The sequence below is a fragment of the Pan paniscus genome, chromosome 11, assembly GCF_029289425.2.
Source record: "Pan paniscus chromosome 11, NHGRI_mPanPan1-v2.0_pri, whole genome shotgun sequence".
NCBI classification, from domain to species: Eukaryota; Metazoa; Chordata; class Mammalia; order Primates; family Hominidae; genus Pan; species Pan paniscus.
In genome coordinates, this window is record NC_073260.2 from 31949968 (window position 1) to 32022056 (window position 72089).

Consider the following 72089-nt stretch of genomic DNA (forward strand, 5'->3'; position numbering starts at 1 on the left):
CTTCTATTCTATTTCAATTCCTTGCCCTGAAAGTGGAAAAGAATCCATATTAATTTCACTCCCCATGGCTGCAAGTTGAAAGTTCCAAGGGGCCACATCTGGCATGTTGAGATGAGTTCCAGACAGTCAAAACTTAATATAAATTGACTGACAAATTTGGAATATGGATGGTACATAAGACAAAAGTCCCATATCAATGTAAATGTATGAAATGATAAGTGAAGTTGAATAAAGTTGGATATTCCTATCTTTTGTAAATGCACACTGAAGTATTTAGGGGTGAAAGGCATTGATGCCTGTAACTTACCCTCAAACAGAGTGCAATCTTAGCAATAGGTGAATCTGGGTAAAGGATATATGTGGTGACTTATACTATTTGTGCTTTTGCAAGTTAAAAATTATTTCCAAATAAAAATTTAAAAATAAAAACCTAGGAGCAGTGTGAAGAAGAAGAGGCAAGAACAACCCCTGGACCGACCAAAGCCCTGTGCCCTTGCATCCCATACCCAGCACCCACATCCTGCTGCCATCGTCACCACCATGCCCAAGAGAAAGGGTGAAGGGGATGCTAAAGGAGATAAATCCAAAGTTAAGGACGAACCACAGAGAAAATCCACGAAGTTGTCTGCTAAACCTGCTCCTCCAAAGCCAGAGCCCAAACTTAAAAAGGCCCCTGCAAAGAAGGGAGAGAAGGTACCCAAAGGATAAAGGGAAAAGCTGATGCTGGCAAGGAGGGGAATAACCCTGCAGAAAATGGAGATGCTAAATCAGACCAGGCACAGAAAACTGAAGGTGCTGGAGATGCCAGGTGTACTGTCTGTATTTTTGATAACTTGTGTACTTCTGCTGACTGTACAGTTTGAAATACTATTTTTTTTGTTTTTTGTTTTTTTTTGAGACAGATGTCTCTAGACTCAAAGCCTGGCTCTGACAAATACTGGCTGGGCAACCTTGAGCAAGCTATTTAATGTGTGAGCCCCCAGAGGTTAATTAAACCTTATCTAGTAACTATTCGTGACTGAAATGAAAGATACGGCATAAAAGTTTGTCAAGTGATTGGCTGCCTGAATAGGATTTGCATACTCCTGGGAACTCAGTGTTTTATAATGAAGTATTTGCCCAGGCTGGAGTGCAGTGGCACGATTTTGGCTCACTGCAACCTCCGCCTCCTGGGTTCAAGCCATTCTCCTGCCTCAGCCTCCCGAGTAGCTGGGACTACAGGCTCCCACCATGCCTGGCTAATTTTTTTGTATTTTTAGTAGAGACGGGGTTTCACCATATTAGCCAGGATGGTCTCGATCTCCTGACCTCATGATTTGCCCACCTCGGCCTCCCAAAATGCTAGGATTACAGACAGGCATGAGCCACCACGCCCGGCCCTTTGAAATACTATTTTTATCAAGTTTTACAAAAATGCAGAATTTTGTTTTCCTTTTTTTTTTCTTTTTTGAGACGGAGTCTCACTCTGTCGCCCGGCTGGGGTGCAGTGGCATGATCTCGGCTCACTGCAGCCTCTGCCTCCTGGGTTCAAGCGATTCTCCTGCCTCAGCCTCCCAAGTGGCTGGGATTACAGGTGCCTGCCACTACGTTCAGCTAATTTTTTGTATTTTTAGTAGGGATGGGTTTCACCATGTTGACCAGGCTGGTGTCAAACCCCTGACCTTGTGGTTCACCCGCCTTGGCCTCCCAAAGTGCTGGGATTACAGCCGTGAGCCACCATGCCCGGCCTTTTTTTTTTTTTTTTTAAAGCTATGCTGTGAGCACACGGAACACTTCATTGTTGTTTTGGGGGGACGGGGCATATGTCACTAATAGAATGTCTCTGAAGCTGGGTTGATGTGGGGAAAACACATTTCCCTTCTAGGTTTGAGAGAGTTCCTCTTGGCTCCCAGGAGGAAGGACTCCCTGACTTTGACACACTTGGCCACCTTGGCACAAAAGCCTTGTGGTATGAAAAAACAAATTCATTTTTATGTCCTCTTCTCCCTTTCCATCTTTCAGCATAGACTTAACTCCCTTAAGCCCAGACATCTGTTGGGACCTTACCCCCAGTCACTGGTTTCCAGTGTGTCAGGCAATCTGGACTTTCCAGTGATGCCACTGAGATGGCGCCCCTCAAAAGAACCATGGTTCCATCTCTAGATTGTGGATCTTCAGATAAATTCTGCCATTTCCATTTCATTTCCTGAAAATCAGGATTGGCTCGTGAAAAGTTGTTAAACAACATGCTAAATGTGAAATGTCAACCCTCACTCTAAACTTTCCCTGTTCAGAGCATCAGTTGAAGACTTCATCAGGCTTTATAGTGGCTTCCTGATTTTTGGTAGTCCATTGAAGAAAGGAGTTTGAAGGTTGTTATATACCGTTAACGATTGTCTACCCATGTCCTGTCTGAAATACCATGATTGTTTATAGAAAGTTTCTGTAATAAAGCTGGACACAGTCTGAAAGCATAACAAAACAAAACGAAAAATAAACAAAAACCTAGTAAGGGACAAGGAAGTCATGACTTTCTTGTTAATCCTTCCTCAACTAACATGAGCACTATAAAGCAAATAGATGAGGTTCTGGAGCAAAAGTTCCCAAGCAAATACTTCATTATAAAACACTGAGTTCCGAGGAATATGCAAATCCTATTCAGGCCGCCAATCACTTGACAGGCTTTTATGCCATATCTTTCATTTCAGCCACGAGTAGTTACTAGATAAGGTTTAATTAACCTCTAGGGGCTCACACATTAAATAGCTTGCTCAAGGTTGCCCAGCCAATATATGTCAAAGCCAGGCTTTGAGTCTCGAGACACCGGTCTCCAAACCCTGTGCTCTTTTCTCCCCCACCCCCAACCCTGTGCCAACATGAGCCCTGCCCTGGGGGAATTTACAGTTTACAGGGGACAGTACATACCTATATAAAAAGAGGGCCAGCACTTGCATGTAAATCATGTATGGGGTTGTAGAAGCAGCTGTAAAAATAATGGCATCATTACAGAAGATTAAAACGAAATCAATTTCAGCCACAGTACAGGCTTTGTGTGCTTTCAGCATGGACTCCACAGACTGTATCTGCAGTTAAAAGGAAACCCCCAGGTGTTTTATTAACAATGTGTTTCAAAATCATATAAACATAAGGAAAGAAATATGCTGGCATTTATTACCGTATTTACCTTTTCATATTGTTTCTTTCTTTCTTCCTTTTTTTTTTTTTTGAGACAGAGTCTCGCTCTGTCGCCAGGTAGGAGTGCAGTGGCGTGATCTCGGCTCACTACAACCTCCGCTTCCTGGGTTCAAGCGATTCTCTTGCCTCAGCCGCCCGAGTAGCTGGGACTACAGGTGCGCACCACCACACCCGGCTAATTTTTGTATTTTTGGTAGAGACGGGGTTTCACCACATTGGCCAGAATGGTCTCGATCTCTTGACCTCATGATCTGCCCGCCTCAGCCTCCCAAAGTGCTGGGATTATAGGCGTGAGCCACTACGCCTGGCTGTTTTTACATCTTTTCTCCCCAAACATTGTTATATTGCCATATCTTATATGGTTTTGTCTCCTCCTAGGTTTCCTGCAACCTCACTGGGCATTTTCAGAATGATCTGTACAAGCGTTGACTGAATGATTGATTCCAAGTTCCCCCTTCCTAGGATTTCAGACCTCCTCTTGACAAGTGATGAATGGGCCATCTTAATCTTGTTTGGATCAGAAAGGACCATACAACTGAGGTAAGAGGGGAGCTGGTTTCTTCAGTGTGACAGAGACAACACCCTGTCCATTCAGGTCCCCTCACCAAAAGCTTTTTTTTTTTTTTGAGATGGAGTTTCACTCTGTTGCCCGGGATGGAGTGCAGTGGCACCATCTCTGCTCACTGCAACCTCCACCTCCCAGGTTCAAGCAATTCTCCTGCCTCAGCCTCCCGAGTAGCTGGGGCTACAAGTGTGCGCCACCATGCCCAGCTGATTTTTGTATTTTTAGCAGAGATGGGATTTCACCATGTTGGCCAGGCTGCTCTCAAACTCCTGGCCTCAAGCAATCACCTGCCTCAGCCTCCCAAAGTGCTGGGATTTTAGGTGTGAGCTGCCATGCCCAGCCACCAGAGCTCTTATTTTTTATTTATGTATTTTTTTGAGATGGAGTTTTGCTCTTGTTGCCCAGGCTAGAGTGCAGTGGTGCGATCTTAACTCATCGCAACCTCCATCTCCCAGATTCAAGCAATTCTCCTGCCTCAGCCTCCCACATAGCTGGGATTACAGGTTTGCGCCACCACATCTGGCTAATTTTGTATTTTTTGTACAGACGGGGTTTTACCATGTTGCCCAGGCTTGTCTTGAACTCCTGAGCTCAGGTGATCTGCCTGCCTTGGCCTCCTCTCATTGTATTTTGTGTACACAATACTCCCTACAAGGTCTGGAACTGCCTATGACCTCCTCAGATGAGCAACCAAGAACAATTGTCTTTCTGAAACAGCCTTCACGTGGTGGTGACGGTAGCTCAGAGCAGCAATCTCCTTCCTATTCCTCGTTGTTTCCCAACCAGTGAAAACTGATAATATAACATTGCCCAATTATATGCCCATAATGTGTTTGTGTCGTGTGCTCATATGTGCACTTGTATAAAGCCAGGTGTTCATGGGGCCAGACATACATTATATGCCCATATGGGTGTTTATATATGTACAATTGTATAATATGTAGATTATAGGCACATAGATATTATGAAAGAATGGCACGAACACGAGTAGAAACTGAAGTTTAAATGCTTTTCTCCAGCCCCACAGTAGGTCAGGCAAACCTCTTGAGGGACCACTGCTCCAAACTAGTGACGTACAGTGTGGCAGGCAGGATCACCAGCACTCAGATTGCCTGAAGGCAATATTAAAAATGCACATTCATAACTACCTCCCTCACCCCATCAGAACCTCCGCAGAGAGCCAGAAATCAGTATTTAAAAGATGCCCCCAGGTGATTCATAAACTTAAGACATTTTAGTAGATTTTCAAGACCTTAGGTCTAAACCTGGCTTATATATCCCTGGCCACTTATCTTCTCTGAGCCTCAATGTGTTCATTTGTAAATGAAGATAAGAAGACCCATTCTCAAGGGAGATGTATGTAAAGGTGCCTATCATGCACTGTTTTCCAAACATTAGAAAAATGTGGCCTATAGTAAGAAATACATTTTATATCACCACTAGTATAAACATATATCTGTCCATGTATATATAACTGCAATAAATTCTATAAAACAATACTCTCAAGCCGTGGCTCCTGCCTCTAATCCCAGCACTTTCGGGAGGCTGAGGCAGGCGGATCATGAGGTCAGGAGTTTGAGACCAGCCTGATCAGCATGGTGAAACCCCGTCTCTACTAAAAATACAAAAATTAGCTGGACGTGGTGGCACATGCCTGTAATCCCAGCTACTCGGGAAGCTGAGGCAGGAGAATTGCTTGAACCTGGGAGGCGAAGGTTGCAGTGAGCTGAGATCCTGCCACTGCACTCCAGCCTGGGCAACAAAGTGAGACTCCATATCAGAAACAAACAAACAAACAAACCCAGAAACAATACTCTCACCCTTTCTATGGGCGGTGCCCCCTGAGAATTTCTGATTTATTCTATTCTGATTCATTTAAGGAAAAAACACTGCTAGGGATCCTGGGTGACTTTTCTGAGTAACAGCTGTCCTTTGTAAAGTTCTTGTACATATGTGACTTCACTGCAGTTTGGATCTTCACAATAACCCAGTGAGGTGAGAGGTAAAAAGTGGAAGTTCAGAGGGGAAAGAGGGATCTATGGATCTGAGACTGGGATCTATTTTGTTTTTTTGAGACATAGTCTCACTGTTGCCCAGGCTGGAGTACAGTGGTGAGATGACTCAATGCCACCTCCTGGGTTCAAGCAATTCTTCTGCCTCAGCTACCTGAGCAGCTGTGATTACAGGCATGCACCATTATGACCGGCTAATATTTATATTTTTAATAGAGATGTTGTTTCATCATGTTGGCCAGGCTGATCTCGAACTCCTCACCTCTAGTGATCCGTCTGCCTTGACCTACCAAAGTGCTGGTATTACAGGCATGAGCCACTGTGCCCAGCTGGGACTGAGGTCTTAACCTGGGCCTATATTGCTCTATGCTGTCCCCCAGTGTCACCCCAGCCATGCCTCCCAAACTGGTCCTACAGGGCTTCTTGGAGACTGAGTGAGACTGGGGCCATTTTCATTTTTGAGGGCCCTGTTATTTTGTTTGTTTTTTTTTTAATGGAGGCAGTGCCAAAAGGGGGAGAACTATTATATTATATTTCACAAATTAATGCCCTGAACATACAAACACATCAATTGCAATGACTACACATGTACTGTCATTGGGAGATGATGTCAGAAGCCTAGGTTTAAGACCATTCATGATGTGGGACCCTGTATCAATAACCCTCGTGTGTCCCTGTCCCTTGATTGTTGAGGGGTCCTCATGGCCAAACTTGTTTCACATAAATTTAGCTGAATGGAGGTTGTAGGTGAACATGCTGGAGTGGGTTCCCTGGAGGGTGAGGATGGAAGCCAGCTGTCTACGATCCAAGGTAGAAGAGAAGATAAAGAAGGAGAGTGAATGAGTATAAAAATGCTTTCCCAAAGCATGGCTCTGAAAGGCAGGTGGAACCAGGGTTAGTAATAGCATGGGTTGCTTAAAGAAGTACTGAGATAAGACAAGATTGAGCATGTAGGAAATGATAAGATGATCCATCTAATAGACAAGGCTGAATTTAAAGACACAGAAGAAATTAAAGTGTGGAAAGATGGGAAAACATGAAGACACAGACTATGAGAAATCAGTGTCTTATATAAAAAGGCACTTTCTTTTTCTCCAGAATCAAATGTAATAGGTGAACTTCATCACTGAGCCACCAAATAATATGTGAGGGAAAATGTCTCCTTATAAGATTTTCATAAGGTCAATCTGCAGAGGACTTTAAGAAAAATATAAAATGTATGGATCATGTCCTCCAGGTTTATCTATGTTGTTGCAAATGGCAGGCTCTCCTTTTAAAAGGCTGAATAATATTCCATTGTGTGTATATGTGTGTATAGATGTGTGTGTGTGTATGTGTGTGTATATACATAAAATAATTTCTTTTTTTTTTTTTTTCCTGAGATGGAGTTTCACTCTTGTTGCCCAGGCTGGAGTGCAATGGTGTGACCTTGGCTCACTGCAACTTCTGCCTCCCCGGTTCAAGCGATTCTACTGCCTCAGCCTCCCAAGTAACGGGGATTACAGGCATGTGCCACCACCCACCACGCCCCCCACACCCCAGCTAATTTTTGTATTTTTAGTAGAGACAGGATTTCACCATGTTGGTCAGGCTGGTCTCAAACTCCTGACCTCAGGTGATCCACCCACCTCGGCCTCCCAAAGTGCTAGGATTACAGGTATGAGCCACCACCATTGCTCCTAGCAGACCACAATTTCTTTATTCATTCATCCATCACTGGACACATAGGTTGTTTCTATAATTTGGCTATTGTGAATAATGTTGCAATGAACATGGAAGTGCAGATATCTCTATGAGGTGCTGATTTCATTCCCTTTGGTATATATCCAACAAAGGGATTGCTACACAGGTAAACCTGGAGGACATTATGCTAAGTGAAACAAGACAGGCTGCATAACGAAAAGACTGCATGATCTCAAGTATAAGTAAATCTTTTAAAAAGTCAAATACATGCCAGCCAGGTGTGGTGGCGCACACCTGTAATCCCAGCTACTGGGGTGGCTGAGGCAGGAGAATCACTTGGACATGGGAGGCAGAGGTTGCAGTGAGCCGAGATCATATCATTGCACTCCAGCCTGGGCAATAAGAGGGAAACTCCATCAGACAAAAAAAAAAAAAAAAAAAAGTCAAATGCAGGCCAGGCTAGGTGGCTCACTCCCGTAATCCCAGCACTTTGGGAGGCCGAGGCGGGTGGATCACTTGAGGTCAGAAGTTCGAGACCACCCTGGCCAACATGGTGAAAACCCATCTCTACTAAAAATACAAACATTAGCCTGGCGTGATGGTGCGTGCCTATGACAGAGTGAGACTCCATCTCAAAAAAAAAAAAAAAAAAGTCAAATATATAAAAGCAGAGTAGAACATGGTGGTTACCAGGAGCAGGGAGGGGAAGAAAAAGGGAGAAGTGGGTCAAATGGTATGAACTTGCAGTTATGTACTAAGTCTAGAGCTCTAACATGCTTCATGAGGACTATAGTTAATCATATCGTATCGTAGGCCGAGCGCGGTGGCTTATTCTTGTAATCTTAGCACTTTGGGAGGCTGAGGCAGGTGGATCACTTGAGGTCAGGAGTTCGAGACGAGCCTGGCCAACATGGCGAAACCCCATCTCTACTAAAAATACTAAAAATTAGCTGGGTGTGCTGGCATGTGCCTGTAATTACAGTTACTCAGGAGGCTAAGACAGGAGAATTGCTGGAACCTGGGAGGTGGAGGTTGCAGGGAGCCCAGATTGCACCACTGCACTCCAGCCTGGGCAACGGTGCGAGACTCTGTCTCTAAATAAATAAATAAATAAATAAATAAATAAATAAAACTGTATTATATATTGAAAATTTGCTAAAAAGTAAATTTTAGGTGCTCCTACCACACGCACATGCATGCAACACACCCAAACACACACACTCACAAAGATAACTATGAAAGATGATAGTGCTGGGCGAGGTGGCTCACGCCTGTAATCCCAGCACTTTGGGAGGCTGAGGTGGGAGATCACGAGGTCAAGAGATCGAGATCATCCTGGCCAACATGGTGAAACCCCGTCTCTACTAAAAATATAAAAATTAGCTGGGCGTGGTGGCACACGCCTGTAGTCCCATCTACTGGGAGGCTGAGGCAGGAGAATCACTTGAATCCAGGAGGCAGAGGTTGCAGTGAGCCAGGATCGCCCCACTGCACTCCAGCCTGGTGACAGAGCAAGACTCCATCTCAAAAAAAAAAAAAAAAAAAAAGAAAGATGATGGATAGGATATTTTCTTGACAGTAGTAATTAGTTCACATTTTTATGTGTATCATATATATATCATATATATCATCATATTATATACTTCATTTATATCTTTTTACATTTTTTTGAGACAGGGTCTCACTCTGTCACCCAGGCTGGAGTGCAGTGGTGCAATCTCAGCTCACTGCAGCTTCCACCTCCTCGGCTCAAGCGATTCTCATGCTTCAGCCTCACGAGTAGCTGGGATTACAGGTGCCCGCCACCACGCCTGGCTAATTTTTGTATTTTTAGTAGAGACGGGGTTTCGCCACGTGGGCCAGGCTGGTCTCAAACTCCTGGCCTCAGGTGATCCACCCGCCTGAGCCTCCCAAAGTGCTAGAATTACAGGTGTGATCCACCATGCCCAGCCTACGTAATATACTTTAAATATATAGTTTTAATAATAAAATCAATAGATTAAGTAGACTTAAGAGACATATCAAATTTTTTAAAAAAGAAAAATTATTATTATGTTTAGAGATGCCTAACTGGATGATGAATGCGAGAAAGTGAGTGTTGAAGAAGTGAGAACCTAGCTGGGCATGGTGGCATGTGCCTGTGGTCCTGGCTACATGGGAGGCTGAGGCAGGAGGATTGCTTGAGCCCAGGAGGTTGAGGCTGCAGTGAATCATGATTGTACCACCACACTCCAGCCTGGGTTAGAGGGTGAGACCCTGTCTCAAAACATAAAATAAAATGACAAAATAAATAAAAGTGAGAACAACAGTTACTTTTGGGGGAGGATTGGAGCCATGATTGGGACGGGGTTGGTAGATGGTTACTGGGATGACTAGTAAATTCCCTCCCTCCCTCCCTCCCTCCCTTCCTTCCCTCCTTCCCTTCCTTTCTAAATTAGAGATGGGTCTAGCTTCCTTGCCCAGGCTGGTCTCAAACATGAGGCCTCAGGCGATCCTTCTGCCTCAACCTTTCAAAGTACTGGGATTACAGGCATTAGCCGCTGTGCCTGGCGAAAGTTCTATTTCCTGATTGGAGTGGTGATTAAAAAGAGATGTGCCTCATAATAATTCACTAAGCTAGATTTCTGTGGTTTTGTTTCTCAGCTTCAGACAAGACTAAAAATATCAAAAGTAGCACTCTGCAATTTTATGTGCATGTGGCTTGAAGCTCTGACACCAACACAACAGGTAAGAAGCCAATGACTGTGGTACTTCAAACCCTAGCACATTTACAGCTGTCTTTCCTCCTCACAATACCACCAGGAAGGAGAATTTGTAGCCTGACATAAGAGAAATAACAAAGGACTTGGAATCAGGTAGTCCTGGGCTAAAGTCAGCTGTCTACACTTTTGACTGGTTGCCTTCTATTTAATAGCTGTGCAATGTTGTGCAAGTTGGCCAATCCCACAGAGCTTCAATTTCCTCATGTATCAAATAGGGATAATGAATTGTGTGGATTAGATAAGTGTGTGCAATGTACACAGTAGATGCTCAAGTGATGCTATTACCATAATTGTTTTTATGAGTCAAAGAACAGGTTGACCAGGTTCTAGGACCTGGAAACTGTGTGTGAATCTGCTGCCATGTGGGCTCATTGTCCTGATTATTCCCATAGTTGTTCTAAACTCCAAACAAGGGTCTGTTTTCCTGCTGCTGGCTGCCTTCCCACGAAAGACAGGCCCAAGCAGGGAAGCAATGGGTCATGCTTTTGAGTGCTGGAAGCATGTGACCCTCTTTGAGATGTCTTTCCTTGCACATCAGATGATACAATCGATAGTCAATGAATGTTAGGGAATCAATGAGTCACACTTTCAGTGACAAAGGCAGTGATAAAAACTCCTTCATTGACTATTCCTTTCCCATCTGGGGTTCTGAAATTGGGTGGCACCGGTTCATCTGCTGGAAGCCTTCTGCTCTCCTACGTCCAGCTTCAGCCAACACGGCCGACACCACCAGCACTCACTCTACTTCTCTAAAGACAAGTCTGGGTGTCATCCTCCTCCTCCTCCAGGGGCATTTGGCAATGTCTGGAGACATTTTTGGTTGTCATAGCTTGGAGGATGTGACTGGCATGTAATAGGTAGAGATTAGGGATGCTGCTAAACATGCTACATCACACAAGACAGCTCCCCACAGCAAGGAATTATCTGGCCTCAAATGTCAATAGGGCCAAGGTTGAGAAATCCTGATCTAGAGGGAAGTGGGCAAAGAGACTTGGAGCCCACAACCTCCAGGTCCCGCCCAGGTGCCTTGGTATGCATCCAGTTCACAGACAGCATACTTGAGGCCACAGATAGTCATATGACTTGCCCACAGTCATGTAGGTGTCAGGATGATGGTTTTCTGATTCAAAGCCTCGTTCTAGGTTAGAAATCTGCCTCCTCAAGGCTTCCTGATAATTGAGGTCTAGATCTTCAAAGTACAGCCTGAGCCACAGGAAAGAAGTCCTGGCTTTCTCTGGCCTTGTGACCTGTTCATAGCACAGCCTTTCAGTGGCTGTCTCTCCACGACTCTGAGATGATCCAGCCTGAGTCAGGCATGCAAACCTTTCCAAGTTCGGGTCCTGTTCAGTCCCCTGTCCCCACATCCCAGTTCCCTTTTGCTCTTTTTTTTTTTTTTTTTTTTTGAGACGGAGTCTTGCTCTGTCACCCAGGCTGGAGTGCAATGGCACAATCTCGGCTCACTGCAACCTCCGCCTCCCAAGTTCAAGTGATTCTCCTACATCAGCCTCCCTAGTAGCTGGGATTACAGGCGCCCGCCACCACGCCCAGCTAATTTTTTTTTGTATTTTCAGTAGAGATGGGGTTTCGCCATGCTGGCCAAGCTGGTCTCAAACTCCTGACCTCAGGTGAACTGCCTGCCTCGGCCTCCCAAACTGCTGGGATTACGGGCATGAGCCACCACTCCTGCCCACCCTCTTGCCCTTTCCCGCTGCTTTCTCAACAGCCCCATCACCCCCACACTCTTACTCATCGCTGTGCCTTTGTTTACAGATTCCCAAATGTGGTACTCATTCTACCTGGATATACCAGAGGATTTTGTGGGAATAAAAGGATGACTGTTTTTTCACTTGAATAATTAGGTATCTATTTATTTATTTATTTATTTATTTATTTATTTTTGAGATGGCGTTTCACTCTTGTCACCCAGGCTGGAGTGCAATGGTGCAATCTCGGCTCACTGCAAACTCTGCCTCCTGGGTTCAAGCAATTCTCCTGCCTCAGCCTCCTAAGTAGCTGGGATTTCAGGCGCCCACCACCATGCCTGGCTAATTTTGTATTTTTAGTAGAGATGGGGTTTCTCCATGTTGGTCAGACTGGTCTCAAACTACTGACCTCAGGTGATCCTCCTGCCTCGGCCTCCCAAAGTGCTAGGATTACAGGAGTGAGCTACCGTGCCCAGCTAGGTATTTATTTTAATGTATATTAGAAAAAAGCAGCAAGCAAACCCATGATGTGCTATGTGGGGTTTTTTGTTTGTTTTTGTTTTTTTTTTGAGACGATGTTTTGCTCTTGTCGCCCAGGCTGGAGTGCAGTGGCGTGATCTCGGCTCACAGCAACCTCCGCCTCCTGGGTTCAAGCAATTCTCCTGCCTCAGACTCCTGAGGATTACAGATGCCCGCCACCACACGTGGCTTTAGTAGAGATGGGGTTTCTCCATGTTGGTTAGGCTGGTCTTGAACTCCTGACCTCAGGTGATCCATCACCTCGGCCTCCCAAAGTGTCGGGATTACAGGAGTGAGCCACCACACCCGACCTACTATGTCTTTTTTATTTAATTATATTTAAATTTTAAATATAGTCCAATACGAATATTACATAAATATCGTATAGGTGGCAATCTTATGGAGTGAAAATCATGAAGGTGGATGTGTAGACATGAAGTCTATCTTCACTTAAGCTCTTTCCCTAGGTTAATGTCCTTCTCCCTGCCTGACCTCTGTGTATCCTCACTCACTGTACCCCATGCCTGGCTAATGGCCACTCATCCTTGAGCTGAGTAGCTCAGGCTTTCATTCCTCTAGAAGCTTCTCTTACCAATACGCAGCACTCCTACCCCAGGCTGGGTCAGGTGTCTCCTCTGCGAATCGTTGGAGGAAGGACACATAGCTAAGTTAATTCGGAAATAAGACTGCCTACTATAAAGCCATACTGAGTGGAGGCTCTGAAGAGCTACAGTTGTTGAACTTGCAAGACATGGAGCACTGCTTTCTTTCTTTTCTTTTTTTTTTTTTTTTTTTTTCAGATGAAGTCTAGCTCCGTCTTCTAGGCTGGAGTGCAGTGGCATGATCTCAGCTTACTGCAACCTCCGCCTCCCGGGTTCAAGTGATTCTCCTGCCTCAGCCTCCTGAGTAGCTGGGATTACAGGCACCCGCCACTACACCTGGCTAATTTATTGTATTTTCAGTGGAGACAGGGTTTCACCATGCTGGCCGGGCTAGTCTTGAACTCTTGACGTTGTGATTCACCCACCTCAGCCTCCCAAAGTGCTGGGATTACAGGCATGAGCCACCGCGCCCAGCCGGAGCACTGCTTTTCTACTGTGAAGTTTTTATTTCCCATTCAGCTCAGCCTGAGAAACAAGCTTCTGACCCCAGTCTTAGTAACAAGCCAGGGCATGAGAGTAATGCAACTTCATCCCTGGACAGAAACTAAGCACCATGTAGTTTCCTATACCAACCCGTCACTATGTGCCAGGAAGTCTCTGACTTTGGGACTGGAAGACCTGGAGCTGTTTGAGTTTGGCCAAAATAGTTTCCCTCTCTGAGCTTCGGTTTCCCTATTTGTAAAATGAAAGGAATGAGCCCTACTCACCTCCTAAGGTGGCCGTGAGTTTTGAGCTGAGTGAATGGACGTGGAAGCACTTTGGAAATCATGAAGCACTTTTGAGTGAATGGAAGGGGTTGTTGTTTTTAAGCACTTAAATGAGAACAGCCTGATACTGTGGGGTTTTCAGTGCGATGCTGTGTAACCAGAATAACCGGAGTGCGTGTTTGTGCATCTTTACCCACATGCATACACACACCCTGACTACAGAATGTGGCTTTAGGCCTCTTTTGAGATGCTGCGAGGTACAGCACACACAGGCAGCTCACGGAGGATATTAGGGCTTTGGGGTTTCAAAGGGCAAAGCCTGAGAGGAGAGATGTATGATCAAAATCAAGAAACAATTTCTTTCCTTCAGACATTCAACAGCTCCTGCTTGAGCAGCACCACTGTGCCAGGCTCTGGCAACATTGGAGATAAAGGATGTGTCTCTGTCCTCAAAAGGATCGATTCCAGCAGGGAGAACCTACATGTGAATAAGTCACTCCATGCAAGGTGTAGCTGGGATTACAGGTGTGCGCCAGCACTCAGCAACACACGGTGCTGCAGAAACCCTAAGATTTAACTCCAACTTCTGGAGAAGAGCTCACTGCAAGACAGATGAGAAAGAGGTTGTTTTAAGATGAAGAAAAGGAATGATACTTGATTCATCATCTTATACATGATTCACAAGACAAATATAATGTCTTTATTTTTCAGAGGGTTTTTTAAAATTAAGAGATGGGATCTTGCTACGTTGCCCAGGCTGTAGTGCTGTGGCTATTCACAGGCATGGTCATAGCTCACTAACACCTTGAACTCCTGGGCTCAAGTCATCCTCTTACCTCAGCCTCCCATGTAGCAGGGACTACAGGTGCCTGTGACCACATCTAGCTTTCCAGTGGGTTTTAAAATGACCTAAGTGTTTGAGGAGAGGAACAGGCTGGCACTGAGAGGCATGACTAAATTGTGAGCCCTCCTTGAGGACTGGAGCTGTGTCTTATATTCCCAGCATAAAGCCCAGTGTGAAGCAGCACACTCTGCATAGTGGTCAAAGCAGCTGATAAATATAAGGTCAATATCAGGACACTCTGACAGCCTCACACAGCCAACAAACACTGACTTGCCAAGTCCTGTGCAGGGCACTGGGGGTGGGAGGGTATGGGAGGATGCACACTAGCTAGAAGTCAAGAAGTCAGACTGCAAACAGTCGCTCGATAGCGGGTTGGCGGAAGTGTAACAGTGTGATGGTGCCTCCACCTGGGCAGAGAGCAACAGGGGGCCCTGCACAGAAGACAACATCTGCCAGTGATGAAACCAGCTCCACCCCTGCCAACCGTGGCCTCCTCTACAGCACATCCCTGGGGCCACCATCCGAGGCCCAGAGGAGCCAGGAGCTAATTCCATGGCTTTGCTCTACTTGGTATTTCTGGGTTCCTACATTTCACACCTGTCCCAACACTTTGAGCTCCTCTAGAGCAAGGACCAATTCTTTATCTCCAAATCTCTGGAACATAGAGGAACTGAGAATGGGTGCTGAATGAATGAAAGATTGAAACAGTATTACATATCTAATAGAATTGCTCCAGTGACCTTGTTGTATTCTCAAGAGTTACAAGGGGGCCGAGCACGGTGGTTCATGCCTGTAATCCCAGCACTTTGGAGGCTGAGGAGGGCAGATCACTTGAGGTCAGGAGTTCAAGGCCACCCTGACCAATATGGTGAAACCTCGTCTCTACTAAAAATACAAACATTAGCTGGGCGTGGTAGCGCACACCTGTAATCCCAGCTACTAGGGAGGCTGAGGCAGGAGAATTGCTTGAATCCAGGGGGTGGAGGTTGCAGTGAAATGAGATCGTGCCACTGCACTCCAGCCTGGGCAACAGAGTGAGACCCCATCTCAAAAAGAAAAAAGTTACAAGGGGCTGTAATTTAGATCTCACTCATTTAATTCATTTGAGCATTTCTACTAGACTCCTCTACACTAAAAAAAAAAAAAAATTGTGGCCGGGCATGGTATAATCCAAGCACTTTGGGAGGATGAGGTGGGAGGATCACTTGAGGCTAGGAGTTCGAGACCAACCAAAGTAACGTGGCAAGACACTGTCTTTATTTAAAATTTAAAAAAATAAAAAATTAAATTAAATAAATAAATTAGTATTAGGAGGCAATATAAATATAATGCATGCAAAAGTTACATGTACTACATATGTAAGTTGAGTATATATGCTTTTAGATAAAAAATATACAAATTATATGTTTTTATATAATACAAGATGAATACATATAAATCACCACCCAAGTTAAGGATTAGAACATTCCTAGTGTTATTGCATCCACTGGGGTGAGTCCTTCCTAACTCATCCATAGAAGACCACCCCAGACTACCCCCCATGGCCCCATGTGTTTGCATTCCCTTTATATTATAATGGGTTTACTCCAAGTGTATTTGTAAGAAAACAATCTATTATTTTATTTATTATTATTATTATTTTTTTTTTTTGGAGACGGAGTCTCGTCTGTGGTCCAGGCTGGAATGCAGTGGCGTGGTCTCGGCTCACTGCAACCTCCGCCTCCCAGGTTCAAGGGATTCTCCTGCTCAGCCTCCCCGGTAGTTGGGACTACAGGCATGGGCCACCATGCCCGGATAATTTTTATATTTTTAGTAGGGATGGGGTTTTGTCACGTTGGCCAGGCTGGTCTTGAATTCCCGACCTCAGGTGATCTGTCTGCCTTGGCCTCCCAAAGTGCTGGGATTACAGGCGTGAGCCACTGCGCCTGGCCTTTTTAGCTTGTTTTGAGCTTTATAAAAAGGCATTATATTCTAATGTTCTAAAGTTTTATTGAGGTATAATCGATATATCAAAAATTGCACATATTTAATGTGTACATCTGTGTGAGTTTGGACATATGCCTATACCTGTGATACCATCACAACTAAGGTTCTGAACGTATCCAACACTTCCAAATACTTCCTTGTATTCTTTTTTTCCCCTTTCTGTGTGTAGTAAGAACACTTAAACGTGAAATCTCTCTGCCTAACATAAAGTGCACCACACCATATTGTTAACTTTACGTGCTGTGTTGTACTACAGATCTCTAGAATTTATTCATCTGGCATAACCAAAAGTTTATACCCATTGAGCAAAAATTCTTTATTTCCCCTTCCCCCAGCCCCTGGCAACCACTGTTCTATTCTCTGCTTCTGTGAGTTTGACTATTTTAGATGCCTCGTATAAGCGAGATCATGCAGTATTTTTTTCTCCCTCCCTCCCTCCCTCCCTTTCTTTTCTTTCTTGACAAGGTTTCACTCCCATCACCCAGGCTGGAGGGCAATGGCGCAATCTTCACTCGCTGTAGCCTCCGCCTCCCAGGCTCAAGCAATTTTCCTGCCTCAGCCTCCCAGTGGCTGGGACAGTATTTGTCTTTCTATAGCTGGCTTATTTCACTTAGCATAAAGTCCTCCAACATAATGTCATCTACGTTGTCACAAATCGTAGAATTTCCTTTTCTTTAAGGCTGAATAATACTTCCTTGTGTGCAGCTTGTTTTCTTTACTTATTATTTCCATGTTATTGAATGTGGCTTTAATTCATTCATGTTCACTTCTGTGTAGTATTCCATTGTGTGAATAGACGAAAAAAATCTTTTTTTTTTTTTTTTCTGAGATGGATTCTCCCTCTATCGCTCAGGCTGGAGTGCAATGGCGCAATCTCGGCTCACTGCAACTTCTGCCTCCTGGGTTCAAGTGATTCTCCTGCCTCAGCCTCTCAAGTAGCTGGGAATACAGGCACCCACCATCATGCTTGGCTAATTTTTGTATTTTTGTGGAGAGCGGTTTCTCCATGTTAGCCAGGCTGATCTTGAACTCCTAACTTCAGGTGATTCACCCGCCTCAGCCTCCCAAAGTGTTGGGATTACAGGCGTGAGCCACCGCACCCAGCCAAAGAAATCTTATTTATTTGTTGGTAGACATTATGCTTATTTGTAGTTTTTTTTTTTTAACCATTATTTACGATTCTGCTATGAACATTCTTACGTATATCTCCTGGTGCACAGGAGCAGGGCTTTATCTAGGGTATAGATCTCAAGAAGTTTATTGCTGGGTGGTAAGATCTGTGAATGTTCAGATGGTGATGTATATTCTTGGCCTGGCATTCAGAGGTGTCTGTGACCTGGCCTAGGATATGCTCCCGCTTGGCTCCCACATCCCTAGCCAAGCCCACTCCCCTATGTGCCATTTCCGGAACTCTGATTCACCCTGCACTTCCATGTCTCTAGGACTTTAACCATGCTCTAGTCTCCTGCCTGGAATGCCTCCCTGCCCCTCTTCCCTCTCCTTTCCTCTTTTAAAGTCTGGCTCAAAGCCCCTCCTCCCTGCCTGATAGTCTCTTCTGTGCCTTTGCACACTTTGTTTGAGTTTGGGGAGGAAAGACCCAGTGCTAAGCCCCGGCTTTATTATCTCCTGGCATTGTGACTCTAGAGAGCTTTGTTTAATCTCTCTGAATCTCAGGTCCACATGCCACATGTAGAAAGGAAATGCTACAACTTATTGTACTGAGGCTGGGCTTACTTTTTTTTTTTTTTTAACAAGCATCCCTCAATTAATAAAATGAGGTGTCACACTGTGGTTAAGATCATATGCTTTGGGATTAGATCATCCTGGGCTTGAGGATTAAATGAGACAATGTATATAAATGATTTAGCACGATGCCTAGCCCACAGAAAATTTCCAGTAATTTCTGGCTGTTATTCATACTCATACCCTTCTATGGGAGTCACTATTTTTTTTTTTTTTTTTGAGACAGAGTCTTGCTCTGATGCCTAGGCTAGAGTGCAATGGCATGATCTCGGCTCACTGCAAACTCCGCCTGCCGGGTTCAAGTGATTCTCCTGCCTCAGCCTCCAGAGTAGCTGGGATTACAGGCCCCCGCCACCGTGCCCAGCTAATTTTTGTATTTTTTAGTAGAGACGGGGTTTCACCATCTTGGCCAGGCTGGTCTTGAACTCCTGACCTCATGATCCACCCACCTCGGCCTCCCAAAGGCTGGGATTACAGGCGTGAGCCACCCAGCCCGGCCAGGAGTCACTATTTTTATCCCAAATTTACCGACAAGAAAACTGAGGCCCAGAGCGATTGTATAGCCTGTCCACGGTATATAAAAGCTAGGATTTGAACCTGGGTTCCTTGACAAGCCCAAGCCCCTAACGACTTCTCATAATCACAGTTCGAAGATAAAAGGCTAAAAGGAAAGTATGAAAGGAAGTATCTTCTCCTTTTCTGTCTTCTGGATATTTGGCCAAACCACTGTGACCTGTGCCTAGGTCTATATTTTATCTCTTTGCAAATAAAAACTCCCAGATAGAAAAGCCTGGCCATGTATGCATGTGGCATCTAGTGCTTTCTTGGTATAGTGGGGGACAAAGGATTATTTAAATGACCAAAACGGCTCACTTAGGGGAAATCTTCTAAGAGCCATTGCCTTTCTCTGTCCCTCTCTCTTTCTGTTTTTTTTTTTTTTTTTTTTTTTTTTTGAGACAGAGTCTTGCTCTGTTGCCCAGGCTGGAGTGCAGTGGTGCAATCTCTGCTCACTGCAACCTCTGTCTCCCAGGTTTAAGTGGTTCTCCTGCCTCAGCCTCCCAAGTAGCCAGGATTATAGGCATGTGCCACCACGCCTGGCTAATTTTTGTGTTTTTAGTAGAGACGGGGTTTTGCCATGTTGCCCAGGCTGGTCTCGAACTCCTGACCTCAGATGATCTGCCTGCCTCAGCCTCCCAAAGTGCTGGGATTACACAAAGTGCTGGGCCATTGTACCTGGCCTCTGACCCCTCTGTTGTCTAAAATACAAGCTTATAAAGTAGTAAACGAATACTAAACATGTTTTCTGATCACTATCAGCTGTCTGGTGAATCATGCAGCTCCTTGAAATGAGGTACAAACACGGACTATCTTGACAGTGAAAAGATTAGGTTAGTTTCGGTTTTCAAGTGGTAAACTGGCAAACACAGGCCTTTGGACCACTTAGGTCTTTTGAAGAATAAACACCCTGCCCTATGCCTCTTTGGCCTTTTCATCCAGGTACCCCCGAGCACTTTTCAACAGGATTTGGCATTCATCCATGGGTGTTTCAACCCATGGACAGGTGCTGGGTAGAGGGGTGAAGGGGTGCTGGGAATCCTGCCTTGGGCTGTTTGTCCCTGGAGTAAACAGCATTCCTTTGGGAGGAGGGTAGAGTGAGGGAGCAATTGGCATGCAGATGGAGAAGGGCTGGGAAGGGAAACAGAGTTGTCCTGAGTGTTCCCAAAGGTCAGAACAACGATGCAAACTTGGGTTCCATATCACGAGGTCCTTTCTGCATAAGTACCATGCCCTAACTAAGTGCCACTGGAGCTCCTCAAGAGGAACTTTCTAACAAGTCAGCACTGCTTGGTGGCAGAGGGAGCTCCCTATTTCTAGAGAAATGTGAGCAGTCACTTCATGAGGGTGACACAGTGAGCTGTCCGGCAGCCTGGAGGCAACATCAGGGACTCCTTGGCCTACACAGAGGCTCTGACCGTATCACTCCCTTAAACCAGTGTCCCTTGACCTAAAGCCCAGGGCTCTCCACCCCAAACCAAACTGCCTCCTGGTTCCTGACTTCCAGGTTTGTCACTCTCCAAGAGTCAAGAATTTTATTGTTTTTAAAACATTTTTTATTTGTGGTAAAATATATGTAACATAAAAATTTATCATTTAATCATTTTTATGTTTTAATTTATTTTTCTTTTCTTTTCTTTTCTTTTTCTTTTTTTTTTTTTCAGCCAGCGTCTCACTGTATCACCCAGGCTGGAGTGCAGGGGCACCATCACAGTTCACTGTATTCTTGAACCCCTGGGCTCAAGTGATCCTCCCACCGCAGCCTCCCGAGTCACTTTAGCCATTTTTTTTTTTTTTTTTTGACAGAATCTCACTCTGTCGCCCAGGCCGGAGTGTAGTGGCATGATCTTGGCTCCCTGCAACTTCTGCCTCCCGGGCTCAAGTGATTCTTGTGCCTCATCCTCCTGAGTAGAAGGGACTACAGTCACGTGTCACCACGCCTGGCTAATTTTTTTGTATTTTTGGTAGAGACTGGGGTTTCACCATGTTGGCCAGGCTGGTCTTGAACTCCAGACCTCAGGTGATCTGCCCACCTTTGCCTCCCAAAGTGCTGGGATTACAGGCGAGAGCCACTGCACCCAGTTGCTTTAGTCATTTTTATTTTTATTTTTTGAGACAGTCTCTATAGCCCAGGCTGGAGTACAGTGGCGCAATCCTGGCTCACTGCAACCTCCGCCTCCCGGGTTCAAGTGATATTCATGCCTCAGTCTCCCAAGTAGCTGGGATTACAGGTGTGTGCCACCATACCCAGCTAATTATTGTATTTTTAGTAGAAATAGGGTTTCGCCACGTTTGCCAGGCTGGTCTCAAACTCCTGACTGCAGGTAATCCACCCATGTCGGCCTCCCAAAGTGCTCGGATTACAGGCGTGAGGTACCACACTTGACCTTTCAGTCATTTTTAATGTACAGTTTAGTGACATTAAATACATTCACATCGTTGTGCAACAGTCAACACGACTGTTTTTTTTTTTTTTTAAGACGGAGTCTCACACTGTCGCCCGGGCTAGAGTGCAGTGGCGCCATCTTGGCTCACTACAACCTCCACCTCCCAGGTTCAAGCGATTCTCCTGCCTCAGCCTCCAAAGTAGCTGGGATTACAGGCGCCCACCACCACGCCCAGCTAATTTTTTGTATTTTCAGTAGAGACAGGTTTTCACTGTGTTGGCCAGGCTGGTCTCGAACGCCTGACCTCCTGATCCACCTGCCTGGGCCTCCCAAAGTGCTGGGATTACAGGCGTGAGCCACCGCGCCCGGCCTAACAGTTGATCTTTTCTGTTGTTGTTTTTATTGATATCACTATCCTAAGGGATGCAAGGTGATATCTCCTCATGGTTGTGAAGCTACTAAGTCTTAGTCACCACTTGTTCAGGTCCTCCAAGAAGCAGATGCTAAGATGGGTTTAAACACACAGGGATTTCATTAGGGCAAATGCCTGTGAGAGAAAACCAGGAGGGAGTAGTGGGAGGTTGAGGGAGCTCCAGGGGTGGGAAAGGGAAATAAGTTGTCTGTAGAGTTGTCGCAAGAGGCAGACCGCAGGTGGATGCAATTCTGTCCCAAAGTGAAGGCAATAAGGGAGGAAGCGTGGGTAGAGGCATCCTAGGCTGCCATTCAGTCTAAAGAAAGTTCAGCAGGTGTGTTGGGGAGTCCCTGAACCAGTGGCACCTATCACAGGAGTCCAGCATCTCTAGGAACAGGGCTGCTGTGGGTTGCCTGCCACACTCAGTCAAACCAAGAAGCAGCCTGTGGGAAGTGTGGCTGGTACAAAAACAGTGATAGATTTCACGGCAGCCTCTGGGTCGGGTATGGTTAACTACTCTCCTTGTAGTTGCACTCCTCATGGCTGCATACCTGTGTCACACGGGGGGACTATTTAAGGTGTTGTGGGCTTATTTTCTTTTTTGGTAATCTGTATATATTCAAAGCTAGTTAGCAGACATCTGAAACATACTAAGTGCTCAACAATTATTTGTAAACAAAAGATTGCACTTCTGGTTTCAATGTGTCTCCTAAATGTTTTCGCTCACTTAGAGAGTGGTAACCTTTTTATCTCTAAAAACACATATATAATACTGTGTTTGTTTGTTTGTTTTTTGAGACAGAGTCTTGCTTTGTCAATCAGGCTGGAGGGCAGTGCATGGCTCACTGCAGCCTCAATATTCCAGACTCAAGCAATCCTCCTACTTCAGCCTCCTGAGTAGCTGGGACTACAGACGTGCGCAACCACACCTGGTTAATTTTTTTAATTTTTGTAGAGATGAGATCTCACTACGTTGCCCAGGCTAGTCTTGAATTCCTGGGCTCAAGTGATCCTCCCACATGAGCCTCCCAAAATGCCTGTGAACCACTGTGCCTGGCCATATGATACTTTTGTTTTCCCCCAAAAGCATATGCTACCATATACTCTAAGGTGTTTTCCTTTCTGTGTGATTGCTGAAGAAGACAGCTGTTTAACAATGGAACACTTTCTATCTAACTAGCTGTCCTCCTTAGTCAGAAATGTGGGGGATTTTAGTTTTCTTTTTGCATAATCATCAGAAAATCCTCACCCAATATTGTTTGACTTGGGATTCAAATCCAAGACTATTGGAATCCTCCAGCTTGGACAATCTGTCTCTCTCCTCGCAACCCACCTCCAGAAGCTGGTATTTGTATCTAAGGAGAGGATATATATGAAGAGTCTTGCTCATGGCAAACTCCTGCAAAGGATTTTGTTACTGTGAAGAGCAGGGTAGTCCTATGTTGACGCTGAACCTGAACATTCAGAATTTTCTTGAGCCCCAAGGTAGTACTGCACACCTCACAGAAAAGTTGATGAGGAAAGGTGTTCTGTTTTGTGTTCTTCCCCCACTAATTCATATGTCAAAGGAAGTCCCTTGCCCTCCCAAAAGCACCCTACTCCTCTCTAAGGAGAATGGCCCAGTCCTTTCCCGAGTCCACACAAGGGAGGTGATAGCATTGCTTTCATGGAAATTACGAAGTGCAGGCAGGGTGCGGTGGCTCATGCCTGTAATCCCAGGACTTTGGGAGGCTGAGGCAGGTGGATCACCTGAGGTCGGGAGTTTGAGATCAGCCTGACCAACATGGTGAAACCCCCGTCTCTACTAAAAATGCAAAAATTAGCCAGGCGTGGTGACAGGCGCCTATAATCCCAGTTGCTTATGAGGCTGAGGCAGAAGAATCACTTGAACCCGGGAGGTGGAGGTTCCAGTGAGCTGAGATTGCGCCACTGCACTCCAACCTTGGCGACAAGAGCGAGATTCCATCTCAAAACAAAACAAAATTACAAAGTGCAAAATTTTTTAAATCTTCGCCTTAATACTTTTTTATTTTGTTTTATTTTGAATGATCAGCCTTTGTGACCCCTCCTTTTTTGTCCCCCAACTTGAGATGTATGAAAGTCTTCTGTCTCCCTGGGAGTGGTTGGAAGCAGCCAGGGCTCGCCTGTACACTGACTTGGACCAGTTGAATAAAAGTGCACACTTTAAAAAAAAAATCATATGTCAAATTCACATGTCACTAATTCATATGTCCAACTCCTAACCCCAGTACCTGAGAATGTGACCTTCTTTGGAAACAGCATTGTTGCAGGTATAATTTGTTAAGTGAAATGAGGTGATACTGGAGTAGGGTGGCCCCTAATCTAGTATGACTGGTGTTCTTATAAAAGGGAGATTTGGGGCCGGGCGCGGTGGCTCACGCCTGTAATCCCAGCACTTTGGGAGGCCGAGGCGGGCGGATCACGAGGTCAGGAGAGTGAGACCATCCTGGCTAACACGGTGAAACCCTGTCTCTACTAAAAATACAAAAAAAATTATCCAGGCATGGTGGCGGGTGCCTGTAGTCCCAGCTACTCGGGAGGCTGAGGCAGGAGAATGGCGTGAACCTGGGAGGTGGAGCTTGCAGTAAGCCAAGATCGGGCCACTGCACTCCAGCCTGGGTGACAGAGTGAGACTCCATCTAAAAAAAAATTAAATAAATAAATACATAAAATAAAAGGGAGATTTGGACACAGGCATGCACACAGGGAGAATGCCATGTGAAGATGAAACTGTGGTGATGCTTCTACAAGTCAAGGAACAGCAAAGGTTACCAGACAACTGCCAGGAGCAAGGGGAGAGGCATGGAATAGATTCTTCCTTACAGCCCTCAGAAGGAACCAACCCTGTCAACACCTTGATCTTGTACTTCTAGCGTCCACAGTTGTCAGACAATAAATTTCTGTTGTTTAAGGCACTCAGGTAGCAGTACAGTCATGCATCCCTTAAGAGTGGGGATATTTTCTTTCTTTCTTTCTCTCTCTCTCTTTCTTTCTTTCTCTTTCTCTTTCTTCTTTCTTTCTTTTTCTTTCTTCTTTCTTTCTTTCCTTCCTTCCTTTTTTTTTTTTTTTTGACGGAATTTTGCTCTCATTGCCCAGGCTGGAGTGCAATGGCAAGATCTTGGCTCACTGCAACCTCTGCCTCCTGGGTTCAAGTGATTCTCCTTCCTCAGCTTCCCAAGTAGCTAGGATTACAGGCATGCACCACCACACTCTGGTAGTTTTGTATTTTTAGTAGAGATGGGGTTTAATCGTGTTGGTCAGGCTGGTCTCAAACTCCTGACCTCAGGCGATCCATCCACCTCAGCCTCCCAAAGTGCTGGGATTACAGGCATGAGCCACCGTGCCCGGCCAAGAGTGGGGATACTTTCTGAGAAATGCATCGTTAGGCGATCTTGTCATTGAAGCATCATAGAGTGCACTTACACAAACCTAGCTGATAGAGCCTACTATACACCTAGGCTATATCGCATAGCCTAGCGCTCCTAGGCTACAAACCTGGACAGCATGTTACCATACTGAATTATGTGCGCAACTGTAACACAACGGTAAGTATTTGTGTATTTAAACCTATCTAAACATACAAAAGGGACAGTCAAAACACAGTATTATAAACTTACAGGCATTGTATATGGGGATCATTGTTGAGCGAAACCTTATTATGTGGCACATGACTATCTTTTGTCACAGCAGCCTGAGAAAACTAATATAGAAGGAGAGGAAGAAACCAGATTAACATGATAAGCACGTGGGATATTTGCTTTTTAAGGGGCTCTATCCCACTATATGATTGCATTGCAGAAAATGATGTTACTAGGAAAAAAATAGTTGCTTATGGGGAGATTATTCTATGTGGCAATACACAAATGTTTTCAAACAGCTGGTACCTTGTAAAAGGAGGCTTCTGTAAACAGGATATTCCTGTTGGCATGGGACTGCATATTTGTTTAAAAAAAAAAAAGTGCCCTGTTTCTGCAACAGTCGACCCATAGAAACAAGGAAATATAACTTGAGAAATTAGAGACCACATGCATCACAGAAAATCCCCTGAACACGAAGTGTAGACAAGGCCAGCCGAAGAGTGACAAAAGATGTCTGGCAAACATAGAAGCTTGCCCTTTGAAATGTTTGATGTTTTCCTGGAAAAGTCACAGTCAGGTACATTTAAAAAGGAAAAAGCACAGAACATCAAAGCTGGAAAGGGGCTTAATCTAATCCATTTACTGAATTTGACTGGTTGAGAAAACTGAGGCCCAGAGAGGGGAAGGGATTTGTCCAAGGTCACACAGCAGTAAGTGGCTGCTGGGAGTCCTGAACTGAGCTTTTCTTTCTTTTTCTTTCTTTCTTTTTTTTTTTTTTTGAGGCAGAGTCTCGCTCTGTCGCAGAGGCTGGAATGCAGTGGCGCTATCTCGGCTCACTGCAAGCTCCACCTCCTGGGTTCATGCCATTCTCCTGCCTCAGCCTCCCGAGTAGCTGGGACTACAGGCGCCCGCCACCGCGCCCGGCTAATTTTTTTTTGTATTTTTAGTAGAGACAGGGTTTCACCGTGTTAGCCAGGATGGTCTTGATCTCCTGACCTCATGATACGCCCGCCTTGGCCTCCCAAAGCGCTGGGATTACAGGAGTGAGCTACCGTGCCCGGCCTCTTTTTTTTTTTTGAGATGGAGTCTCACTCTGTCACCAGACTGGAGTGCAGTGGCGCAATCTTGACTCGCTGCAACCTCTGCCTCCCAGGTACAAGCGATTCTCCTGCCTCAGCCTCCTGAGTAGCTGGGACTACAGGCGCATGCCACCACACCCAGCTAAGTTTTGTATTTTTAGTAGAGATGGGGTTTCACATGTTGGTGATGGTCTCGATCTCTTGACCTCATGATCTGCCTACCTTGGCCTCCCAAAGTGCTGGGATTACAGGCGTGCGCCACTGCACCTGGCCGAACTCAGCTTTTCTTACTCCAAGTCAATGAGTCCTTCCCAGCCTGCCATCCTTTCCTCTTTCATTATTTCACATCTCTCCCTTTGGCTGGTTCCTGAGTTGAGTCCATGAAAAAAAAACCTCTACCTGACAAGTAAGTTCTCACCACTGTTCCTGTTGTCACCGGGATTTTTGCAGGTCTGGCTTTATGCTGTCTTCAACTGGCCTGCGAGTGTCTGAGAATTATTCAGCGTTATGTCAGGGAAGCCGATGGTCAGGATGACATTCTTCTTTACTGCCTGATGTATCATGGGAAAAACTGAATGCGTGGGAAAGTCCTCCCTTCCTGGCTCTCCCTGTCCCCATGAATATTTCCAAAGAGACTCTTTCACGTTCAGTGACAAGAGGGAGAGGAGGGGATTGGGAGGCAACTATCTAGCAGTATCCAGCAGACATAACACAGACACTGCATACTCACACCCACCTAGACGTGCACACACGACACACACATACCCGGAACACACACCCACCCAACACACACACTGAGCACTCACAACACATATGCCTACAGCACACATAGCCTCAAAGCACCTGAAATAATGGGGCAGGCTCCTAAAGAATCTAGACTGTGGGGAAATGCGGAGTGCTGGAGAGAGAATGGGTTTCACCCGGGTTTGAATCTGGCTGCATCCTAACCTTGGTCTGGTTCCTGAACTTCTCTGAGCTTTGATGTGAACACCTGATCCCAAGGCTGTGAGGAGTATGTGAAGAGGTGAAGCACATAAAGTATTTGCTCCTGGGCTCACTACTTACTGCCCACTCAGTGGTGGTCCAGGTTGCTCTTTTACAGGAACTGCTGCTTGTCTGAGTTTCTGATTTCTCCCTACTCCTGGGACTCTGGGTAGCATAAGATCAAGGCTAGTGGGATCTGACAGACTAGTGGTGACAGCCTCCTAACTAGTCTTTTGGCCTCCATTTTCTCCTCCCCACCCCACCTGTCCTCCAAAGTGATCTTGCAGAACTGCCAGTCTGTTTGTATTCTTCCCTCCACAAGAACCTCCTTTAGATGTCCTTCACTTCCAGGATCCAGTCCAAACTCCTGGGCTTGGCACATGAACCCTCCATCATCTGGCACCTGGCAGCCCACATGCTGGAGCCTCACGGATTTGCTCATCGCCCTCTGAACACCTGTTGCCTTCTCACTCCTCTGTGTCTTTGCACATCCTTTCCCCAACCTCGTGGTAGGTCCTTTCTCCTCCTCTTGATCCAGCTCAGTGGTTCTCATAGTGCAGCCCCTGGGCCAGAGAAGCAGCATCACCAGGGAGCTTGTTAGAAATGCCAATGTGGGCTGGGCACAGTGGCTCCCGCCTGTAATCCCAGCACTATGGGAGGCTGAGACAGGCGGATCACCTGAGATCAGGAGTTTGAGACCAGCCTGGCCAACATGGTGAAACCCCACCTCTACAAAAATTAGTCTGGGTGGTGGCGGGCACCTGTAATCCCAGCCACTCAGGAGGCTGAGGCAGGAGAATCACTTGAACCTGGGAGGTGGAGGTTGCAGTGAGCTAAGGTCGCGCCACTGCACTCCAGCCTGGGTGACGGAGTGAGACTCCGTCTCAAAAAAAAAACAAAGAAAAGAAATGCCAACGTTGGGCCCCATCTTAAACCTACTGAATCAGAAACACTGGGCATGGGGACCAGCCACCTGTGTTCAAACAAGCTCTCCAGGTGCTGCTGATGAGAATCACTGACTAGTGAAAGCACTCTCAACCATGCTTGGGGGTTGTTTTTTTTTTCCAACATTTTCCCAACTCCTTGTTCCCTTTGCAGAGAAGTTATTCTTTCCCCAAAGCCCTTCAAAGTGTTCACAGAATTCCAAACACCCCTCATCGCACTTAGTGAGTTCTGTGCTTGTTAATGTTGTCTCTATACATTTATGTTCCCACCATTAACCCAGGGAGCTTGTCACACCTGTGTCTGCCCTGATGTCCAGCGTAGGACCTAAAACATGTGACAAAAGTGCCCGTGAATATTAGTGTTCTGAAGATTTGCAGAACTTTGATTTGCCTATGCTTACAAAGCTCATCAAACTCTATAACCCTGGGTCAAGTTCAGTAAAGTGGGCAGACAAGGCCTCTGAGAGAGTTTATTTGTAAACTCTGCCTCTCTACCTTCCCCCCATTCAGTCCATATCCCCCAAACCCCAACTGCTAGAAAGTCCTTAAAATCTCATTTTTATTCAAGTGCTTTTGCACTCTATTCCCTAATAGATCTGTGCCAGTCTTTAAAATTTTAGGTTTTTTTTCTTTTTTTAAAGATGGGGTCTCACTCTGTTGCCCAGGCTGGAGTGCAGTGGTGCAATCTCGGTTCACTGCCACCTCCTCCTCCCAGGTTCAAGTGATTCTCCTGCCTCAGCCTCCCAAATAGCTGGGATTACAGGCGCCCGCCACCACGCCCGGCTAATTTTTTGTATATTTAGTAGAGACAGGGTTTCACTATGTTGGCCGGGCTGGTCTCAAACTCCTGACCTCGTGATCCACCCACCTTGGCCTCCCAAAGTGCTGGGATTACAGGTGTGAGCCACTGCGCCCAGCCTAATTTTATATTTTTAGTAGAGACAGGGTTTCACCAGTTTTTAATTGTAGTAAAATAAACGTAAAATTTACCATCATAACTATTTTTATTTTTTTAGTTTTTTTGAAACGGAGTCTCACTCTGTCGCCCAGGCTGGAGTGCAGTGGTGTGATCTTGGCTCACTGCAAGCTCCGCCTCCTGGGTTCATGCCATTCTCCTGCATCAGCCTCCCGAGTAGCTAGGACTACAGGTGCCCACCACCACGCCTGGCTAATTTTTTTGTATTTTTAGTAGAGATGGGGTTTCACCGTGTTAGCCAGGATAGTCTCGATCTCCTGACCTTGTGATCCACCCGCCTCGGCCTCCCAAAGAGCTAGGATTACAGGCGTGAGCCACCACGCCCGGCCCAACTATTTTTAAGTTTCAATAGTTTTAAGTATATTCATTCTGTGCCAGTTTTAATGGGGAAAAAGATAAAGACTTAAATTACTTGAAAACAAGTAAAATTGGCAATCCAAGAATATTCACCACATCTATACTGAGACTTGGAACTCCCCAAGAGGTATGCATGCTCATCTTTCAGAGTAATAATAGTCATAGCTAATGTTCATTGAAGGCTCACTATGTTCCAGGCACTATGCTCAATTATTTCAAACATATTTTATTTAATATTGATGTCAGCTCTAGGAGGCAAATATGATTACTAGCTCCATATTGTAGAAGGCGAAACCAACATATAGAGAAACAGAGTAGCTTGCTAATCCACAGCTGTGGATCTCTGGATTCAGATCTCAGAGCCACCGTGCCGAGGCATCTTGCCCTACCTAGAGCCCCAGTCCCAGCACACTGGAGATACCGACATCTCTTGAGGGCAGGCCAGTCCCTTTCGCCTTCTGGATCCATTCTTAGGTAGGTTACCTTTGCCTCTGTGAGCTATAAATGACCCATGCAACTTTCTCTCCAGCCAGGCCATTGCATTGTGATCCAGGCTCAGTCTTTGTTCTGCTTCGTGGCATCACAGTCCCTTATTTGAAACTGAACCAGGACTGCAGTCTTCAACTTTGACATCAAATTTGACACCTCAGTGGCCCAGTACGTGTTGCTTTCCTTACTGAGCCTCAGCTTTCTCATTTGTAAAGTGGGAATAATAGGCCAGGTGTAGTGGCACACACCTGTAATCCTGGCACTTTGGGAGGCCGAGGCAGGCTAATCACTTGAGCTCAGGAGCTTGAGACTGGCCTGGGTAACATGGCAAACACCATCTCTACAAAAAAATACAAAAATTAGCTGGGCATGGTGGAGCATGCCTGTACTCCCAGCTACTTGGGAGGCTGAGGTGGGAGAATCACCTGAGCCCAGGAGGTCAAGGCTGCAATGAACTGTGATTGTGCCACTACACTCCAGCCTGGGTGACAGAGTGAGACCCTGTCTCAAAAAAAAAAAAAAAAAAGTGGGAATAATACAAGCCCACAATCCCTGACTTAAAACTCTCTAGGCCAGGCCAGGCGCAGTGGCTCACGCCTGTAATCCCAGCACTTTGGGAGGCCGAAGTGGGCGGATCATGAGGTCAAGAGATTGAGACCATCCTGGCCAACATGGTGAAATCCCGTCTCTACTAAAAATACAAAGATTAGCTGGGCCTGGTGGCGCATGCCTATAGTCCCAGCTACTCGGGAAGCTGAAGCAGGAGAATCACTTGAATCCAGGAGGCGGAGGTTGCAGTGAGCAGAGATCATGCCACTGCACTCCAGCCTGGCAACAAAGCCAGACTCCGTCTCAAAAAAACAAAACAAAACAAAACAACAAACAAAAAAACCTCTCCGGGCCAGATATGTCTCAATTCAGAATGTTTTGGATTTTAGAAAGGCAGCAAGTACATGTATATATATTACACAACACCCATCTGGAGTCTAGGGCAGCCCGCAAATATCAAACACATTACTGTTTTTCACAGCAAAAGTATTAATATTCACACTGAGTGGGATACTCATGTTATTATAAATTAGGTTTCACCACCAAATAAGTTACAAAAGTGTTTCCACTTTTTCAGAGCTTTCAGAAACTTGGAATTGCAGACATTATGGATTTGGACCTGCCCTCAGAGGGTTACTATGAGGACTAAATACATTCAAAGTACATGCAAGTACTTTTTAGTAGAGGCTATGGTCCATTGGAGGTACAGAAGGCACTTAATAAGAGGTCACACTCTTCTCTTCTTCCTTCCGTTTCCAAATCCTACACTTTTCTCAGGCCCCTTCCACACTGTCTTCTTTATTTATTTATTTTCTTTGAGACAGCGTGTCACTCTGTTGCCCAGGCTGGAGTGCAGTGGCGTGATCATGGCTCACTGCAGCCTTGACCTCCTTGGGCTCAGGTGATCCTCCCACCTCAGCCTCCCCAGTAGCTGGGACTTCAGGTGTGCACCACCACACCCAGCTAATTTTTGTATTTTTAGTAGAGACGGAGTTTTGTCACGCTGGGCAGACTGGTCTCAAACTCCTGGCTTCAGGTGATCTGCCCACCTCGGCCTCCCAAAGTGCTGGGATTACAGGCATGAGCAACTGTGCCCCACCCAGACTGTTTTCTTTTTCTTTGACTTTTCCTGTTTATGACCCACCTCGTCAATGTGCTCTTCCCAAACCAAGACTTGCTTTCTTTTTTCCTTTTTTTTTTTTCTTTTGAGATGGAGTCTCACTTTGTCGCCCAGGCTGGAGTGCAGTGGCACGATCTTGGCTCCCAAGTTCAAGCTATTCTCTTGCTTCAGCCTCTGGAGCAGCTGGGATTACGGGCGTGCACCATCTCGCCTGGCTAGTTTTTGTATTTTTAATAGAGACGGGGTTCCACCGTGTTGACCAGGCTGGTCTCGAACTCCTAACCTCAAATGATCCCCCTGCCTCGGCCTCCCAAAGCGCTGAGATTACAGGCACGAGCAACCGCGACTGGCCAAGGCTTGCTTTCTTCATATCCTCCTAATCGTACTCTGTCCAGGGCATACGTAGTCATTTGGTTTCATCTTGCAGCTTTGGAAGTGCAGCTTGTACATTCCTTGGTGAGCTGGCTGTGCCATATCATTAGGGCTGTTTGAGGTAAGCTACTCCTCAAGCTGGATGCTTTCTTGCAAAAGCGTTGTCAAACACAATCCAGGGATAGTTTTCCTAGAAAGATGAGTATGACCCCCTTCAGGGATAGTTTTTCTAGAAAGATGAGTATGACCCCCTCCCTACCAGAAAGCCCACCCCAAACAGCCTTCTCTTGCTAACAAGTGGCTGAGGGAGGGTGAACTAACAGGTGAGGAACCATCTGGGCCAATCTCTCACTCCTCTAGCAATCGGCCAACTCTAGGTCCCTCCAGGGTCCTCCAGTAGTGAAGCGTTGTCACACTGTTTTGGGGATGCCATTGGAAAGCACAGAAATATGGAGAGGGCAGAGGCGAGGCGTCCATTGTTGTTGCCTTTATGACGGTATTGCGCCATGGAATGAGAAAGTCCCTTCCCTGAGCTAAGCCATTATTATGTGGGTCCTATTCTGGCCACAGACACCACGTGAGTAGTCAGGCCTCATTTGTTATTTCAGCCTCAGGGATGAAAACATCTGAACAGTGGAATCTTTTTTTGTTCCTGGCTCCAGTCTCGGAACCCACAGACTTTGGATTCACCGTAGTCTCCACCTATCCCCATATCAAGCGGATGGGCTTCCCGAGTCTCAGCTACCCGCTCTTTCCTTTGTCTCTGGCCTGCTCTGCGGGCACTTTCCCACAAGGCCTGGGACCCTGGAGAACCTAAGTCATCGCTCGAGGGAGAGTTTACTGGGTTCAGGGTGAGGCTGGTGGAAGGAACATCGTGGTGGTACGCCTGGGGTCTCCACGGGGAAGAGGACAAGGGGGACTTACAGGAGCTTCAGCGGCAGCCAACGCTGCGAGCCTCGTCTGCGTGCGCCCCTCGTGGCGCTCGCGGGAACTGCGGGCCGACGTCCCCGGTTTCTCTCGTTGATTTCGCCAGCTCTGATGAGGCCGGAGCGGGCCTCTTCAGAGGAATGTAGACTGTTTGCACCCGAAAACCAAAACCATGTCCAAGGGGCGGGGCCGGCCTGCTGGCATCTAGAATGGGGCCTGGCAGAGTGGGCCCGGGAGGTGGCTCCAGGCCCAGGGCCAGCCACGCTGCTTTCCCACGTGCACAGGCGTTGGCTTCCTCTGAACCAGACTCTGGGGGGAAGGAGAGCTGGGGGCTTTCCCTTCTGTGTGCGGCGACCTGCGCCAGGAGGCAGCGTCGCCAAAGAGTACAAGGAGAGCTTTCGCCTCTGAGATTCCAAGAACTAGCTGGGATGTTCTGAATCATTAGAATCCATTAGTTCTGACCCCTGACTTAAAACCCTCCCAAGGCTCCTAGGACCACCCACACTGGCCTGCCCAATGCTAGCCACTAGGTACCTGCATGTGGCCACCGAGCGCTTGAAATGTGCTCCTACCCACACCAGACTTTGAAGATTTAGTAGGAAAAAAAAAAAAAGGTAAATGTCATTAATTTTTTTTTTTGTCTCTTGGCTTAATAAAACATAATAAAATCAGGCCGGGTGTGGTTACTCACGCTTGTAATCCCAGCACTTTGGGAGGCTGAGGCGGGTGGATCACCTGAGGTCAGGAGTTCGAGACCAGTCTGGCCAAAATGGTGAAACCCTGTCTCTATTAAAAAGGCAAAAATGAGCTGGGCGTGGTGGCGCACGCCTGTAATCCCAGCTACTCAGGAGGCTGAGGCAGGAGAATCACTTGAACCTGGGAGGCGGAGGTTGCAGTGAGCCCAGATCATGCCACTGTACTCCAGCCTGGGCAACAAAGCAAGACTCCGTCTCAAAAAATAATAATAATAATAATAAAAAATTAAACATATTAAAATTAATTTTACCAGTTTCTTTTTGTTTTTAAAATGTGCTGCTAGAAAATTTAAAATGATGCCCATGACTCACACTGTATTTGTTAGACAGAGCTATTCCAGACGTTCTCCAATGGGCCAGGCTTCATTCCTGCCTCAGGGCCTTTGCAGTTGTTTTTCTCTCTGCGCGCAATGCTTTTCTTTCAGCATGACTTTCTTTTTTCTTTCTTTCCTTTTTTGTGAGACATGGTCTCACTCTGTTGCCCAAGCTGGAAGTGCAGTGGTGCAATCATGGCTCACTGCAGCCTCGAATCCCCATGCTCAGGTGATCCTCCCACCTCAGCCTCCTGAGTAGCTGCGACTATGGGTACCTGCCAGCACGCCCAGCTATTTTTTTGTATTTTTTTGTAGGGACAGGGTATTGCCATGTTGCCCAGGCTGGTCTCAAACTCTTGAGCTCAAGTGAGCCACCTGCTTCGTTCTCCCAAAGTGTTAGGGTTGTAGGCATGAGCCACTGCGCCCAACCAGCTTCCTTCTTTCATATCATGCAGATCTCAACTCAAATTTCTCATACCTGGCTACTAACTAAACAGTCCCACTCTATCCCTGTTTTGTCATATTATCCAGTTTTATTGCCCTAATAGCACTTAACACTCTCTTTATATTTCTTGTCTCTCCCCGTCCCCACCCAGCCCCACTTTCTTCGTCCTTAGAATGTAAAATCCTTGAGAGCCCAGGCCTTGAACATCCTGTTCACTGTGGGCTCCCCAGTGCCCATAGTAAATATTTGTTGAATGAATGTTGAAAGTCTCCTCCAAGGGGTTGACTCCTTCAAGTGCCTTTTTGACAAAGCCAAAATTCTAATCTGTATGCTTTACGTACACGTTCTCATGGACCCTCTGTGGTGACTTTTTGGCTTACCAGTCCTGGCAATGGAAAAGTAAACGTGGCGTACGCCTGACTGCAACAGTCTTTTGTTGGTTTGCTACTGAGCTTCAAGATTAAGGGTTTGGGCTTCGGATACAAGAGGACTCGTCTTGGTCCTGCCAGTCAGTTCTGTGAACCTGTATAGGCGACTGTCCCTCTCAAATCCTTGCATTTGGGCAGGAGATGCTCCCTAAGCATTGATCACCTGCCCAAATGTGAGGATTTGAGTTTAGGATTTAGGTCTCTGCTAAGAGCAATTCATCCTATTTTGCACTCCAAAGCCACTTAGCTGGCATGGCAATGTCTCCATTAATCAACTAGCTAGAGTGCTTGGGGCCAGAAGTGTCCTGGTTAATCTAACTTCCTGGCTACGGATCAATTAACTACGACATCCTTGTTAAAAATATGAAGAGTATATGAATTCATTTTCCAGCTCTAGAAGGCCACTTCACTGAACAAAATTCTCGTTCTTAGAAAGTATTATAAGGTGGCATTGTTATTTCCCTCCCAAAATTAAAACTGAGCACACAGGGGCTGAGTCAGAGGGACCCTTTGGGGTTTTCCAGCTGTTAAGCACAGCTGTGTAACTTTAGGCAAGGCATGGCTTTAACCCTCCAGTGTATCCATTGTCTTATGTAGGACATGGGGGAGATATTACTCCGCTTCCAGAGAAGTTGCTAGGATGAAAGGACATAACAAATACAAGGTGCTTAGCATAGTGCCCTGCATGTAACAAGTGCTCAATATTTATTATTATTGTTTGCAATGTCTCTGACCACTGCGATATGACCACCCACCTAATTAAAGGAGGGCAAGTGCTGGGACAGAGCTGTCCCCTGGTTCTGGCCTGCCTCTAACACCCTCTGGGGTCCTGGGCAAGCTCCATCACTTTCTGGCCTCAGTTTTCTCTTGGGCAATATGGGGTAATCTGGTTGATCTCTGATTTTCATGCAGGTGCTGAAAGCCACTGGGTTCTGGGTGCCCTGAGATCTTTTCCTCTGTTGAGCTCGACCCTGAAGGGCCAGGTCCCTCCTCTCCTGGTGAGGCTGGCCCCTTCCAGGGACCTCCCTAGGTGCTGGCTTCCAGCCCAGCCAAACTTGTCAACCAGTATCCCGGTGCAGGAGCTGCACATACTAGCCCCTGTCTAGGAAAAGCTGTCCTACGACGCCCTCTGGAGGAAGCAGGGCTTCCTTTCCTCTGCCATCACGTGCTCAGTCTGGGCCCCAAGGATTGACCCAGGCCAGGGCTGGAGAAGCAGAAAAAAAGCATCAAGCCTACAAATGCATGCTTACTTGCAGCAGAAATAGACTAATTGCATGGGTGTTTCCCTGGGATCCCTGTCTCCAGGCTTCTCTCATCCATGCGTTTCTAGGCAGCCCACATCAGCCCTTGCTGAAAACTCTCCAAGGTTTCTCATGCCAAGCTCCCTGCAGGACATCCCAGGCCCTCTGGGACAGCAGCTCACGGGCCTCTCCAGCCTCATTTGCCACTGTGACCCATTCTCCAGCACTGATTCATCAATTAGCCCATCACAGGCGTAGCTACAAGATTAGTTTTGAGACTCTCATTCTATATATTTATGTACATCCTCCAAAACTGATAAAACAAGAAAGCCGTCAAGTTGTAATTGATAAATATGTAATTAAATGTCTACAAAATGTAACATGTCAATTGTCTTTGCAACTGGCCTCAACCTTAGGTAGCCATATATAACTCATATTTCCTGTGTGATGTGGGTGAATTTTAATAAGCATGGTATAGTGTGGGGGTGGGGCCTTGGAAAAATAACAGTGCCTGGGGCCTCTAAGGTCTAAAGTCATCCCTGCCCTTCACAACCTCTGCTTTAGCCATCCTGAAACACTAGCTGTTCCTCCCACAGACTCTGCTTTCCCTAGATTCCGGGCCTTTGCACCTGCAGTTCGCCTGTTCTGAATGTCCTCTCTTTCCTCCTCGCCCTTCACTCCCTCCCCCTTGCCTGGCTGAGTCCTGTAACAGACATTTCAGGAGCCACTTTGGAAGCTTTTTCTTTTCTTCTTCTTCTTTTATTTTTTTATTTTTTGTGACGGAGTTTCACTCTTGTTGTCCAGGCTAGAGTCTGGTGGCACAGTCTCAGCTCACTGCAACCTCCATCTCCCGGGTTCAAGCGATTCTCCTGCCTCAGCCTCCCGAGGAGCTGGGATTTCAGGCATGCACCACCACGCCCGACTAATTTTGTATTTTTAGTAGAGATGGGGTTTCTCCATGTTGGTCAGGCTGGTCTCAAACTCCTGACCTCAGGTGATCCGCCTGCCTCAGTCTCCCAAAGTGCTGGGATTACAGGCGTGAGCCACCACACCTGGCCTTTGGAAGCTTTTTCTAATGTCCAGTGGGACTCCTGCTGTAAGCTCCCTTTCACGCAAGTCTGCAATGAGAATGCAGCAGGAAAGCCTAGTACCAGCATATTTTATCTCCTTGCTTGTTTTTGCACTGGCCCTGACCACCCTGAGGATCAAGGCTGGGTCTGATTCAGCCCTGTATCCTCAGCACTAGGCTCAGTGCCTGGGCCATAGTATCCTCACATTTAATGGCTGGTGGATGGCCAAGGAAATGAGTGATGGATGGATGGGTGGATGGCTGGAAAGCCTCAGCATTAGGGTGTTGGAAAAGAAATTCACCAGAGCACTTTAGTGGTGTGGCTGGTCAGGGCACTGATGTGGCAAGGTTGGAAAAGATGACCTACTGCCCTTTCATTGAGCCCCCTCCTGCTTGCATGCTGCATGTCTACACTGGACCAAAAGGACCAAAGGAACCAAAGAATCAGCCTCTGGGTAGAATGACATCCCAAGGTTGCAACTGGCAAACCCTAGAATGTGGCTAACTCTAGATATAGGACAATAATCGCAAGTGAAAACACAACAACAAATAAATGGCAAGAGGAAGAAAATAAAAGAGAGAAGAAGCCTTTAGACTAAAAAAGACTAAAGAGACATATTAACCAAACCCCATACATGGATTTTGCTTGCACCTTGATTGCAACAAACCAACCATTTTTAAAAATTATAATAAAATCAGAGAAATCTAAACAGTGGATGGTATTATACTAATAAATTATTTAATTTTGTAGATGCACGTATGGCATTGTATGTTTTTAATTTTTATTTTTCAGAGCTACCTACTGAAATATTTACAAGTGAAATGATGTGAGATGTGGGATTTGATTCAAAATGATCCTTTATGTATGAAGAGTGGGGCGTGGAGAATGCATGAAGACACAGATAAAATAAACGTGTCTATGGGTTAATACATGCTGTAGCTGGGTACATGGTGATTTATTATGCTATTCTTTCTAGTTTTGTGTGCATCTGAAATTTTCCATAATAAATACTTTTTAGAAAACTCATGAACCGTTCTGATTCCTGGAGATGCCTTGGTGCGCATGACCATATAATCCTTCTTTGAAGGTGAGGGCTGGAGAAGAAGTCCTGTTGAGGGAGATGGGGAGAGGAGCGGAGGGAGATGGGGAGAGGAGCGGAGGGAGGAGGAGCACCGAAGCACCGAGTTAGCTGCCTCACTGCTTAGCTCCAGATGGGCCACCATTTCTGATCTCCTACAACATGCCAGCCACAGCCCTGAGCACTCTCCACTCCATCATCTCAATTCATCCTGTGGGGAAGGTGTTATCATCTTCACAGAGGAGAAAGCTGAGGGTCAGGGAGGTCCCATTGCTTGTCCCAAATCACAGAGCTCAAAAGTGTCCAAGTTCTGCTGGTGGGGGAAGGGCAGTGAAACAGTGGGACAACAACAACAACCAAAAAGTGCAACAGGAAAATGAAGGAGAATACCAGGAAAATAAAGACACGGGTTCCATGAACAGTGAAACCAACCCGGCAAGCAGTAGAGGCTGTCCCAGCAGACAATTGAGCAAGAGACCTGAAGAAGTGAGAGTGGATTGAAGCAGGAGAATGAAACATCCCGAAAGACAGGTCACTGGAACTCTTGAAGCAACACCAGATTGTATACAGCAGTTAGCAAACTTTGATGTTGTAGGGTTTTTTGTTTGTTTGTTTGTTTTGTTTTGTTTTTGTTTTTGTTTGAGACGCAGTCTCTCTCTGTTGCCCAGGATGGAGTGCAGTGGTTCGATCTCAGCTCACTGCAACCTCTGCCTCCCGGATTCAAGCAATCCTCCTGCCTCAGCCTCTCAAGAAGCTGGGATTACAGGCACCCACCACCACACCAGGCTAATTTTTATATTTCTGTAGAGATGGGTTTTAGCCATGTTGGCCAGGCTGATCTCAGACTCCTGACCTCAAGTGATCTCCCTGCCTCAGCCTCCCAAATTGCTGGGATTACAGGGGTGAGCCACCGTGCTCAGCCTGGGGAAACTGTTTGAACACATGAATCAATGAATCAGTAAAGGCTAATTTTAGTAGTATATTAAACATTCTTAAAACTCAATGAAATATAGACCAATAATTCAATAGAAAATTGGGCAAAGAACATGGACAAACAAAAGAAAAGGACAATGTCTTAAAAATATATGAAAAGATGCTTATTCTTACACATAAGAGAAATGCTAATTAAACTACAGTGAGACACTATGAGATGTGGAAGAGCTAAAATGCTGAATAATATCCCTGTTGGCAATGGTGTGGGGCCAAAGGCACCCCTATAAACTGTTGTAGGGAGTGTAAATTAGGACAACCTCCATGGAATATCATCTACTGTAATTGAAAATGCATACAAGACTGGACATGGTGGCTCATGCCTGTAATCCCAACACTTTGGGAGGCCAAGGTGGGAGGATCACTTGGGTTCAGGAGTTTCAGACCAGCCTGGTCAACATTAGAAGACTCTATTTAAAAAAACAAAACTAAACTAAAAAAACACTTATTATACCTTGACTATGGAGGAGGTCTAGAGAAAAAAAAATGCATACACACTTTCATGTAAAAGTTCCACTCATAGGAATTTACCCCACGTGACTCAAACATGTATTATCTATCATCTATGTATCTAATTACTATATAATGTAAATGCTGCTTATTAATTTTTAAAGGTTTTTTTTTTTTTTTTTTTTTGAGACAAGGTCTCACTCTGTCACCCAGGCTGGAGTGCAGTGGCTCAATCACAGTTCACTGCAGCCTTGAACGCCTGGGCACAAGTGATCCTCCGAAAGTGCTGGAATTACAGGCATGAGCCATTGTGCCCAGCCTGTGAATAATGTTGCTATAAACATTTTTTAAGCCTAAAAGTATCTCTAAGCTTTAGTTATTGATTGAGATTAATTCACATGTGATAAAATTCACCCCTTTAAAGTATAAAATCCAGTGGGTTTTAGCGGATCTACAGAGGGGGTAACCATCACTGTTAGCTAATTTCAGGACATTTTCATAACCCCAAAAAGAAACCCTGTGCCCATTAGCAGTCACACCCCATAGCCCCTTTCCCCAGCTGCTGGCAACTACTAATCTACTTTCTGTCTTTATGGGTTTACCTATTCTGGGCATTTCATATAAATGAAATAATATAACATGTAGCCTTTGTGTCTGGATTGTTTCACTTAACATAATGCTTTCAAGTTTCCTATGTTGTAGCATGCATCAGTACCTCATTCCCTTTTAATGCTGAATAATATTCCATTGTATGGACATGCCACATTTTCTTTCTCTATTCATCAGTTGGTAGACATTTGGGTTATTTTCACTTTTTGGCTATTATGAATAATGTTGATATAAACATTTTATTAACACGTGCTTTCAGTTTTCTTGAATATATATCTAGGAATAGAATTTGTGGGTCATATGGTAACTCTAGATCTAACCTTTTATTTATTTTATTTTATTTTATTTTGAGACAGAGTTTCGCTCTCGTTGGCCAGGCTGGAATGCAATGGTGCAATCTCGGCTCACTGCAACCTCCACCTCCCGGGTTCAAATGATTCTCCTGTCTCAGCCTCCCGAGTAGCTGAGATTACAGGTGCATGCCACCAGGACCAGCTAATTTTTGTATTTTTAGTAGAGACGGGGTTTCCTCATATTGGTCAGGCTGGTCTTGAACTCCTGATCTCAGGTGATCCTCCCACCTTGGCCTCCCAAAGTGCTGGGATTGTAGGTGTGAGCCACTGTGCCCAGCCTCTTTTTTTTTTTGTTGTTGTTTTTGTTTTTTTTTGTTTTTTTGAGACAGAGTTTCCCTCTTGTTGCCCAGGCAAGAGTGCAATGGCACAATCTCCACTCACTGCAACTTTCACCTCCCGGGTTCAAGCAATTCTCCTGCCTCAGCCTCCCGAGTAGCTAGGAATACAGGCACCAGCCACCACACCCAGCTAATTTTTGTATTTTTAGTAGAGATGGGGTTTCACCATGTTGGCCAGGCTGGTCTCGAACTCCTGACCTCAGATGATCCGCCTGCCTTAGCCTCTCAAAGTGCTGAGATTACAGGTGTGAGCTACCATGCCCGGCCTCTAGATGTAACGTTTTGAGAAACTGCAAAATTGTTTTATTCCCACCAGCCATCTATGAGGGTTTCAATTTTTCCACATCCTCTCCAACACTTATTATTGTCCAAGTTTTTTATTATAGCCATCCTAGTGGGTGTGATGTGGTATTTTATTGTGATTTTGATTTGCATTTCCTTAATGACTAATGACATTGAGCTTCTTTTTAATGTGATCAGTGCCCATTTGTATATTTGTTTGGGAAAATGTCTATTCAAATCCTTTGCCCATTTAATAATTAGGTTGCCTTTTTGACTGTTGAGTTTTAAGAGTTCTTTATATATTCTAGTACTAGAATCTTATCATGTAAGATCGTATATGATATACAAATATTTTCTTCCATTCTGTGTGCTGTCTTTTTACTTTCTTGATAATGTCTTTTGAACCACAAAAGTTTTTAACTTGACGAGGTCCAACTTACCTACTTTTTTATTGGTTACTTATGTTCTTGGTGTCATATTTTTAAAATTATTACTTAATCCAAGTTCATAAAGATTTATGCCTATGTTTTCTTCTAAGCATTTAAGTTTTTGCTCTTACGTTTGGATCTTTGGTCAATTTTGAGTTACTTTTATACATATGTTGTGAAGTAGAGGTCCAAATTTATTCTTTTTGTTTGTTTGTTTTGTTTGTTTGTTTGTTTGTTTTTGAGACAGAGTTTCACTCTTGTTGCCCAGGCTGGAGTACAGTGGCATGATCTCGGCTCACTGCAACCTCTGCCTCCCGGGTTCAAGCAATTCTCCTGCCTCAGCCTCCTGAGTAGCTGAGATTACAGGCACCTGCCATGAAGCCCGGCTAATTTTTGTATTTTTAGAAGAGATGGGGTTTCACAGTGTTGGCCAGGCTGGTCTCGAACTCCTGACCTCAGGTGATCCTCCCACTTCGGCCTCCCAAAGTGTTGGGGTTACAGGCGTGAGCCACCGTTCCCAGCCCCAAATTCATTCTTTTGCTGTTTACTTATTTTAACTTTTAGAATCAACCTGTATACAAAATATGGAAGACTTAATTATAATTACTTCACTCAGAGATAAAGTGCTCAATCTAAAAATACAGAAGTAAAAGTGCCTCAGTAGCAGTGAGTGCACCTACTGGGCAGATCCTGACTGCTAATACCATTCTTCAGTATGAGCAGTCAGGGCTGCTTGGAGAAATGTTTGATTCTAGGACTGGGGCCGGAATATATAAGATGAGCCTGGAGCATCTTGTAGTGCCAGAAAGTAAGGAAGTGCTCAAATTTGTGCAACAACTTTGTTGGGGATATGTCAAAGGGATACAGGAAGAGTCCATTGAAAGAGGTAACAGTAACCATAGCTGGAACAATGTGAGCAACAAAATGCATAGCATTTTATTATAACCCAAAGTGTGAAATAAATGTCTCTGAGTCCTTACTAATACAAATAAATTATTGAATAAATAAATGAATGGGGGAGAAGAGGTAAATATCCTATGCTAAAGAATTCTGGCCAGGCGTAGTGGCTCATGCCTGTAATCCCAGCACTTTGGGAGGCCGAGGTAGGTGGATCACCTGAGGTCGGGAGTTCGAGACCAGCCTGACCAACATGGAGAAATCCTATCTCTACTAAAAATACAAAATTAGGTGGGCATGGTGGCACATACCTGTAATCCCAGCTACTCAGGAGGCTGAGGCAGGAGAATCACTTGAACCCAGGAGGCGGAGGTTGCAGTGAGCCGAGATCACGCCATTGCACACTAGCCTGGCAAAGAATGAGACTCTGTCTCAAAAAAAAAAAGAGAGAGAGAATTCCAAATAAATTATGCGGATATTCCACCCTAAAAAACAGAGCGCATAATTACCCCACTCCTTAAGCATGGGTTCTGCATAGTAACTTCCTTTTAAGGAATACAATACTGAAAGAAAGGAAAATACATGTGTATACACACATTTACAAAACAATTTTAATGTCAGAGCAGGGAATTCAAATTAAATCTTTTTATAGTGCCAAAAATATAGACTTTGGAAGCTAGATAGATCAGGGCTCTAATTTTCACTCTTTGTTCACCAGAATTCTAGGCAGATTATTTAATATCTGCATACATCATTTAATGCCCACTGTAAGCTCTCCTGTACTATAAGCTCCTTTCGTGTGTTTGTTTCACTGATGCATCATCAGTACCTAGAACAGTGTCTGAGAGAAAGTGCCTTATGAATATGTGTTAAAAGAACCATTCTCCAAACCTGAGTCTGAGTTTCCTCATCTGTCAAGTGGGTATAAAAATAATACCTTCCTTGCATGGTTGTTAGCAAGACTCAATGAAATCCTATGTGCCAAAGCACCTCCTGAACTCCACAGTTTTATGTATCTTTAAACTTTAAGAGGAGCTGAAGAGGATAAGGATTCAGCTAGGTAGGTGCTTTTTTTTTTTTTTTTTGACAGAGTCTCCCTGTTGTCACCCAGGCTGGAGTACAATGGTGTGATCCCGGCTCACTGCAATCTCCACCTCCCAGGTTCCAGCAATTCTCCTGCCTCAGCCTCCTGATTAGCTGGGATTATAGGCACCCACCACCACGCCCGGCTAATTTTTGTATTTTTAGTAGAGACAGGGTTTCACCATGTTGGTCAGGCTGGTCTCGAACTCCTGACCTCAGGTGATTCACCTGCCTCGGCCTCCCAAAGTGCTGGGATTACAGGCATGAGCCACCACGCCCGGCCTCTAAGCCTCACTTTCTTACCCAATCTATAGAGATAGTCCATAGTCATGCCTGCCTCCCAGAGTTGGGATAAGAATCTCTTAATGAGAGCTTTTGAAAATATACACCACCCCCCTCCAGTGCTTCAATACTCACACCCTACCCTCTTGGCCATGCAGCAATCTCATGCAGTGATCCACCTGCCTCGACTTCCCAAAGTGTTGGGATTACAGGCGTGAGCCACCATGCCCGGCCGGTAGGTGGATTCTTATACCTTCTGAAGTTACGTTCATTTGGTAACCCCTTAGGATATGGTTTTTCTCTCTAAATATTTTTGGACAGAACCAATTTACTTACCTATTATATTGGTTTTCCATTGCAGCATAACAAATTACCACAAATGAAGCAGCTTAAAACAACGTCCTTACTATTTTCTGCATTGGAAGTCCAAGATCAGGAATCCAGGTGTGATTTAACTGAGTTCCCTTCTCAGGATCCCAGAGGGCTAAAATCAAGGTGCTGTCTGAGTTGCATTATTTTCAGGCTAGACTAGGGGAGGAACTGCTTCTAAATTTCCTCAGGTTTTTGAAAGAATTCACTTCTTTGTAGCTGTAGAATTTATGGCAGCTTGCTTCTTTAAAGTCAGCAGCAGAGGAAAGAGGGTGTGTGGAGAGAGACAGAGAGAGAGAGAGAGAGAAAGGACCCTTACTGTCTGCTGCTTGGAATCTCTGACTTTCGGGAATGCCTGAGCCCTTTATAAAGGACTCCTCTGATTGGGTCAGGCCCACCCAGGATAATCTGCCTTTTGATTAATTCAAAGTCAACTGATTAGGGCCTTAATAACATCTGCAAACTCCTGTCACTTGCTATACAATATAATGTAATTACAGTAGTGATATCCCATAACCTCTGCCATATTCTATGTTGGAAGCAGGTCACAGGTCACACCCATACCCAAGGGCATGAAACCAGAGGGAAGAGATCATGGGGGCCATTTTTGAATTGTAGCCACACCTATTGTATCAATAATTATTCTAGCTTCAGTCTGAATTGCTATACTTGCTAATTTACCATGTAATGTGTCAGTGAGAGCCAATAATGTGCTTGAGACCCTCAATTTTTAGATTCCGTAGGACAAGTACTAAATGCCTTGGACCTGGGTACAGGAAATATGGTTCTGGTTCTGGCGGCACTGCTAATTCATTGCAGCAATTTAGATACATTTCTTATTTTCTCTAAGCCTCACTTTCTTTTTTTTTTTTTTAAGATGGAGTCTCACTCTGTTGCCCAGGCTAGAGTGCAGTGGCGTGATCTCGGCTCACTGCAAACTTCGCCTCCTGGGTTCAAGTGATTCTTCTGCCTCAGCCTCCTGAGTCCCTAGTAGCTGGGACTACAGGCATGCACCACCATGCCGGGCTAATTTTTGTAATTTTTTAGTAGAGATGGGGTTTCATCATGGTGACCGGGTTGGTCTTGAACTCCTGACCTCAGGTGATCCACCTGCCTTGGCCTCCCAAAGTGCTGGGATTACAGGCGTGAGCCACCGCTCCCGGTCTCTAAGCCTCACTTTCTTATCCAATCTATAGAGATAGTCCATAGTCATGCCTGCCTCCTGGAGTTGGGATAAGAATCTTTTAATGAGAGCTTTTGTAAATATACACCACACCCCTCCAGTGCTTCAATACTCACACCCTACCCTCTTGGCCATGCAGCAATCTTATCTCACATTCCCCATCTTCCACAGACATACGACAGGGTTCTACAATAATACCCCGTCCCTCAAAGCCCTCCAGGACCTCAGCTTTCTCATCCTTTCCACCCAACTGGCCTTCCATCCCTGTGCAGGGAGCATGCCAGCCACAGGAAATTCCACCTTTGCATTAACACAGGCACACGGATTTCATATGTGGCTGCCTCCTAAGGAAGGCACACCCATCAGGATGGCTGTTATTAAAAACAACAACAGCACAAAAACAACAAAATAACACAAGTTGGCAAGGATGTGGTGAAATTTGAACTCTAGTGCATTGCTGGTAGAAATGTGAAAGGGTGAGTCTGCTGGGAAAAATAGTCTGGCAGTTCCTTGAAAAATTTTTCCCTCCTAAGGAAGGGAAAAATGTAAAGAAGAAAAGCATAACCTTCTAAGGGAAGCTGAGCACAACACACACTGTGTGGCGTTGAAGATAAATTTCTACCCTCCTGACAACCACCAAAGCAAGAATAAAGAGCCAAGCTCAACCCATCCAAAGGTGTCATTAGTTTTGACTCCCTCTGGATTACGATGGCCTTTTGTGTGGAATGGCACATAACCAGCTCTAATACCTTATCTAAGACTTTGTTCCCACAATCCCGTCCATTCACAGTAGGCTGAGGCCTGAGCAGCAGCAGAGACCTTTGAGGTGACTCTGGCTTTCTGAGTTTCATCCTTTTATAAAAAATTGTGGTTCCATATACATAACATCAAATTTACCATTTTAACCATTTTAAGTGTACAATTCAGTGGCATGAAGTATATTTACACTGTTGTGCAACCATCACCATTATCTATTTCCAGAACTTTTCCATCTTCCCCAACTGAAACTCTGTACCCATTAAGCAGTAACTCTGAGTAATTCCCCACTCCTCCATCTGGCCTGGAGACCCCATTCTAATTTCTGTCTTCATGAATTTGGCTATTGTTGGTACCTCATGTAAGTGGAATCACACACAGTATTTGCCCTTTTGTGACTGGCTTATTTCACTTGGCAAAATGTCTTCAAGGTTCATTCCTGTCGTAGCATGAATAAAAATTGTCTTCCTCTTAAGGCTGAGTAATATTCTATTATATGTACATACCACATTTTCTTGATCTGTTCACCAGTCGAGGTACATTTGTGTTGCTTCCACCTTTCAGCCCTTGTTTGGAATATTGGTGTACAAATATCTGTTTGAGTCTCTGCTTTCAAATCTTCTGGCCAGGTACAGTGGCTCACACTTGTAAACCCAGCATTTCAGGAGGCTGAGGCAGATGGATCACTTGAGGTCAGTTTGAGACCAGCCTGGCCAACATAGCGAAACTCTGTCTCTACTAAAAATACAAAAATTAGCCAGTTGTGGTGGCATATGCCTGTAATCCCAATTACTACTCGGGAAGCTGAGGAAGGAGAATTGCTTGAACCCAGGAGACAGAAGCTGCAGTGAGCTCGCACCACTGCACTCCAGCCTAGGCAACAGAGTGGGACTTCGTATCAAAAACAAAACAAAACAAAACAAAAACAAAATCTTTTGGAGATATACCTGGAAGTAGAATTACTGGATCATAGGGTAATTCTGAAGTTAATTTTTCTTTTTTTTTCTTTCTTTGAGATGGAGTGTGGTTCTGTCGCCCAGGCTGGAGTGCAGTGGCACAATCTCAGCTTATTGCAACCTCCGCCTCCCGGGTTCAAGTGATTCTCCTGCCTCAGCCTCCCGAGTAGCTGGGACTACAGACACGCACCACAATGCCCAGCTAATTTTTGTATTTCTAGTAAAGACGGGGTTTCACCATGTTGGCCAGAATGGTCTCGACCTCTTGACCTCATGATCTGCCAGCCTCGGACTCCCAAAGTGCTGGGATTACAGGTGTGAGCCACCATATCCGGCCTGAAGTTAATTTTTCAAGGAACTGCCAGACTATTTTTCCCAGCAGACTCACCCTTTCACATTTCTACCAGCAATGCACTAGAGTTCAAATTTCACCACATCCTTGCCAACATGTGTTATTTTTTGTTTTTGTGCTGTTGTTGTTTTTAATAACAGCCATACTAATGGGTGTGAAGAGGAATCTCACTGTGGTTTTCTTTACATTTGTATCACTCCTCTTGGCCCAATCAAAATTCAGGGCCAGGTACAGTGGTTCACACTTGTAACCCCAGCACTTCCGGAGGCCAAGGTGGGATAATCGCTTGAGTCCAGGAATTTGAAACCAGCCTGGGCAACATAGCAAGATCCTATCTCTAAAAAAAAAAAAAGAAGAAGAAGAAGAAGAAAAAAAATGAAATTAAAAAACTTCAGATCCTTCTGCTGTGGCTGAGTTCCTTCTCTGGGGGAAGCTTACCTCCTGGGCTTGTCCGGTCCTGTTAGTACCTTTACACATCAGGTTATGTCTCATCAGAAGGTCTGTGATTTTGTGAGTAGTCCTCTCCTCCTCTGCTCCGAGACCAAATCCCAGTCTTGTCTCAGATGTCTTAGATAGGAGGCTCCTGTGAGACGTGGAAATACCCCAGCCAGCCTCTCCCTGGACTGCCTCACACAGAGCCAGGCGTCTGTCTGGAGGTGAGGGGGTGCTGGTAGAGGCCAGTTTCAGCGCTCAGCCTCTGAAGGAATGCGAGGGCCTGCAGGCATCACGTCCCCACAGCACAATGCCCTCTGCGTGCTATTTTCAACTGGGCTGTCATTATGTCATTTGGAGCCGAGGTGGAACACTTGGATGAATTTCCCTCATCCTCTGAGCCCACAAGAATTTATATTGGTCAGAAGTGATGCATTATGGAACCCTGTTTGGGGACACAAAGGCTTCCAGGGTATATTTTTGGTAAATTTGATATATCCTTGATACGTAGTTGCTTAGAAACAGCAATTTGTATAAGGTATACAGTGACTGTATTTTCCATACCTAAAGTCAGAAGCCTACGTCTGGCAAGAATGAGTGTAGTTATGAGGACACAGAATATTTGAAATTGGAACTATCCCCAAAAAAGCCTGGAGTTACAGACTCTGTAGAAATGCATGACATGTTAACTAAGCTCACAAACAGAATGTGAATCTGGGTTATTTATTTCTTCACATTCAGTCTTGGTGTTAGAAATGAGCTTCTGTGCACAGCAGGAATTGTCTTTTTAATTTGATTTCTACAACCCAAACAAGACATAAATACATTCTCACTAAAAAAATCAAAACAATACTAATAAAGCCAAAGTCTTTCTTGACTATTATCCCTAATTCCAGTCCCATTTTATTTTATTTATTTTTCTGAGACAGAGTTTCGCTCTTGTTGCCCATGCTGGAGTGCAATAGCATGATCTCGGCTCACTGCAACCTCTGCCTTCCAGGCTGAAGCGATTCTTGTGCCTCAGCCTCCCAAGTAGCTGGGACTACAGGTGTGTGCCATCACATCGGGCTAAGGTTTTGTATTTTTGGTAGGGATGGGGTTTCACCATGTTGGCCAGGCTGGTCTTGAACTCCTGACCTCAGGTGATTGCCCACCTCTGCCTCCCAACATGCTGAGATTACAGGCATGAGCCACTGCACCCAACCTCCAGTCCCATTTTAAAAATAACTACTGCTATAAATTTAGTGTGTTGTCTTCTCAGGCTTTTTCTACCTATTTACATACATGTACCTATATGTAAATACGTTATTTGTTTTTTACATATAAATTATATATTTTATATTATATTGCAACTTACTATTTTTGCTTAATATAGAGATTTTTTAAAGTCTGAACATATAGCCTATTACTATTATTACTATCTTATTATTACTATAGTATATTAATTATTAATATACTACTTTAATATACTATATCATTTTATGTCTATATTATTTTATTATTTTATAGTATTCCATGACATGGAGATACTTCAATTGACTTAGTCACTTCCAAGTAGATAGGTATTTAAATTATTCTCAGCTAATCTTTATTATTAGCAATAGTGTGATAAAATATTTACTCATGTTACTTAAGAACACATGGAAGTGTTTCTTTAGGATGAGTATTCAAAGGTGGTATCCAAAAAGGATTTTGCAGAAAGTCAAGTTACTTTTGAGGATGTGCATTACGGTGGTCCTGACTAAAAGTGAACTGTTTACCTACAAGGAGGACCCCGTTGAGTGGAGTTCAGGTTGCAAACTCTAATGCCTATAGGAAACAAGTATTAAACATAAATGGTGGGCCAGTGGGCGTAAGACAGCTAGGTGAATGGCCGACCCCTGTGCCCCTGTGTCTGGGGTAGCTTCTACTCAGCTCCAGCCAAATCCTAGCATATGGGAAAGAAGACTTGGTAATGGTATTGACAAATTTTCTATAATTACCTGGATTTATTTATTTTTTTTTTTTGAGACAGAGTTTTGCTCTTGTTGCCCAGGCTGGGGTGCAATGGCGCAACCTCAGCTCACTGTAACCTCCGCCTCCAAGCAATTCTCCTGCCTCAGTCTCCCGAGTAGCTGAGATTACAGGCACCCGCCACCAAGCCCGGCTAATTTTTGTATTTTTAGTAGGGACGGGGTTTCACCATGTTGGTCAGGCTGGTCTCAAATTCCTGACCTCAGGTGATCCACCCACCTCGGCCTCCCAAAGTGCTGGGATGACAGGCGTGGGCCACCACACCCGGCCTACCTGGATTTTTTAAAATGTGAAAGCTTCTGGTTAATTCCATTTTTTAAAAAACACTGTGAGGTCAAAAAACACATCCACAATCCAGATTTGGTCTGCGGGTTGATGGCCAGCATCTGACCTGTAGGGAGTGTGTGCTGTGGGAAATGGCTACTCCAGATGTAATTCTGACCAATGCAGACCAACCACCCGGTGCAATGGAAGAGGCAGTAACATTGGCAGAGAGTGACTGTGTCATCCAGAGAACCAGGGAGGGGCTGCACATGGCTCAAATTCAAGGAGTCAGTGCTCAAGCAGTCAGAAAAGGGCTATAGTCTGGTTCCTGGGAGGAAGACCTGGAAGACAGATTTCAACTCAGTCCAGAAAATAACCTGGTAACAGGCAGAGCTGCCCAGAGCTTGAAGGGGCTGCCTTAGGCCGAGTGAGTATCCTTTCCTGAGAGTGTGCAGAGGCTGGCTTTCCATCTGGAAGAGATATTGAAGCCGAGTTACTGGCCTCAGAAGGGGGCTGGACCAGAGAATAATTAAGTTCTGTTTAGTCTTGAGATCACAGTTTAGATTTAACTTGAACTGTTAGTTAATGAGAACTTACTGGGTGCAAGAGAAAAGGGACAAAGGGCTTACATTTGTAGAGCACATGCTGAGAGTAACACAGGCTGTGGTGGGCACCTTCACCCACATCATCAGATCCAGCCCTCCCTACGATCTCACAAGGCAGGCACATCACACGTTTAGCTGGTGCAGAAAATGAGGCTTAGAGAAGCAAAATGACTGAACTTGCCTGAGGTTTCACAGCCAACAAGTGACGAGTCTTGAACATTGATCCCTCTGGCCCAAAATCCAGTGCTCTTCCCACTATGGTTCTTCATATTTTGGAAGTCTCTATTTTACTTTTACCATGTATAAAAGAGTTTAAAATGAACATAACCACCCCATCTAGGTGCATGGTGTCCTATTGCTTATTAAGCTCTTCTATGTTCACGTTCTCATTAGTTTCCTGGGAACTCTGTTGGAAGTCTCAGAATCACCTATCGTCCACTCTGTTATCCAGAATAATTTTTTTTTTTTTTAGACGGAGTCTTTTTTTTTTTTTTTTTGAGACGGAGTCTCGCTCTTTCGCCCAGGCTGGAGTGCAGTGGCGTAATCTCAGCTCACTGCAAGCTCCGCTTCCTGGGTTCACGCCATTCTCCTGCCTCAGCCTCTCGAGTAGCTGGGACTACAGGTGCCCGCCACTGCGCCCAGCTAATTTTTTTGTATTTTTAGTAGAGACGGGGTTTCACTGTGTTAGCCAGGATGGTCTGGATCTCCTGACCTCGTGATCCGCCCGCCTCAGCCTCCCAAAGTGCTGGGATTACAGGCGTGAGCCGCCACGCCCGGCTTAGACGGAGTCTTATTCTGTCACCCAGGCTGGAGTGCGGTGGCACAATTGCAGCTCACTGCAACTTCTGCCTTCCAGATTCAAGCGATTCTCCTGCCTCAGCCTTCCAAGTAGCTGGGATTACAGGTGTGCACCACCACGCCCAGCTAATTTTTGTATTTTTAGTAGAGACGGCATTTCATCATGTTGGTCAGGCTAGTCTCAAACTCCTGACCTCAAGTGATCTGCCCACCTCAGCCTCCCAAAGTGCTGGGATTACAGGTGTGAGCCACCACACCCAGCCTATCCGAAAACATTTACTCCTCACTGTCGGTCAGCAAAACCAAGGGAACTTCTATATTGGTGCCATTTCTACATCTGGGCAAGAGCAAAGGTCTTCTCACATCGCCTCTTAGATACCCTGGCAGTATAAGTGTGACTATTACAATGTTAGTTTCTCGTTTTCAGGTAAATCCCTGCTTTAATTCTGAGAGTACTCTAATTCTGCAGATAGAGGAATTCAATCTTTTAGAGAGTTATTTGGTTGCAGTTAACAGAAACCCAATCACAAGGGTTTAACAACCAAGAGGTTTCATTTCATTACATGTCAGGAGTCTGGAAGCAGCAACCAGGGATTGAGCAGTGACTCTGTGAAACCAATAAGAACTCAAGCTTAGCCAGGCACAGTGGCTCACGCCTATAATTCCAACATTTTGGGAGGCCAAGGTGGGCAGATTGCTTGAGCCCAGGAGTTCAAGACTAGCCTGGGCAATATGGTGAGACCTCATCTCTACAAAAAATAAAAAAATTAGCCAGGCTTGGTGGCATGTGCCTGTGGTCCCAGCTCCTTGGGAGGCTGAGGTGGGAGGATTGCTAGAGCGTGGGAGGCGGAGGTGGCAGTGAGCCGAGATTGTGCCACTGCACTCCAGCCTGGGCGACATAGTGAGACCCTGTCTCAAAACAAAAACAAAAATCCCTCAAGCTTCTGCCATCTTCCTTCTCTGCCATACTTAGCATGTGACCCTCTTTCTCAGGCTCAATGGACAGCTGTAGTGCCTCCAGGCATTCATCCTCATTCCAGGCATGAAGCCGAGGAAGGACAAAAGGTAAAAATCATAAGCCAGTTGAGCCTGTTACTTTTATCAGAAAAACAAACAATAGATTTCCTGGAAGCCCCACCTACTGTCCTCACAGGCCACCCCTGGCATATGGGTACCTGGGAAACCCACTTTCTTTTAGCTGGGCAAATTGCTGCCCTCAATACTTAGGGTTCTGTTAGTAAGGAAACAAGATTGCAGGCTACATGGATATTGGGCAAACTCCTAATGTCTGTCGTATTGAACATGTCCTTTTTCTAGATGACAGTTTCCTTTTTAGAAAATACTTTTTGAACTTTAGTAATAGCCCAGGGTCATATCAACTTGAAAACTGAGGCAGGCTGGGTGCAGTGGCTCATGCCTGTAATCCCAGCACTTTAGGAGGCCAAGATGGAACCATTGCTTGAGGCCAGGAGCTCAAGACCAACCTGGGCAACATAATAAGACCCCATCTCTATAAAAAATAGAAAACTAGCCAGGCACGGTGATGCACACCTCTAGTCCTAGCACTTTGGGAGGCTGAGGCAGAAGGATTGCTTCAGGCCAGGCAATGGAGGCTGCAATGAGCCACAGTCGTGCTTTTGCAGTCCAGCCTGGGCAACAGAGCAAGACCTTGTCAAGACCCTGTCTGTAAAAAATGAAAAAAAAAAAAAGAAAAGTGAGGCAATCCATGACTTCATCTTGCCAAAACTTCTGACCGTAGAGTCCTTGGAATACGGGCGATTGGAGCTTTCAGAGTTGGCCACACTGGTCCATTGCCACATAAGTAAGGAGCTGAGGCTCCAAGAAGCTGCGGGGCTTTCCAGAGACAGTGACGGTTGGTACTCCAACCCAGGACTCCTCATCAGGCCCAGTGACCTTTCACCCAGAGCCGTTCTCCTCTCTGAAACAAATCACCTCTGTTTTCTTACTTCTTTATTTTCCAAAAATAATCGTTATCGTAAATAAGACACAGATACTGGAAGTCACAGAACTCAAATGGTGGCTTAATGAATTATAATGAGGTGAACTCCACCTAGAGACAAGAAAAGGACTTTGTCAAAATCCCCTTCCACTCCCCATTAAAAAAAATTCCTGAGCATTGTTTATGTCACTTCCACATATTTTTTTGTAGTGTTATCATCCATGTATACATTCCAAGATTTGGTTTAGTCTAGCCCATTTAAAAAAGGTGGTGTGTCTTCTAAATGTTTTTTAATCTGTGCAAACCTCCTCCATCTCCTTCCTTTTGTGACAGCTCACCAGTTGATGGACCCAGGCTGTTTGACTTGTGGAGGGTCCATAGCCTGGATTTTGCTGATTGTGTACTTTTGGTGTAGTTCTTCATGTTCCTCTGTCCTTTGTATTTCCTGGCAATTGACAGCTGGATCTAGACACAGGCTCAGCTTTAATCCCTCTGGCAGGACTATAGGTTGTATTTGCCAAGACTATAAGAGGCACATCACATCTGGTGTTTCTGTTTTTGAGACCTTAGCAGTCATTGATATCTAAGTTTCCTTATAAGGGGAATGCAGAATCTGTAGAGATTAAAAGTGCTTGCTACTTATGTCTCCTGTCTCTCCTTCCTCAAGGAGTATTGGGCCCCTAACCTTCAAAGTTTGGGGACGTGTCTGTGCAAAAGGGTGGGCAGCTGTTTCTCCCCTGGAGATTTCTGAGGGCCCTGCGCTCATGAAGTGGGCTTAGGAGGGATGCCCATCTCTTGGTCCTACTCACATCTTAGAGGGGTGAAGGAGGGTTCCGCTGGCTCCAGTCATTACTCAGGCAGGAGCAGTGCTTACCTGAGGGTCAGGGGTCATGCAAGCTAGACTGTGGGACACACACTAGAAATAGGACAGGCTGTAAACTGTGGGTGGGATCAAAGATAGATGCAGCTGTTCAGTGGGAGTGCCCTGGTACATGTGGGTCTTCTGACACAAAGCATTGATTGAAAAAAACCATGCCCACTAACTATACCAAAACAATTCCATCAGCAAAGTCCTCTGATAATGGGTTAAATCAGATGAAGACCAAAGGCTTACAGCTCCCCTTGTCCTGACAGCACCCAGTCATGACTGAGCCCTGCAACCTGGGTCAGGATATAATAGTGACAATGGCAATGGGAGCCAGAAAAGAAAGAGAGAGAGAGAAAGAGAGAGAGAGAGAGAGAGAGAGAGAAAATACAGCTTCCAGGGCACAGAACCAGATGGGAGAGCAGGGAAATCATTCGGAGAGACAGAACATGCAAAGAGTGAGCCACATTTAAGCTGTGAACGGTGCTTGAGGTGGTGTTCTTGAATTTGATAGTTTTTTTTAATCCACCTTCCCGGCTATGGCAGAGGTAGCAGCTTCCCTGGAAGCCCACTTCTGTGTGTTGTTCTAGGAACCATTTCCGGAGACTCAGCCCAGAGCTGCCTTTCAACCCTAACAATTATTTTTTAAGCATGTAATTCTCCATATCATATTGCCTTTTTACTTAAAATAGCTAGGGTGTTTCTTTCTACAACTGAACTTTATGGATACAACTGGATTAGACAAAAACTGATGGACAGGACTAGTTTATAAACTAGGATGACATACTAAGAGCTTAGAAGGGCCCCTCTTCACCTCCCCTTCTCTTCCCACAAAGGCTGAGATTAAAACTTCTTTGGAGAGCTCATGGCTGCCACAGGATCATGCAGCCTACTGGTGGCAAATAAACTTGCCACAGGGTTCAGGCCAAAGCTGGTGCAAAGGAATAGGCTTCCAGGTGGCAGAGAAAGGTACCGGAAGGTACAGGCAGGCTGGAGTCAGTTAATAAGAGCAGCCTCTGGGGGAAAGTAAGACTACCTGTAATCTTCCCATTACTTATTAGGAGTGTAAGTTTGTCAAAGAATTTGTAGAAGAATCCAGGCTAGAATGTAGTGGCATGATCATAGCTCCCTTGAACTCCTGGGCTCAGGTGATCTTCCTGCCTCAGCCTCCCAAGTAGCTGGGACCACAGGTGCATGCCATCACGCCTGGCTAATGTTTTATAGAGATGAGGTCTCACCATGTTGCCTAGGCTGATCTTGAACTCCTGGCCTCAAGAGATCCTCCTGCCTCAGTATCCCAAAGTGCTGTGATTACAAGTGTGAGCCACCATGCCTGGCCCCAACATTCCACTTTGAATTGAGCATATATGCTGAATCGTAATCTGTTCGTCCAAGCACCTGGAACAGAAATGTCAAATCTGTTTTGTGCATGTTATTATTTCCATCCTGTACTAATGATAAGACATTACTAATTAATCATGCACTCTTTTCCCCTGAGGCTGGATGTGGCTTTATCTATCTCTACACAGCACTTCAAGCAGCCACTTCTAATAGACTACATTGGGAGACAAGGCAGAAACTGCTCAGCCATGTGTGCCTGATATGCATTGGATCTGTGTCCCCACCAAATTTCATGTCAAATTGTAATCACCAGTGTTAGAGGTGGGGCCTAGTGGGAGGTGATTGGATCATGGGGGCGGAGTTCTCAGGAATGGGTTAGCACCATCCCCTGGGTGCTGTTCTCCTGATAGTGAGTGAGTGAGTTATTCTGAGATCTGGTTGGTTGTTTTTTTGTTTTTGTTTTTGTTTTTTGTCTTTTTTTGAGATGGAATCTCATTCTGGGTAGAGTGTGATGGCGCGATCTTGGCTCACTGCAACCTCCGCCTCCCAGGTTCAAGCAATTCTCCTGCCTCAGCCTCCCAAGTAGCTGTGATTACAGGCACCTGCCATCGTGCCCTGCTAATTTTTGTATTTTTGCAGAGATGGGGTTTCACTATCTTGGCCAGGCTGGTCTCAAACTCCTGACCTCAGGTGATCTGCACACTTCGGCCTCCCAAAGTGCTGGGATTAAGGCGTGAGCCACCTCGCCCAGTCCAGTGTCTGTTTAAAAGTGTGTAGCATCTACCCTTTTCTTCTCTTCCTTCTGCTCCCGCCATGTTAAGATATGCCTGCTCCTGCTTTGCCTTCCACGTGATTGTAAGTTTCCTGAGGCCTCCCAAGAAGCCAAGCAGATGCCAGCATCGTGCTTCCTGTACTGCCTACAGAACTGTGAGCCAATTATCCCTCTTTTCATTATAAATTACCCAGTCTCAGGTATTTCTTTACAGCAGTGCGAGAAAGAACTAATACAGTGCTCTAGAACAAATACGAATTAGAAAGTGTCATAAACTTTTTAAAAGTCTATTTTTTTCAACTTTTTTTTTAATGGAATGCCTGTTATGTGCAAGTCTGTATGCTATACACTCTAACGGAATACAAAGATTATTTCAGTATGGATTTAGTCTCAGAAATCCTCTAGGGAAGTAGAATCACGTACGTGATTGTATTACAAGATTTGAAGGGATAACAGAGAGAGATGCACCTAACATGTCACGAGGGATGAATGTTTCTTGCTGGGAGCTGGTAGGGCAGGGCCTTGCAGAATAGTTGAGCTTTAAACATGTGACAACCTGAGGATGGAGGAGTAGTAGAAGGAATTCTAATGGGGAGGAATGGCCTGAGCAAATGCAGAAGTCAAAACAAAGGTCAGGGTATGCAGAGAAGAGAGAAGGTGGTATACTCTAGCTGGATGGACAAGAGAATGTGATGGGGAGTAGTAGGAGCCGAGGTGTGGAAGGCAAGATGACATTAGACTGTCAAGGTCCCTGAATGCCTGGCTTTGGGGTTAGAGCCTTACTCACTCAGCAGAGAAAAGCCAAGGAGGGGATTTGGAGTGGGAGAATCATAAGTCAGAGGTGCACTCAGGAACACGGATTTTGTTGTTGGGTGAAAGATGCATTATAGGCTGGGCGCGGTGGCTCACGCCTGTAATTCCAGCACTTTGGGAGCTCGAGGTGGGTGGGAGCCTGTGGTCGGGAGTTTTGAGACCAGTCTGACCAACGTGGAGAAACCCTGTCTCTACTAAAAATACAAAATTAGCCAGGCGTGGTGGCACATGCCTGTAATCCCAGCTACTTGGGAGGCTGAGGCAGGAGAATCACTTGAACTGGGAGGTGGAGGTTGTGGTGAGCTGAGATCGCGCCACTGCACTCCAGCCTGGGCAACAAGATCAAAGCTCCATCTCAAAAAAAAAAAAAAAAAGGAAAGAAAGAAAGATGCATTATAGAGAGAGGCCAGAAGGAGAGGAGGCGAGGCCATTGAGGAGGCTGCTGCAATGGCCTGGTGTGTCAGCCAAGGCCCAGACAGGAGACAGAAAGCATATATGTGATTTGAAATTTTAATTTAAAGATCTTTTTAAAAATTATGATAAATTATACATAACATGAAAACAATGATTTTAACCATTTCTTAAAACTTTTTTTTCTTAATAGACAGGGTCTCATTTTATTGCCAGGCTGGTCTTGAACTCGGGCTTCAAGCAATTCCCTCTCCTAACCCTCCCAAAGATTTGAGATTATACGTATGAGCCACCACACCGGCTCCATCTTAACCATTTTTAAGTGTACAGTTTAGTGGCATTAAGTACATTCACATTCTTATGCAACCATCACCACTATCCAGCTCTAGAACTTTTTGATCTCTAGAACTGAAACTCTGTTCCCGTTAAACACAAAGCTGCCCACTGCCATCCCTTCCCAGATCCTGGTAATCACTATTCTACTTTCTTTCTTTCCTTCTTTCTTTCTTTTTTTTCTTTTCTTTTTTATTCTTTTTTTTTAATGTCTCTTTCTGTTTGTTTTATTTAATTATACTTTAAGTTCTGGGATTTTTTTTTTTTTTTTAAGACAGAGTCTTGCTTCATCACCCAGGCTGTAGTGCAGAGGCACGATCTTGGCTCACTGCAACCTCCACCTGCCAGGCTCAAGCACTCCTCCTGCCTCAGCATGCCAAGTAGCTGAGACTACAGGCATGCAATGCCATGCCTGGCTAATTTTTTTGTATTTTTTGTAGAGATGGGTTTTGCCAGGTTGCCCAGGCTGGTCAAACTCCTGGGCTCAGGTGATGTGCCCGCCTCAGCCTCCCAAAGTGCTGGGATTACAGGTGTAAGCCACTGTGCCTAGCCACTATTCTACTTTCTATCTCTATAAGGTTGATTATTCCAGGCAACTCCTATAATGATAAAGGACTTTTAACTAGTAAAATGTGGTTAATTATTCAAAAGTATAAAAGAGAACTCTAAAGGATATAGAGTAGCAAGTACAGAGAGTAGCAACTCCCTCTAAAGCTGAAAGAGAGTGAACAAGGAAAGAATAAAAAACTTAGAAGGTCCCCTATTCGCCTGCCATCCCTCTCCTTCCAAGGCTGAGATTCAAATCTCTTTAGGCCAGGCACAGTGGCTCGTGCCTGTAATCCTAGCACTTTGGGAGGCTGGGGCAGGCAGATCACTTGAGGTCAGGAGTTTGAGACCAGCCTGGCCAACATGGTGAAACCCCATCTCTAGCAAAAATACAAAAATTAGCTGAGCGTGGTGGCACATGATTGTAATCCCAGCTACTTGGGAGGCTGAGGCAAGAAAATCACTTGAACCCGGGAGGCGGAGGTTGCAGTGAGCTGGGATTGCGAACACTACACTTCAGTCTGGGCAACCGTGCAAGACTCCATCTCAAAAAAAAAAAAAATCTCTTTAGAGAGCAACTGGCTGCCACAGCATTATGCAAACTGCAGGTGGCAAAGAAACTTGCCACAGGGTACAGGCCAAAGCTAATGCAGAGGAATAGCCTTCCAAGTGGCAGAAGAAGGCACCAGAGGGTACAGGCCGGCTGGATTCAGTTAATAGGAGCAGCCTCTGGGGAAAGAGAAATTGTTGAAGGTCACATGTTAGAGCCAGCTCAAGAGAGCTGTAGGTGCTATTGGGCTGCATGGTGATGGACTGTATGGCTCCCTTGCCAAAAAGCATCACTCCAGAGGCAGGAAGGGAATTCCTACCCTCTTACTCTGGCCTGGCAGTGTCCCCCCATGCTCTCTATTGACAAAGCCTAATGCCGAACCCATTGGCAAAGGAGAAATACCTATACAGTCTAGTCCCAGTATCAGAAAGGAGGGCAAAGAAGGGTGGATTTGGCACTGAGAGACATACATTGGTAACCGGTACAGTAGGTAACTGGTAACTGGGGCTGAGCTGCATGGGTGACGCTGGAGATATACAGGAAGAACTAACCCCAGAGACATAGGGAGGGGGACTGGACAGCATTTCTGATGCCAACCTGTTTTTGTTCTGTTTGTTTATTCTTTGAGACAGGAGTACAGTGGTGTGATCTTGGCTCACTGCAACCTCCGCCTCCCGGGTTCAAGTGGTTCTCCTGCCTCAGCCTCCCGAGCAGCTGGGACCACAGACACACACCACCATGCCCGGCTAATTTTTTTACATTTTTAATGGAGATGGGGTTTTGCCATGTTGGCCAGGCTGGTCTCGAACTCCTGACCTCAGGTGATCTGCCCACCTCGACCTCCCAAAGTGCTGGGATTACAGGCGTGGGCCACCATGCCCAGCTGCCATCCTGTTTTTGTATAGTCAATATGACACTTTTCCAGCCCCTAAATCATAAATGCTCCATAGAAGCACCCCTCTAGAGGCTCCCTATAAGCAGGTGCCATGGCGATATCTAGGTAAAGGAAATGCCCACACAGAGAGAGCAAAGCAAACAAAGTGCAGAATACCTGCTATGAGCCAAGAAGACCAAACACATTCAGAAACACTCCCACCTCGAATCCAATCAGATCAAGAGGTAGGAGCTATGATGCCCATGTTACAGAAGGAGAAAGTGAGGCTTAATTAGATGAAGCAACTTGCCCAAGAGTCACAGAGACATATGGCTAGCCAGATAAAGGGCAAAGCAGGGATATAGAGAGGCCAGCCTCTGGCTAACCAGCTAGAGCAGGAGTGGCAAAGTGACTGTAGTGGCGAAACAGTCAATATTTTAGGTTTGGTGATTCATGTGATCTCTTTGTCAACTACTTAACTTTGCCATTGTAGCACAAAAGCGGCCACAAACAACATGTAAATGAATAGGCATGGCTGCGTTCCAGTAAAACTTCATTTATGGATAGCTATATTTAAATTTCATCTAATTTTCATGAGTCACGAAATGTTCTTCTGTTGATTTTTTTTTCCAACCATTTAAAAATGCAGAAATCATTTTTAGCTTCCAGGCCACACAAAAACAGGCCGGAATTGTTCCATGGAACTGTGGTTTGCCAACTGCTAATCTACACTCATGCTACTCAGAGTGTGGTCTTTGCACTGAAAGTGCAAGAGTGGTAGCTCTGAGGAAATGCAGAATTTCAGGTCCCGCCTCCAGCCTGCTGAGTCTTCATTTTAATAAGATGCACCTTACAGCTTGAGGCACAGGACCTGATCTGTGATTCTTTGTTAAAACACATATTCCTAGCCTATCCATAGAGATCCTAACAAACACCCAGGAGGAGCTGACGCTGCCAGTCTAAGGCCTAGATTTGAGGTAGAAAGGCTCTAAAAAACTGCTCTCAAACTTGGCTGAATACTGGCATCGCCTCATCAGCTCTGATGTACACAAACGCCTGAGTCACACCCACAGATATTCTGATATCATTGGTCTGGGGTAAAGCCTGAGCGCTGGCATTTCTAAAACCTCCCCAAGCCCAGGCACAGTGGCTCATGCCTGTATTCTCAACGTTTTGGGAGGCCAAGGTGGGAGGATTGCTTGAGGCCAGGAGTTGAGACCAGCCTGGGCAACATAGTGAGACACTGACTCTATGAAAAATAAAAAAAATAAAAAAATTAGCCAGATGTGGTGGTGTATTCCTGTAGTCCTAGCTACTCAGGACACTAAGTGGGGAGGATTGCTTGAGCCCAGGAGTTCGAGGTTACAGTGAGGTATGATAATGCCACTGCAATCCAGCCTGGGAGATAGAGCTAGACCCTGTGAAAAACAAACAAACGAACAATCTAAGGTAACTAAAACCTCCTCAGGTAGTTCTAATGCACAGATAGGTAGTAGAGAGCAGAAGGTGACCTGAGAGCTTATAGGAAGGTGACCTGAGAGCTGAACACAATCAGCACAGCTATTTAGGTTGGCCTATCAGGTGTTTTAAATGTCTTCAACTGACAACTTTTTTTTTTTTTTTTTGAGATGGAGTCTCGCTCTGTCACCCAGGCTGGAGTGCAGTGGTGCCATCTCGGCTCACTGCAACCTCTGCCTCCCGGGTTCAAGCGATTCTCCTGCCTTAGCCTCCTGAGTAGCTGGGATTACAGGCATGTGCCACCACGGCTGGCTAATTTTTATATTTTTTAGTAGAGATGGGGGTTTCACCATGTTGGTCAGGCTGGTCTCGAACTCCTGACCTCAGGTGATCCACCTGCCTCGGCCTCCCAAAGTGCTGGGATTACAGGCATGAGCTGCCATGCCCAGCTGACAACATTTAAAAATGGAAATTTCAAGCCAGGTGCAGTGGCTCAAGCCTGTAATCCCAGCACTTCGGGAGGCCAAGGCAGGCGGATCACCTGAGGCCAGGAGTTCGAGACCAGCATGACCAACGTGGTGAAACCCTGTCTCTGCTAAAAATACAAAAATTTGCTGGGTGTGGTGGTGTGTGCCTGTAATGCCAGCTACTCGGGAGGCTTAAGCATGAGAATTGCTTGAACCTGGGAGGCGGAGGTTGCAGTGAGCCAAGATCATGCCATTGCACTGCAGCATGGGTGACAAGAGCAAAACTGTCAAAAAAAAAAAAAAAAAAAGAAAGAAATTTCATAGACATGTAAATACAAAATCCTAGATTTCCAGCTTCTCCTGAAAAATCAGAAAATCTGGCACACTCAGCCCTCATTCCTTCATGGCCACAACAGACTGGCGTCTGGTAGCTGCTGCCTTCAGAAGCCCAGCATACCTCACTCCCCACTGGCGTGTCACCTTTACTGTCTCATATCTGTGGACACACAGGCTTGCCAACCTGGATTGGACTCTAGAAGCACCCACTGGATCTTTTCACTTAGATTTTGTTTTTCTTTTCTTTCTTTCTTTTTTTTTTTTGAGACAGAGTCTCGCTCTGCTGCCCAGGCTGAAGTGCGGTGGCATGATCTCGGCTCATTGCAACCTCTGCCTCCCAGGTCCAAGTGATTCTCCTGCCTCAGCATCCTGAGTAGCTGGGATTACAGGTGCCTGCCATCATGCAGGGCTAATTTTTGTATTTTTAGTAGAGACGGGGTTTCACCATGTTGGCCAGGCTGGTCTCGAACTCCTGACCTCAGGTGATCTGCCTGCCTCGGCCTCCTAAAGTGCTGGGATTACAGGCGTGAGCCACTGCATCTGGCCGGATTTTGTTTTTCTTTGGCTGTGCTGCTTGGCTGGGAGAGAAAAACATTTCTTTCCAAAATCTGGTTTTACATTTTAAAATTGCAAAACAGCCAATATGTTGTAAATCTGGGTATCATGCCTATGCATCTTAGTCTAGTGAAGATTACAGCCTGCACAGTATTGTTTTACAGGGGTTTTTGGATGGCCCAAGACAAATTATGATCCCTTGTTAGCAAACCATATGAACCACTTGATGAGTCCATCGCCTGGTCAGTTTTGACATTTCGAACCAAGGCATCAATCTCACGATTCACTTCCAGGCATCCGTTGTTTGCATTTGCACACAGAATAATAATGCCACATGTATTCAGAGTCCTTCACAGTTTACAAAGCACTTTCACAGACATTCCTTCATAAGATCTTCACAGTAAACTGAACAAAGGCATATGTATTACCTCTAGTAATTGACAAGAAAAATGAGGCTCAAAGACGGCCAGTGACTTTCTCAAGTTGACCTAGCCTGTTATTCAGAACTCTTTGCAGTTCTACTATTTTCTTTCTTTCTTTTTTTTGAGATGGAGTTTCACTCTTGTTGCCCAGGATGGAGTGCAATGGCACAACTCGGCTCACTGCAACCTCCGCCTCCCGGGTTCAAGCAATTATCCTGCCTCAGCCTCCCAAGTGGCTGGGATTACAGGCTCCTGCCACCACACCTGGTTAATTTCTTGTATTTTTAGTAGAGACGGGGTTTCACCATATTGGCCAGGCTGGTCTCAAACTCTTGACCACAGGTGATCCGCCCACCTCGGCCTCCCAAAGTGCTGGGGTTACAGGCGTGAGCCACCATGCCTGGCCATTCTACTATTTTCTAACCCTGTGCTTTCTACTCCCCCATCCTGCCTCTAATGAATGCTCCTCGAAGAAAATGCTCCTCTGAGAAATCCCACGAGAACTGTGACCCCTCACAGCACGACGTCAATCTGGAAAACATAAGGCTTTGGAAATGCTCACGCCGCACATCTGCTTCCTGACCTCATACTCTTCAGATTAGATAGCTCTTGGAAGAGGCTTGATGTATCAGAAAAACAAAAGTTACTAAAGGATGCTTGGTACAGTGGAGAGATCATGGACTGTGGAATCACACAGACCTGGTTTCCAAGAGTCCCCAAACCTCACCCCCACCAGCTCAGCCAAGGGGAAAATCAGATGCACCCAATTGGCTGAGCAGGAATCCCAATTGGCTGAGCATGAATCACAGCCAGGAGAAGGAGGAGCAGAACCGTAGGGTCGGGGGGGCAGAGACATTTAAAAATCAAAAACAAAAACATGAGGATTGTGAGGTAGAAAGAAAAAGGGGCAACCGAAGAGAGCAAGACAATTTCAATGTCTAGCTTAGGTGGGCTCAGAATGAGCAGGGGGCTACTCAATGAAAAGTAAAGAACTGTTTCATACCACCGTTGAGACTTAGTGTAGATGCACAATCGTTTACTAGGGCCTCTGCAGCATCAGGCTGTCCCTTGCCACCCTCCCTTTCACTAGGAGGATAAAGTGTTATACTTGCTTAGGCAAACTCACTCCCTTGCTGGAAGGATGTACAACCAAGTGGAATTGGGAAAAGGTACCTTGGAGTCTGCATCCAGGAACATATTTACTAATTATGCATCTGGCCTTAAGGGAGGTCAAAAGGGTAAGCAGAGCTCTCTCTCTCTCTTTTTTTTTTTTTTTTTTTTTGCAAGATTGAGTCTTGCTCTGTCACCCAGGCTGGAGTGCAGTGGCACGATCTCGGCTCACTGGAACCTCCACCTCCCGGGTTCAAGCGATTCTCGTGCCTCAGCCTCCCAAGTAGCTGGGATTACAGGCACCTGCCACCACACCCAGCTAATTTTTGTATTTTTAGTAGAGACGGGTTTTGCCATGTTGGTCAGGCTGGTATCGAACTCCTGATCTCAAGTGATCCACCCACCTCGGCCTCCCAAAGTGCTGGGAGTATAGGCGTGAGCCACCGTGCCCGGCCAAGCAGAGCTCTCTTTCCCATTGATTCTGTTCTTGTTCTTGACTCTTTACTGCTCACCTGAACCACTGCATTAGCCTCCTAAAGGCCTCCCTGCCTCTAAGTCTCAATCCAACCACTTTCTCCTCCATGCTGTAGTTACGCACAGTGGCCTTGTCTTTGTGTGCACATTGGAATCACCTGGGAAGTTAAAGTAATAGATGAGAAAGGCTGTGACCTGGCTGGGAACAGTTTGATAAAGCTGGTTATGAGGTTTAGACCTTATCCGGCAAGTAGTTTTAGAAAGATTATTTTAGCACAGTAGCCCTCAACCTTGACTACGTTCAAATCATCCAAGGAATATTTAATTATCATATGGGGCCACACCCTAGACCAATTATATTAGAATCTCTGGGATAGAACCCAGGCATCCATGGGCTGACACTTTCCAGGTGATTCCAATGTCCAGGATGCAGTCCACTGCTCTTAGCTCCAGCATGGAGGATAGATTGAAAGGAGAGATTCTAAGGAAGTCTCTTTCAACAAGGTAAGAGGCTCGTGTAGGGTCCAGGTGAGAGATTCTAAGGAAGTCTCTTTCAACAAGGTAAGAGGCTCGTGTAGGGTCCAGGTGAGAGATGCTAAGGAAGGAACTGGGGCAAAATTGGTGGAAATAGGAAGAGAGGGAGGGATATGAGCTGGTTAAGGAACGAGAACCTACAGGATTAATTAACTGATGGCTGCGGCAGGTGGGACAAGAGAGGCATCAAGGATGATTTCCAAGGTTTTGCTTATTCAACTAGTTGAGTGGTGGTGTCACTGCCAAGATGGGGAGACAGGGAGAGAATCAATAGCCTTGGGGTGGGTATGGGGAGGGGACTTTGAATGGGACATGACTGCAAGACACTCAGGAGGAGATGTTGGGAGTATGTCTGAAGCTCAGAGGCAACATCCAAGGGAAAGAATATACGGTTTTGTTCTGGACCAGGAGAATAGGCTTGAGAATGCTCAGCATCAAGGCGGTGGTTGTTGAGATGTGGGTGTTGATGAGATGACCAGGGGAGAAGATGAGGACAAAGTCAAAAACAGCAACTAGAAGACAAAACAGTTAATACTGGAGCAACATTAAACCAAAAAAGGTGACTGAGGCCACGACCAAGGCCAAGGATTCTTTTCCTTGACTCCTAGAGAACAAGACAGAGATGGGAGGAGTATAGTTCACAGAGATGAGAGGTAAGTGGACTTGTCACTTGGTTCCTAGCTGACACTGCTCTTCTGCTTAACATACTGCTCAAATATTTTAAAGGTCTTGAACACAATCCCTGATCCCACCCTACCATATGCCTCATAGCCTGGGTCAGGGATGACATTTGAAGTAATAAAATAAATCCGAATGCCACATCCTATCCTTGTCCAATGAGCATTGAGAATCCCAGCTAATATCATAGACTTGAAACTGGGAAAGAGTTTGGCCTTATTTTACAGATTTGAAAACTGAGGTTCAGAGAATGCAAATGCCTTGTTAAGTTCTCCCAGAAAGTTGGTAGCAGGGTAAAGGAACTCGAATCCTGATTACCCAGGGACCAGTCCACAGCACCCTTCATTGCAGTTTTGGACATTGCTTCTCATTGCGGCAGAGTCCAGCACAGTGCTCAGCAGCTATTCAGGTACTCAGTGCATTCAAAGGCAATTTATAAATGTCGTATCGAAGAGATAAATGTTGTCTCAAAAGCATCTGAGATCTGAGAAAGTGAGGATTATTATTAAAAGCAAGGCAAGAGAATGCCAAGGGTCATGAATTTGAAAGTATTTATTTGGGCACAATATTTGCTGAGAGGAGAATGACACCTGCTCTAAAGAGTATTTCCTTGGCTACTTAACCTTGTCCACACCTGTCCAATCTAGCAACCAGCAACAGACTCTGGCTAAGAAATGCCATGCTACTCTGGGGTCAGGAGACTTTGTCTATAGGAGAAAGAGCAGTGGAAAGGGAGTTGGGAGATCATGCCCAACTGTGTCATTCACCAGTTTCTTGAGCTAATCATATCTCCTTCCTGAGTTGCCAGTAAAATTATGAGGTCAGACTTGATCATCTTTGAGATCCTTCAAAACCAGTGACCTAGCTGGGTCTGGTGGCTCACGCCTGTAATCGCAGCACTTTGGGAGGTGGAGGTGGGCAGATCACTTGAGGCCAGGAGTTCGAGATCAGCCTGGCCATCATGGTGAAACTCTGTCTCTACTAAGAATACAAAAAATTAGCCGGGCATGATGGTGCATCCCTGTAGTTCCAGCTACAGGAGGTTGAGGCAGAAGAATCGCTTGAACCCGGAAGGTGGATGTTGCAGTGAGCCAAGGTCACACCAGCCTGGGCAATCTAGCCTGGGCCACAGAGCAAAACTCCATCTCAAAAACAACAACTACAATTAAAAAATCCCAGTGACTTGGTTTATCCTTTGCCTTTCCCCAGATCCTCATGAGATAGCTACCGTAAATTCTTTCCCAAACATGGAATAAGGACTCTTCCTTACCCAATGCCTAGCTCCCTCCTCCAGGTGGAATTAATTAGCTATCAAGGCTGGATGTAGGGAGAAAAGAATTCCATTCTCATGTTATATTTGTTAAAAACACATTTCCGTATAAGCACATGCATCTGTCTTTGTGCTTGCTCTGAAAGATTCTTCTGCTGACAGGTTTTTGGCGAGTTCCTAGAGCAGGAGGCCTCTTTTTCCAACACTCACCTTGCTCAGCAGTGTGAGCTTTGAGGTCCAATCAGTCCAGTAAACTTCACGGTATTAGGATGTGTGCTTCCCCCTTTTCAGCTTATAAGGTGCTTTTCCATAAATGATGTCATTGGGTCCTCACTGCAGCCTTACGAGGCAGGTAGCATAGGTGTTGTCATTACCACTCTACCGGTGAAGTGTCTGAGGTCAGGAGAGGTTACGTGGCTTGGCCAAGATCACACAGTGGTCACTGGTAGACCTGGGGCACCAATCAAGGTATCTGGATCCAACAGCCAACACTGTTTCCATTACTCATTCTTTCATTCATCGACTTAACATGCATTTACTAAGCACTTCACACAAGGTCAATCTTGTGACGGGCTCTAAAATACAAAGATGAGCAAGACATGGTTCCTCCCTTGAGTAGCTCACAGACTGATGAGTTGGGAGACAAGTCTGCAAAGCATTAATGGAAACACAAGTGCTGTGCTTTGGGAAGAGAGAGGAGAAAGCAACTAAATCGGCCTGGGAGAGTGCGGGAAATGCTCTTAGAGAAACAGATGTTGGAGTAGGGATTTTCAGAGGAATAGAAAGGGAGAGAACCCTGCCAGGAAAAAGAACAGCATGGAAAAGGCACAGAGTCACGGGCACTGGGAAGTCCAGTGGGATTAGAGACTAGGGTCATGCTGGGGAGTGGAGGGAGATGCAATGAAGAAGTTAGAGGGACGTGGTAAGGAAAGGTACAATTTCTGAGTGGAGTTGGGCTTGACCCAGCAAGTAACAGGCCACTGAGTAGTCAGTGTGTGGATGTTCTAGATTTTCCTGTTTGGTTAATGGTGTATTGGCTGCTGCTTGATACACAGCCACCTACACAGTCCAATTGTCTCCTCCTCCCTGCACAGGCCTGACTTGACCTAGTTATTCCAGAGCATTGCTCAATCACCAAATAGCTTCCATAAGAGGTGAGAGAGAGAGAGAGAAGAAGGAGGAGAGGGGGAGGAAGAGGAGGAATGCTTGAGCAATCTAGGAGACCGAGCCAGGATCGGGCCTCTGAGAGGCCCATGTGGGTTTCCCATCCTCAGGACAATATTTGCCATCCTCACTGGCAGAGGGAGAGTGGAGACTATGCACCGAGCACAGGTCTAGGCCTGAATGGGAATGAGTCAGTGGCCAAAGGGCAGGGTTGGGAGGGAGTGGGTGGCTGATGGTGGACACAGGTGGAGGAAGAACTGGGAGTGTGCCCCTCTGCTGGGATTTCCCTGCTCCTGAGGCTCTCTTCAGCCATCCAAACTCCTTGGGTTTCCTCTTGTACCCACAATGCAAGGGTTGGAAAAGGGGGCCCAGTTAAGTATTTTGGGTGAGGAGAAAACCATTTTAACTCCTTTCTTTTCCTGACTTAGTTTACAGTTAGTAGCAATAGCTTCCACCCATAAATACAATGTACATTGCTTGGTATTCGCACAGCCCTTTAAAGTTTTTAAGTTTATACTTTATTATCCAAATTAGAGCCAAATTGCTAAACAGGACACTAGGACATCAGATATGCACTGGGACTATTCTGGTCATACCATGATATATGACCACCATAGATACTTAGAAATCCAGGGCTTCATGATACTCTCACAAGATCCTGGGAGTGGACCTCACCATCTCCATTTTACAGTTGAGGAGACACATGTGTTTCCTCTTAGCTGCCAGGAGGATGGAAGAGGAAGGTGGTCCAGCAGAGACTGGGTGAAGTCAGCTGCTCTCTTGCGCAGCTTTCCAGAAACAGCTGGGACTGTGCTGTTAGAGGCAAGGTGCACAGTGGAGCTGGGAAGGGAGCCACCATATGTGAGTGCCGGGGATAAGGCAGGCCTTGCCTTCATAAAATGTTCAGTGCTCGTACATCCATTGCCTCATTTAATTCGTTTTTTGTTTTGTTTTGTTTTTGTTTGTTTTTTGCCCAGGCTGGAGTGCAGTGCACGATCTTGGCTCACTGCAACCTCTGCCTCCCAGGTTCAAGAGATTATCCTGTCTCAGCCTCCCTAGTAGCTGTAACTACAGGCATGTGCCACCATGCCTGGCTAGTTTTTGCATCTTCAGTAGAAACGGGGTTTTGCCATGTTGGCCAGGCTGGTCTCAAACTCCTGACCTCAAGTGATCCACCTGCCTTGGCCTTCCAAAGTGCTGGGATGACAGGAATGAGCCACTGTGCCCAACCTAATTCTGACATTTAGCTCTGCAAGGAGATAATATTTTATAGATGAGGAAAACAAAGTTCAGAGAAGTTGAGTCACTTTCTTAAGGCCATAGAGGTAATAAGTAAGGAGTTGAGATTTAAATCTGGCACTGTACCTCTTCTATCACACCATCCTGCCACATTGGCACAACCCTGTATGAGGGTCCTCAAGGAGGCCCATGTCTGAGTGGTGGTAGCTCTTCTCCAACCTTCTTCTCTACCCTCTTTAATAACCAACTATAACGCTACCCCGCAGGCACTTATCTAAATATTCTTTAAGTCTAGCCAGAGTTTTACCCAAGATGAAATATGTACATGGAAAGAACCAAGAAACAAACCAATTCTAAACCAATTTCTCCTCTCTGGCAGAGAGGCTGCCCTAACTGATACGCTCTGCAGAAAACTGAGTGAGAAGGAAAATAAGAGCCAGGCATGGTGGCTCATGCCTGTAATCCCAGCACTTTGGGAGGCCGAGGTGGGTGGATCAATTGAGCCCAGGACTTTGAGAACAGCTTGGGCTGGCAAAACCCCAGGGGTTGGAAGTGTGAGGGACTGAGGAAGGAGGATCGCTTGAGCCCCGGAGGTTGAGGCTGCAGTAAGCTGTGATTATCACTGCACTCCAGCCTGGATGACAGAGTGAGACCCTGTCTCAAAAAAATAATGACAGGAAGGAAGGAAGGAAGGAAGGGAGGGAGCAAAGGAGGGAGGAAAGGAGGGAGGGAGGGAACTCAGTTACAGAGGTTGTCTCTAGTTGGTTTACTGGGGCTCCACCCCTAGGAGACTATGGTTTCCCCCTTATCCTGTCCTGATCCCAGTTAACTCTAAGAAGTCTTCTGCCAGCCCCCGTTCTGCCTCTTTTCCCAGGTGACTAGGCAAGGTGCCCAGCAGCCATCACCCACCCCTGCTCATGAACTGCAACTTGCACATAGGGTGATGGGAGGTCGGAGTGTGTATTCTCCTCAAGCTACTTTCATAACATGGGTCTGCCTGGAGAGTTACCTCATCCCAGATTGCTTGTCCAGGTGGCTGCAGGATCTTGCCAAGTTTTCTCTAGAACACTGTGAGCTCTATTAGGCTCTTATTTGTCTGAAAATTTCCTCTCCTCTCCAGTGAGTCTATTTCCTTGCTGCTCAAAGTGTGGACAACAGTTCAGTTGCATTGGTACCACCTAGGAGCTTGTTAGCAATACACAAACACAGGTCTCACCCCACACCTACTGAATCAGACTCTGCATTTACCCAGATCATATATGCAGAGTGAAGGTTGAAAAGAATTGCTCTAGATGCCCATGAAAGGTGAATTCCAAAACCCAATCATCTCCTAAAATAATATAATGAAGGATCAAAGATGATGGTCAAGTGCTATTTAAAACACCATGGAAGGCCCAGCGCAGTGGCTCACGCCTGTAATCCCAACACTTTGGGAGGCCAAGGTGGGCGGATCATATGAGGCCAGGAGTTTGAGACCAGCTTGGCCCACATGGTGAAACTCCATCTCTACTAAAAATACAAAAATTAGCCGGGTGTGGTGGCACGTGCTTGTAGTTCCAGCTACTTGGGAGGCTGAGGCACGAGAATCCCTTGAACCCAGGAGGTAGAGGTTGCAGTGAGCTGAGATCGCGCCACTGCACTCCAGCCTGGGTGATAGAGCGAGACTCTGTCTTAGAAAACAAAACAAAACAAAACGAAAACACCATGGGGCACTCCTGTACTCAGGCTATAAAAAGTTAATTCAGTGCCAGTTAGAGAGATAAGTAAAATAGTCCTAAGTCAAGAATATTATACTAAGTCTGTCTTGTAAATCAAGGCCAAATTATTGAAAGTGGCTACATGGAGCTCTATGTTGGGATGTGTTCAGGTTAGAATTAGGGGTAGAGTCAGAGGTTTCAGCAGGAAGAAGTTGTGATAGATTAGCATGTCTCCCCTGGTCCCAAGAGGGTGGAGTGGCTGCCAGTGTGCCCTTATTTGCCCTCCCTGTCCTAGGTGTTCTCTGCTTTCTTGGCACTCAGTTTCATTTCTATCTCTTA

At 45.6% G+C, this 72089-nt stretch overlaps 1 long non-coding RNA gene across 1 annotated transcript; it reads left to right on the top strand.

Moving 5' to 3' along the window:
* The first annotated feature begins 9982 nt into the window (after positions 1 to 9982).
* Positions 9983 to 40065, top strand: LOC134728525 (uncharacterized). Its single transcript, XR_010109013.1, has 2 exons — positions 9983 to 10161; positions 38156 to 40065. It is a non-coding gene; the product is annotated as an uncharacterized LOC134728525 (long non-coding RNA).
* The last annotated feature ends 32024 nt before the right edge of the window (positions 40066 to 72089 follow it).